Raw genomic sequence first — 71,931 nt, 5'->3', positions numbered from 1 at the left:
AACTATTGAAGATGGTGTTGTTCGTATCTGGGCTTCTATAGCGGCGATGAGAAGGATGAGTGATGTGAGATTGGCGATAGTGGTTGCGGTGGTCGACTCTTCAGCGTGTCCGCAAGTTCACCTCGATTTATTTGTTGCGGTGAAGTCGGATCTGTGGTATTGTGGGTTGGGTGGCGACAATGACAGCTACAGGTCGTATCTGCGATTATCATCTGCCGCGCCAACTTTACATAGAAATGGTGTGGGCTCGATGGTTGTTTGTGGCGAACCCGATGACGTTAGTGGCAAATTCATAGTGGTTTGCTCACGGAGAAATAATGACAATGCGTAACCCGATGTCGTTTGCCTGATCAGCATGTTGCGAGGGTTTTAGGCTTTTAGCCCGACTTTTTATATCTCTCTCTTCCTTAATTAGTGGATCAAGCCTTAAGGACTCTGGTTTGAAAAAGAAAATTGTAACATAGTGAAAGTAATCGACATCGATCGATCTGGAGCTAGCTAGGTAGGTTCGAAAGAGAGCCTAGGCGATAACGTGAAAGAGACATCATCTGAAAGCCGACTTTTATTAGCTAGTCATGCGTAGTACTAGTAATTACTGGATCGGCGCCGTCACGTCTGACTGGCTGATTTGCTCGATGATGAAGAGAACAAGGTATTGGCCGTGCAGGAGCATATGCTTACGTCCCTGGAGAAGCTAACAAGAGTCCATCCGCCAATACCCACACTATACTTGACGTGCCACCTTTCGTCAGCAATTTGTCGAACGTCTCTCGATCTCGATCGGTCTGGGCAGGTAGGTAGTACGTATATACAGCCGACCATGCTAGCTGGAGAACATAACAAGAAGGAGAATTGGCAATTTAAACGTCTCGATCGTATAGCTAGCACCCAGTTTGGACTTGGTGAGGCTGACATGTCTCGTTAGTTAACTGTCTCCCATCGATCAACCGTCACTAATCACGCACTTGTCTAGTTTCGCCCCTTAAATACCAGCTCGTCGACATGGAAAGCCGATACACTCCTGCCTACGAGCTAGCTAGTGCAGACATGTGTAGTGAGCGACCACTAAGCCAGATATGCGCCAGGGTGCATTTTGATGGCTTGGGGATGCTAGCTTGCGTCCCAGGGAGACTAGCTAGTGCTTGCATGCATTTAGTGAAGCCAGATGCACGTACCCAGGTATAGGTACGTACGATGGTGCATCTATGTCATCCACGTTTCAGCTGCGAAACTGCTTTGCTTACGATGGTTTTGCTACAACTCCTGTACGCCCAGACAGTGAATAGATGCTGCATACTATGACCCACAAACTGAGTCAATTTTACTCCTACGAGTGTAGGACAAAAGTTTGTCGTACGTGTAGCAAAACGTACCTACGCTCGTACGTGTGTAGGTCTAGGTAGACGTGTCTTAGCTGTGCATGGTTACGTACGTAGGAAAGCCCACGCGCGTCGAACTCAAACTTCCAACGTATCGTACCGATACCGTACGTGCTAGCTAGGAATGGAAGCTAGCGGCTGCCAAAGCTAAGCATTCGCGAGCACTTTGTTGGTCGCACCGTCAGAGGGAAAGCAGGCTGGGCTGCTCAAATGTGACATCGAGCGCTTCTTTGATGAGCTTTCGGTGTGGGTTAGGCATGAGGAGTAATCTGATTCGTTGTTGTAATGGTGGATTTGGGTGTGTTCTTGTTGTAAGTCACCTATGTGGAGGGGCTCTCTATCCCTGTTTTTTCTCTTTAGTATATGATGCTTACGTGTATTAAAGAAAAAGTCCTTACGTGCAGCTGCGTTATGATCTCCAGCGCAAGCATGCGTCATTAGGGCAGGCATGTACACCGTTGATCCGCGTCGTCCTCGTCGATCCGGGCGGCGGCAGCTACCTACTCCGAGCCTGCATGCGCGTGGGCTGCAGGCTGTAGCTCCAGCGAGTTCATCGGTCGACCTAGGCCGCATGCATGCAGGACGTACTATGTGTTTTCGCGGGTCCATCTAATCAATCCCATTATTTATGTTTAATTCAATGTAACCATGTAGCACATTAACTTCCAGCTGGGGTAACTAAACGTCTTAGGCGATATCATATGCCACGTGCGCCGTTAACCCTACAAGAATAAGAACATCCTGTCTTATGCTAGGTCACATCATCTCTAGCTATGCATAGGCACCTCAGCTGAGAAAATAATTAGATGGAGTACGCCAAGCTAACATCGGAGACAAAGACAAGAGGACTATGAAACTGTGGAATTGATTTCTTGGGCCGACGGGTCCATCGATCAACAAGAAAACGCCTCGCCCATCGAGGTGATAGGTAGGTTCGTAGCATCGACAAGAAAACATGACTTGTCCGTGAAAAGGAACGGGAGATGAAACCGAAGCAAATCCTCAACAGACACATCAATGATACTCATGCAAAATGTATATCATAAGTTTCAAGCATCAACTAAGATACTCATGTAAAAAGTCTTCCTATGATTCTAAGATTCTCCATGGAAAATACTATGGTTACAAAACCAAAGTATGTTTCAACATTCATGAAACTGCTTAAAAATTTAAACATGGCATGACATGAAATTGCAAATAAAGGTTTGGATTTTACCAAGGAAATGTTTGATTTTCTCACACCTTTTTTGGATAGAAGCTACTGATGTGCATAACATAAATTTAATTTTCATTTAGAGGTCTTTTAAAGGTACATGTAGTTCAAATTTCCAAAAATATCAAGTAAATGGCTTGAATTGCATTTAATGCAGAAAAATAGCAAATGGGATATCAGAAAAATGCTGAAATTTTACATGCACAATTTAATGTAATATGCTGTATGTAAAAAAATGGAGGCTTTAAGTAAATATTTTTTGGAATGTTTTACACACGTACAATAGCTTCGCATTTCAGAAAATAAAAATACAAATGACTTACTAGTGATGAGAACTACCAGATCGTCTCGCATAGGTAATATCCCCATATATATCACACAAAGCGAGGACTAGGCAAAATTTTCTTCTGAAGCTAGATCCTCACGTCCCTGCTCCCCGCATTCGCAACCCTAGCGTCGGTTGGCTGAGAAGATCACGTCTCTACAATCGCCGCCCCGCTACTAGATCCTCACGTCCATGCTCCCCCGCATTCGCAACCCTAGCATCGGTTGGCCGAGTAGATCACGTCTCTGCCATCGCCGCCCCACTGCTAGATTCCGATCCTAACACCGGTTATCGCCCGCACGTCGGAGCCTGAAGTTGGTACCGCTCCCTATCGTCATGCCTTCCGCCCGCATCGGCATATCTCCCAATGTCGGCCTCTCTTCACCTGTTTGACCCCCAAACCCGCCTCTCCCCCATGCCACTCGATCCGCTGTGAGGGCCGTGTCACCATGCCGATGACCTTCCTTCTTTGAGCCCTCTCGCACCCCTCTCATGTCGGCAACTTCCCTTCAGGATCCCTATGAGGCCAACTACCACATACCAAGCCTAATATATGTTTTTTTTCATTTCTTTTTAATAAACTAATAAAATATTTGGGATATTTTTATTAAATCTCAAATACATATTGTTTTTCTAAAGGAGGATCACCCCGGCCTCTACATCAGAATGATGCATGTAGCCATATTATTAAGCAAAAAGATCCACAAAAGTCTGCAAACAGTACAAGCTCAACCGGAGCTAAAATAGACAAATAAAGATAAAAGTTGCCACAACCGGCGAAAACATGTCAAGATGACTAAACACCTAGCCTCTTATTGGACTGCCATCCAAACCGGTAGTAGATATCCCGAGCTACCATCTCCCACCGGGTACACCCATGAACCAAATGCTCCCTGGCCTCCATAGGTTGGTGCACTAGTTTATGGCATTAACCTTAATAGTTGCACTAGGTGTCTAGGTCCATGCATGTTGGCTTTTGGCAAAGTTGCATGCCTCACTCACCCACCTCCCATGCCTTTTCATTTTATCTTAAAATTTGAATCTATTGTATCTTCTGAACCAAAAGCCCAAACTAAGTTCTGTTTGCATATTTGTGTTCGTTACAACAAGTGCTTTCAAATAGGACCACTCTGAATACATTTAGACATCTTTTAATTTTTTTTACAAAGTTTCAAATATTAAAACATGATAGCCGTAATATTAAGTTTAACCAAGTTTTTACAAACTTATCATTTGTTTCATCAAGTTTTAGTAGTTGACTTGCTTAAGTTTTTAAAACTTGTCAAAACGTCAGAGCCCCCACATGGTTTTAAGTTCTAGTTCTGAAACTTAGTGAACCTATCGTTCATTTCTATTAAGTCTCAGCAGATGAAACTTAGCACAATTTTGAAAATGTGTGAAAATGTATTCGAAATTGGTCTTATTTCATAGCCCTCGTCCCAAGGAACATGAATATGCAAACAAAATAAAAAATTAGGCTTTTGATTTAAAAGATATAATAGATTCAAATTTGCGAGTCAAAACGAAAAACGTGAGAGGTGGGGTGGGTGGGGCATGCACCCTTTGCCAAAAGTTGTACCAAAGGCTACATGCATGCAATAATTAAGGTCTATTCACAAAACAACTTTTTGAATCTTGGCGCAATCATAGGGTTGCATGCATGCGTGCCGCCGCCCATGCGTGCCACAAATTGTCTTCCATATGAGGTGAATAAACTTTGAATTTTATTTTAGTTACCCAAATGTGTCACCTTATAAATGTTCTGATCCCATTACACGTTGGTATGAATTTCAGTCTTTTAGGTATTCGAATAGATTTATTTATTTATTGCAGGGGAAAGGTTGGGCCTGAGGTGTCATCCAAAAGCTTGAGAAAGAAAATCAAACCTTGCAAAAGAAACTAAAGGGCATGTAGGGTGTAATCAGTGGCATGAAATGAGGGAGAAATCTAATGACAAAGATGTAAGAAGAGATGAATGCATAGGACTATTATAGTTGGAGTTAGACTGGTTGTCATCATGTACGATATGAGTGCGCTTATCATTAGAAGCTATGCTTGAGTTATTTATACATGATACCTCGTTAGTTGATGTCGGTGTGGGGGCTAAGGAGTTGATTTAGTTGTCATCATGTATTGTATTCGTGTGGTTTTCATGTTGAATAGATGTATAATGTGTTTTGAATTGATGTGCCATCAGCTACCTGTGTTACATCAAATTAATATAATGTGTTTTGAATTGATGTGCTATCAGGTACATACCAGTGTTTCAAGTTGGGCCGGTTACAGATTGATGTGTTTTTGGCAGAAGTGCATTTTGTGACCCAGGGCTGAACATAAAATATTAGTTAGGACAACCATCTGCTCTTACATAAAAATAAAATTACTTACTCCCTCCGATTCATATTAATTGTCACTGGTTTAGGATAACTTTATACTAATCAGGGACAATTAATATAGTATAATTTCTTTCAAGTAGTTGATTGGTCATATTCGTATGTCATGTCTGTGGTGCTTATTGATTGGTCTCATTCGTGGATATTTCAAGGCTCCGTCGTCCCGGGCGCTAGCAGCGTCGTGGAACGGGCAGGGCGCGATGTCGAGTATATATGTACCTCACGCGACATGCACCTAACACCTGATCAATTAAGTTTAGCACAACATGGACGAGGAGGATGAGCTCGCGGTAGCCCTCCTATCGTTGGCCTCCGCCGTGCTCCTCAGCACCCGAGCCGGGTCATCTCCATCGCCGGCGATGGACAGCTGCCTCGCGGCCGCCTCTTCGTCTTCTCTCATGCCCATGCTCATCACGTTCTTTGTGGCGGTCAACGCCGTGCACAGGAGGGTCGCGATGATTGGCCCGCCTCCCTTCCGTGGCGTCAACCCTCTCGAGCAGCTCGCCGTCATCGCTGTGGCCGTTGCCGCCGCCGTCTCGCTCTTGATGTAGTGATGCGGCAGCCGGCAGCTGCATAACGTACGTACGTACTACCGTGTCCACCATAGCCACTGTTTCCCGACCCAAAGGCCGACCTTGTTTAATCATTTCTAAGTCTTTAATTAGTTGCATCCATTTCTTCGACTCTGATCCTATAGTCGAGAAGCTCCAAGATCAGCTGAGGTGGTCTTGACGTAGCACCCTCGCACAAGCTGGAATCCAATGGTATGAGGACCGGCCGGGAGCCAACAATTGGAGGCGTAGTTTTCGCGTTGTGCGATTTAGCTAGGTACTCCCTCCGTTTCAAAATAGATGATTCAAATTTGTAATACTATCTAGCATACAGTCAGGTAGTACTAATAAACTGTTGCGTTGTGTTGTCTTGTCTTGTCTTGTGTTGTGTGCATGCTATTGTACAGAGGATATATAATAAACTCTCTTGTAAAATGGTCTGAAATACTCCAGAACACAACCGTTGCTGCAGATCGATCGATTGACCTAATAATTAATTATAAACTGCAAGGAAAATTAATTATAAACTGCAAGGAAGAAAAAGGGGGAAACGTTATTTTAAAAAAATCAATAAAAATACGCAGCAGTGTCATGTTGTTTCCCTAAAAAAAGAAGAGAAAACGTTATGCTACAGAGGCCATCGTGGATTCACGAGTCAAAGCTGTTCCCTCATGATTCATTAACAGTGATATATTGCAGACGGACAGAACATACTTTTCAACTGTGTATGCGGGAATGAACTGATCAGGACGCGCGCTCCATTGGTCAACTACGGGAATGAACTGATCAACATATTGCAGTTGTACTACTGTATCATGCATGCATGACGTACGGGTTTGGAGCCAAGTATATTGATCAAACAGTTACAGAGCAGACGCGATCGACGTGCGACAAATTGATATCGATCTTCACAAGAAGGTACGCGTCGGACCTCTCGATGCGCCCTGGATCGGCTCCGACGGAGTAAGCAAAGCACGCACCCGGCCCTATAGCACCCAACGCTCTGTCGTCAGCTCCTTGCTTCTTGTATGCTGCCTTGCAATTAACATTCATGCGTCGGGCTTACTCGGCAGAGCAGCGCCATTGCGGCGGCCTTCTCGCTCTTCATGTGGTGCGGCGGGCGGCGCTCTCGCCGGCGACCAACGCCGCCGTGATACCGCACACAGACCTGCCCTGCTTCTTTCATTGCGATCCAGTGTAATTTCCGAGATGTTGTGTCCATGGATCCAGTGTAATTCTACCCCTCCAGGTTCGTTCGTTTCAACTCTTTGGCCTCTGACAGTGCAGGATTAGAACAGAGAAAATCCACTGTATATAAGCTGTATAGTACTCCCTCCGTCTAAAAATACTTGTCATCAAAATGAATAAAAACGGATGTATCTAGATGTATTTTAGTTCTAGATCCATCCCTTTTTGTCCATTTTGATGACAAGTATTTCCGGACGGAAGGAGTATATAATATTCATCTTCGTTGGGCTCGTAAACTTATTCCACTGTATCTTAGTTGGAGAGAGTTCAGGATTAGAATAGGAAGAGTAACTGGACCCTGTGGATTTTTGCTATTTTTTCGATAATGGGTGGATTTAATTGACTCAAAATAAAGCATCAACTCGATACAAACACAATGCAAACACACCTAGCCCTGTAGAATTATAATGCACATAGCCAACACCAACGCACACACATGCATACAAAAAGGAAAGCCAGCAAATATCAAAGTTATGTAAGACTGGAGTTATGCCCAAGTATGGAAAAAGAAAATAACCCGAACTGGTCCAAACTGCGATCAACAAACTACAACAATGATCATAACTGCATCAACCATCTCATGACACCACAAAGACAACGAGGTTCTGCCATGCATGCCACAGTAGAATAGGTTTAAGAGCAACTCTAATCCATCCCCAATGGTTCTCTTAAAAATTGACATTTTGGGGTGTTATAGTCATCTAAGCTTTGTTGCTTTCCTTAGATTGGTCGAATTTCGCCATCATAGTTCAAAAAAATTGTGCTCCTCTCATGTCTGCGTTGAATGGTCACTTAGTATATGAGATTAGACGCTTCTTGGTGGAGTTTCGTTCTGTATAGTTGACCATGAACATAACAGGGTTGTTGATCGTCTAGCTAATCAGGTTAGGATAGGGACAAGTGCCGCTTGTTGGTTATGCCAGCTGGTTCCCCTGTTGTATTGATCGGTTAGTATTAGCTAAATATAACATTGACACTTGACGCATAAAACTCATTGTTCCATCGCAAAAAAGGAAAACATGTAATACATATATCAGAATCACGCGCACCTACATTCATCAACACAGAGGACGTCGCCTTGGCATATGGCTAGACCACTTACCCCATAAGCGACCGTGGCTGTTGTGGGCATCTAAAAAAAAAGAACCTAGACTGTTTACTTAACCGATTTAGTTGGCGATAAAACTGGTGGTGAACACGTTGCCAGCAGCTCCAGGTAGCCAAGATGGATGGTTAGTTTTTTTTATAAATTGTTGTATCATGAAAGGTTATGTTCTCTTGTTCTTGTCATCGTTGTTGTTATTGTTTCATGGATGTACGTGCACTTGGTGATGACAAAAACAATTGAAATCATGCTAGGGAGAATAGAATTAACTAGCTTAACAATGAAGATCCATGCCTTTCAAAAAATAATGAAGATTCATTTTGTCGTAGGCTGCTTCCTCGTCCTCGATTATGTCCCACAATGTCCTGAGTTCCCAAGACTTCTAATAACGCATCATAACCAAGAAGTTTGTTAATCAATTTTTTTCTTACATATATGCCCGTCCTCTATGAAATATTTTACTTTGCGTCCATCAAGCTACCATCCATTGCACTATATATGCCTCTCTACGCAACATTTTACATTGGGCCAGCCAAGCCACCATTGTACTGAACTGCACAACCAGCAACCCCCCCCCCCCCCCCCCCCCCACACACACACACAGCCCCCACCGGCACATGGCCAATGTGCGTGCTTATTTTGTGATCACTCTGGCCAACCTCGTGTTCGGCTGGTCCCTTTGGATCGAAGCTATAGTCAAGCCACTAGCCCAACAATCACCAGATGATGACATCATTGTCATCTCAGCTTCTGTGGAAGTTGTTGCATTGTTCACCATCTCCTTCTCCGTTAGCACGAACTTCATACAGATCAAAGCTGCCTTGCTCACCCAAACGGCGCGCTCTCACCCTGCTTTGGTGTGGGTGTTGGTCATTATCGGAGCAGTCGCCATTATGGTTGTGGGTTCTCTCGCCGCTCCAAGACGAGGGAGCTCACACGAAAACTACACACCTACGTAGGTAAGCTAAGATTTTTTTTTCCTTTTTGAAAATGAAGTTCTCCTGGCTTCTGGTTTTGGTAATATGAGATGCACACAATTCCTTAAATTTTACATTTTCTATGTGCACCATGTCTTGGTTATATTCAGATTATACGTGAAGGATCCATCTCGTTTTAATAATTCATTTGTGTTAGCTCGATAGATTGTTTTCTTTTCCTCTTACATAGCTTAGGTAATTTGTTCACGAGTTATCTTTTTTTTTCTTGCATGTGCTTGTGTCTTCGACTTGTGAAATTGCTATCCCATCAAAATTACCTATTGTAATCTTGCTCCAACCAACTTGTATGTTTGGGGTTATGCTGCTGATTCCATATTTACTTTTTCAAGGTCCAGGTAAATAATTTTAATTTCTATGCACTCGATTGTATATGCATCTTAGAGGGTGTTTGCCAACTATCAGTTTATTTTCTCTTAAACCATGTGGCAATATTAGCTGGAATTTGACTGGATTGGTCACTGAATTACTCGTTACTTTATTTTATTGTTGAGATGAAATTACTCGTTATTTACTCTGATGCTTACAAAGTTATTGTTTCCAGAGATGAAACTCACAAGTGCAGCTAGCACTGAACCAATTCCTCGTAGTTGGAAGGCATGATTATGCATGAAATAAACTATGTGACTAGTGCTAATAAATAAACTGTTAACATTTTGTGGTAAGAAAATACTCCCTCTGTAAACTAATATAAGAGTGTTTAGATCACTATTTTAGTATTCTAAACCCTCTTATATTAGTTTACGAAGGGAGTGTATGTTAACAATCTATTCTTCTAGATGGTTATTTTTCTAATATGGTTTAGTCTCATGACTGTACTTCATAAGTCCCTAAGTTGTGAATCAAGTACAGAAATATATGAAGTTAATCAATGCTTGCCCATCACCATTTCCTTGGTGTGAAAAGAGTGTTCTCAATGCATGAGCTCTATTCATCATTCTGAAATATTAATATTGAACAGTCGGCCCAGAACATTCTGTTTTCCCACTCCATGGAGCATCCTAAAAGACTAAATGGTGGAAAGGCTGATATAATTTTAATTTACACAACTATACTCTTCCAGTCACTTGTTGACTCCGAAGTCTGGTTTATCTTTTGTTTTGGAAGCACCTCAGGTGTGTGCAATCGTGCATTCAAGTGTTATCCACTGGACTTATGGGATCATCATTTATTAATATAGTTCCAACATGACCATGGTAAATTTGCGTTGGAGGCAACAGTGCAGGTTATAATCACATCATGAACACACATATTTCAGTATTAGTATTTCTTTGTTGAACATTTAATCATCGGAATGAGAAAGTGGGTACATTTACGTGTCTGGTTTTCTTCTTCCCATCCTTAATCAGTTATTACTCCCTCCATCCTCGAAATATTGTACTTCCAGCTTTGTTGGAGGGTCAAACTATCTCAAAATTTGACCGAATTTATGCAAAAATATTTCACTGTTTGTGAAATCAAATAGGTATATGATAAAAATATATTTTATCATGAATTTAATGCTACTAATTTGATGGCATATATGTTCATGTATTATTGTATAAATACTGTCAAACATTAAAAAAATGTTTTTTCAATAAAGTTGGAAGTACACTCTTTTAAGGACGAAGGGAGAATGTACAAGTAATCAGTCTCATCCATCTGTTTAAAGATGCCCGGAAATTTATGAACCTCTCTTTGCATTTACAGGGCCACCCCGTCATTTAAGCATGTTCGGTTTTATAACGTGCTATGCCCAGAACCAAGATGAGAATGAACCGGTTCCAGCAAGAGGTGTCAAGAGCTGCTCTCCTAAATGCCTGAAGTCGCCAGGCTACCCTAACCAACTAGTATAAAGCACTTGATCTGTGACATACAGACTAAGCTGATTCATTACTCTGTTGAAACTGCTTTTGCAACAAAAAGATAGGTCGTTTTGAATTCTTCTCTAAAAAGAGGTCAACCTATGGCCTCTATTGATGCTCACCACCCGATATATTATACTAGTAAAATAATACCTCACATTAATACCAAGCAAATCTTAAAATGGACGACCATATATATTGGACCAGCATTAATTGTGGCAACATCTCTACAATCCTACAACAAAATCTATGGCAGTGGGTCAAAATCAACCACCCGAGCGATATGTGACCTACAAAGGGTGCAAAACTCCAAGATAATGTTGTCAAAAAGAAATTGACGCTCATACAACGATGCTGCTTGATCCAAGCGCAAGCTAAATGTAGGTATATCACTCTCAAATGAAGTAGAACTTCGTGCCAACACCTTCAACAAGAAAACAACATGCAGCTGACAACATTATCTGATCTATCTAGTATTCTAAATCATGCATGGGTCTCCACCTGGAGAGTAGAAAACTTCGATGTCAACCAGTAATATTGCCATCCACCACTCTTCTAGCATGCTCACACAGAACAAAGCTAGTCGAAATATAATTTTGTTGGAAATGGAGACGCCATCTCTTCGCTTCCCGCTGCTTCCGCACTATGCTCTCTTCGAACAACAACTAGTAGCTTTGTCACTACGGATGCAACGCGGCATCCTGCGAAGGCCCGCAGAAATGATAAGCCAATTCAAATTAAACTAGTCTCACTATAATTCTTGTTTTTAATAATTTGGTTTGCTTACTACATGTCTCACTAGGTAACCCCACTACAATCCAGTTAACAAATTTCCCCTTGATGTATATGAAGTGGGGTGGATTGAGCGCCCCCGCTTTGTGTTTCTACTTGCCACCATATACACCGACCGCCCACAGGTACACACCATGACTCGCTTGGGCCCTAGAGTGGATAAGCCATCTGTGACCGAATGCAGCCCACTCCTCACAGCTTAGGCCTTGTTTGGTTCATAAGTTCTAGGACTTTTTCTAGTCTCAACTAAAAAGTCCCTAGTCCCTAAAAAGTTCCTTCTTGTTTGTTTCCAGAGACTAAAAAGTTCATAGTCCCTCCCTAGAGGTTATTAAATAACCATGTTACCCCTAGTATATAGAAAAATAACAATCAAACAACACCATGAGGTGGCGTGCCAATGAATGCATGAAGGAGCATTGTTGGAAAAGTCCCAAAAAAGACTCTCCTTGAGTCTTCTTCATTTAGTCCCAAAAAGCAATTTTTAGTCCCTAGTAGTCCCTCCTGTTTGGTTAAAAAGTCTTTAAAAGGGACTTTTTCTAGTCCCTACACCAAAAAGTCCCTGGAAACAAACACCCCCTTAGTCGACTATCGCCCCTTAAAAGCGCCACTCAGCTGTCTCCACCACGAGTAAAAGCCACCGCCCCGCGCTGAAAAAGATATATTAACACGTCGAGATTTGATTGACATACTTTGGACATCTATGTTTCATGAGCAGCACATCCGGGCTTGTGATCAAGTGATTATTTCAGGCGGCCTAACCGGTGTATGAGTAAATATATATGATTGCCTATGTATTTTCTCATTTCATGGATGTTTCGTTGGTGACAAAAATATCCCGCCTTGTACGCTTTGGAGAGACCGGACCACCTTAATAATAAAGAGATTATCCTGTTACTGTGCCATCGATGATGGCCGGAGTTTCCAAGCTTTGCTAGAACAGTAGTGAGCAGTTTGTTAATATATTTTCAACTTTCTGACAAAGAACGTAACTGCAAAAGCAAGGGCACATCCGCACCTATAAATGCACATGCCTTTGGAGCCAAAAAAATGCAATATCACAGCAGCCCTAGCCCCTAGAGTGTACTTTACCATTACAGTGGGCATCCTCGCCGTCGGTCGGTCCCTTCTGGATCGAGGCGACGAGGCCGTAGCCAAAGCCACTGGCCCAATACTCAGCGAACGGCTACATCATCGTCATCTTCCCGCCCAGAGCGTTCACCGTCTCAGCACAAACATCGTACAAATCAGAGCTGCCGTGCTAAACCAAGTGATGCGTGTTCACGTTGCTCTGGTCTGGGTTCTGGTCGTCGTCGCCGGAGCAATTGTGGCTGCCGCCATGGGGTCTCTCATGGCTGCAAGACAAGGGAACTCACGCGACAACTTAACACCGACGTAACCAATATTTTAAATGAGGGAGCTATCATAGTCTCTAGCCTCTGCATCGAGAAATACACGCTGATCTTAAAAATGTATAGTTGAAATGCGCCAGGTGGTGTTGATGTATATTGACTTATTGAGCGTGTGGAGGAGAGGAGCCATCTAATGTTAGTATGTTTTTCTATATACCTCGCTATTATTGTGCACGTATACTTCGCCATTAGAAAAGAAAGAGAATGAGCTGAATGCAGAATGCTGTGTAGGAAGAGGAATAAGAGATCTTCAATTTAGCTCCGTGACATGCTCAAAATTGACATACATGTGTGAATTGGTAAATATAAAGTTGAATAATTTGAACTGATACATGCATGTATGAAATCGTAAATATAAAGATAAATAAATTGAAAACTTGTGTAAAAAATATTATACCCGAATACTAGAGAGGTCCCGGATTAGAAAATAAAAGGTAGAAAAGACATCATTCTAATACGACACTATTTCTTCAGTTATTTCATTCATAGTCTACATTTCCCAGATCATGCTCAAGTAAAGGGAGCACATAATAGGATTTGCATGGACGTACGCACCATCAGTTTTTTTTACACTGACACCTAGATGAAGGGCTGTCACCGTTGGGGTATTTCGACAGCATTGTATAGAACATTTTTATAAAAGTAGCGTCCCCTCTTTTCACTCATTCCTTTGTCCAATCTCCCCACATAGCAGGCAATTGGCATGGTGACAAATTACAGTTGACCAATTGACAAGAAGAGTAATCTTTATGACTATGATCGTTTATGGCATGATCTCATATAGGTATTACGTCATTACGTCCGTGATAAGTAGACCGTTAAACTTACTGACGTCTACTACTAATACTCCACCTCAAGATATTAAGCTTACAAGAAACAGAGTATTGCAATAAGCAAGATGACATAATATAGACATAAAGAAATCTAGCAATAAGATTAAATCTCGTCGTTTTATCCTTAATGTCAACAATAAAATAAGTGTCTTATCCCTTATTGTCACTGGGTTAGAGCACCGCAAGATTGAACCCACAACTATGCACCACTCCTTATGAAGAACTACCCATCAATCTTGACCAGAGAAGACAAATAGATCGAAAAGCATACATAGCTATTTAATTAATTGTACAGCAAACAAACTTCAAAGATTCAACAATATTCAATGAACAATCTGGTCATAAACACAATCCGTCATGTCCCAACAAACACGCCAAATAATTACATTGAATTGACCCCAAACACACAAGGAAGAAGGGGGCCATGGTATTGAGGATCCAGAGAGAGAGAGAGAGGGAGAGAGAGAGAATCATCTAGCTACTACTATGGACCCATAGGTACCAATCTTGCTCCCAACATCCGCAGCTTTTCCTCTGGGTTTTTCCTCTGCAAAATGGACCAATCCATGATCTAGTTACAGATTAGTCTCACTAGAATCATGTGATCATGTATATTTTTCTTTCTAAATATATTATCATTCCTGCACTCCCAAATGTACCAAAACATTGCAGAAATCCCAACTAGGACCAACTGCTTGTCAGGTTTCTAGAAGGTTTTGAGCCAATTTCCAAAACAGCCTTCAAATGCAAAGGAGTGTTTTAGATCAAATGCACACTACAGCGGGCTCCAAATGAGCCTAGCAGTAGAGGACTCGAAAAAATAAATGATTAATGCTTTGATCTTGTCCAAAGAAAGCACACCCTTTTCAAAAATCCAACTCGGTGTCCGGGCTCATCTGCTCCCAAGCTACAGTAAATTAAAAAAATACTAGAAAAAATAAAAAATCTGGAATTTTTTTTGTATGGAAGATGTTCGTGTGCGTGATGTCCGTACAAAATTTCGTCCCGTTTGGACATCCGAGGAGGTCGCCCCTCCCCAGGTACATGTAGGCTATGGCCCAACATATTTTCGGTCAAAAATTCTATGTTCTAGATGGCTGGGCCTCATGTAGCACAATGGAATGTACGCATCTACTCCTAGCGAAAGGGAGCCAACGATCGATTCGTTCTTTCCTACGTGCACGTCGAAAAAAAAGGAACATGTTGATCCTTTCTTGATTCGTTTCTACTCCCTCTTTTTTTAAATATTCGTCTTTCTAGAGATTTCAACAAGTGACTACATACGGAGCAAAATGAGTGAATCTAAACTTCTAAATATGTCTATATACATCCGTATGTGATAGTCCATTTGAAATCTCTAAAAAGACAAATATTTAGAAACGAAGGGAGTATAAGTTAGTACGTGCATGTCTAAAAAAAAGAAACTGATTGATCCCTTCCTATTCCATCACGCAGCGATTCCCAATTTCTCAGCCGGCGTCGATGCTTCATCTCTTCGCGACTGCGAGTTCCGCACTCCTTTTCCATTTTCTTCTAAATCAATTTTATAGATCAACCGCGGATTTCAATTCCCTGCCTTCCTAGGGGCCGTCGGACCCTGCTTTGCTCTCCATCCGTCCATCAACGATTCGACCATCCGAGGTATATCTTCTACATATTGAGGTTCCTAGTCTCCTAGATGAATAGCTGGCACATCAGCATTGTTCAACATTTGTCAATTGATGCAAATTTTCTTTATTTTCAGCATTGCGTCTTATCCTGTCACCCGTAGGAAAGTATCAATCTGGTAGCAATGAAAGGAAAAGTAAGAAAGCTGTGGATGAATTAGTACAATCACAGTGCAAAAATATTCATATTTTTTTCTAAGAGAGTTCTTTTTTGCAAGATTTTTTCTAAGAGAGTTTGCATAGTTGCCATAGAGGAGGGGCAACAAACTAATGGCAAATCGGAATTTGATCAGCGAGAAGAAAATATCAACAACACCACCACCACCACCACCACCACCAACAACAACAACAACAACAACAACAACAACAACAACAACGTAAGTGGCTCTGAGCATGTAGGTTCATTGGATGTACATGCACAGTCAGCTAGTGATCATGAACGACCAGTTTATACTACTGATATTTATGAAGAAAAATTTGGGATCATCTTGATAAAAAACAACATACATCTTAGTTGAGAAAGTGTCTAAGAGAGAAGACAAAAAATGGCATACCATCTAGACGATGCAGAAAGACGTTTTTCATATGCTCATTATCATAGGAAATTAAGCAGTGGGGAGGAACATGATAAAAAAATGAATCATTTATTCAAAAGATGTTGACAAAGCTTTTTGCTTCTGTTGTAAGATATTCAAGTCTAGTTAGTAGGAGTTTATTCCAAAAATGTCGACAAAGTTTTTTGCTTCTACTATAAGATCTTCAATCTACCATTAGCAGGAATCAGATATCCTGAGCATATGATGGATTAGGACATTTGTAGGTAATATGTATAAATTATTCGATATATATACTAATTTTGGATGCATTTAAATGTTATTGGTAATATTTCATACGTATGCATATTAATTTTTATTGTTATGATGTCTACATTAAAGGCCCCAAGTTTTGGTCTCGCCCCAGGCCTCCAAAATCTCAGGACCGGCCCTGTTGAAGGCCTACATGATGACATTGTCCGATGACAATTTGGCTGTGTTCGGCTCTACGTTTGTCCCGCCGGTTCTCCGGCTTGGTGTGTTAGGGCATGTACAATGGTGCTATCTTAGAAGTGCCACGTAGGACAAATGATGAGGTGGAGGAGAGATAACTCATAAGAAAAGGCTTGTCTTCTCTTGAGGGCATGTACAACGGTGCTATCTTAGCACTGCCACGTAGGATAAATGATAAGGTGGAGGAGAGAGAACTCATAAGAAAAGGTTTGTCTTTTTTTATTTAAGAGAAGACAAGAGATGATCTCTTAGCACAATATGTCTCACCATATTTTTAGGAATTTACTAGTTATTGAAGATAAGGCTAAAAGATGACCCATTATAGACATTTTTCTTTATCATCTCTAAATTACATGCAAGACTTAAGATAAGACTATCTTATTAACCATTGTACATGCCCTTAAGAGAAGATAATAGATGATCTCTTAGCACAATTTGTCTCATCATATTTTAAGGAATGACAAGTTATTGAAGATAAGGCTAAGATATAACTCATTACAGACTTACTTTTTTGTCATCTCCAAATTACATGCAAGATTTAAGATAAGACCATCCTATCAACCATTGTGCATGCCCTAACTTCTCCCCTCCAACGCGCCCATAGCACCAGCACAACTCACGCGCGTTTAAGGCTCTCGCGAACCTGCCACCACAGATGCAACAGCGGAAGCAGAAAGTCAAAAGGTGCACAAAACATACAAACAACAGGTCAACAATGATCGTCCAGAGAAAGAAAAAAAAAGCAGTACAAAACAGGGACAAAAAACGCTAACACGATAAACGAGAGCAGTCTGGCTTCGGTAGCAGTTGACTTGTGAATTGCTGTGAGTAACGGTTCTATATTACTCCTGCTTGTGGATTCCAAAGCGAATTTTAAACTGTATACACGCTGGGTCGGCAAGCTCGTATTGTTGGTTGCAGGCTGGCGACCACACCGGTGGTGTACGCACAAGCGGACAGAAAGCGGAGGCAACGACGGCGGAAGTGTAGTGATCGATGCAGATGCAGGTTCGGCGGTTTGCGTTTGTTCTTTCCTGGTCCGGCGACTAACTGAGCTTTTATATATCGACCCCCATCATCTGTGCAAGCATAATTGGCCATGGACATTCACATTCGCTTCGTGATCACTGTTGCCAACCTCTTGTTCGGCCACTCCCTGTGGATCGAAGCCATTGTAAGGCCCCTGTCTGACCATTCGCCGGTCGATGACATCGTCATCGCCTTCACTGCGGTGGAGGTCGTCGCCCTGCTCACCGTCACCTTCTCTGTTGGCACGAGCATCGTGCAGATCCGAGTTGCTGTGCTTAACCGAGGGACCCGTCTCCGCACTGCTCTGGTGTGGATCGTCGTTGCCGGAGCAGCTGTCGCTGTGGTGATGGGGTGTCTCGTCGTCACAAGACAAGGGAACTCACACGATAATTACACAGGAGAGACTCCTACTTAGCCAAGATTGAAAAATTGAGTTTAAAAAAAAACGATTGACGAATTGACCTCCTGTAAAGTCCTCATGTTGTCTTTCTCATTTGAAATGTGTGGCATTCAGATTCAGTGTGTGGAGCGAGAGTGGCCATATCATGTTTTGTTTTTTCATGCCCTCCTCTTTATTTAATTAGGTACAATATAAACGATTGGGCCTTCGTAAGTAAATTTGGTCCAAAACTGATATCAATAGGTTGAACCCATGTAGATGTGCTATGTCCTGCAACCAATACATGTGACAACGTGAGCGCAATATACAAACACGCCATCTACACACCCCAAGATCCGAATCCGATTGACCGCAAGGACTAGTCGTGTTTGCGTTTGCGTTTGTGTTGCGACCTTGTGATGGAGGCTTACCTGTTGCAATCCCGGAACAACTTTTTCTTTTGTGTCTTGCTTGTGTCTTGCTAACAAGTGTGTGTTTTATTTTTAAAGTTGTTATTAGTAAATAGTTTTTCTGCTGAATCTTTCTACTACGGTTTGCATGTTTCTTGGCAGAAAACAGGAGAAGTGCATCGCTACACGCAGTCGCATCTGCACGCAGCGCATCGATGGCGCGCACTACGTCGCGATTCGTTGGAGAGCAATATGCACCGTGTTGTTGTATTCGAAGGACCGCACACTGTCGGACGAGCTGACACGCTGCTGCAAGAGCACTGTACGTGCGCAAGTGAGAGTACGGAACGTAGAGGGTGTACCACCCATGACGACGCCAAAGAGCTTGATGGAGAAAAAAAATTATAACTGAAATTATAGGTTGTGCAATTAGCAGGTCTGTGTGCACACTTGGTGCAGTAGAACTATTGTAATCGTGTTGACAACTAATCTTCAATTATCTGCTCTAATTATTCGGGCTATTATGTACTACGTGTACCACCCATCGACGATTTTTTTTTTACATTCAGGTGTGCAGAGGCATAATTGGCAATGCCCACTCGGTCAAAAAACACATACACCGCCATCGAAATAATAAACTCAATCCTCAACCACGCCCTGCCGCATCGAATTAAAACGCATTACCCACACTGCATGACAGGTCCCTTTGCGCGTCAAAATAGTATCGTAGCCGAGTCCACCAGACCGACGTGTGCATTGTATTTGCTGCTATCAAGCGATATATGTCCACTTTTCTCTTTTTGGCAAATTCTATTGCACGGATCACCTCGCGGTGCACGACCGACTAAATAACTACGATTAGCTACCGCTGCGTGCAAGGTGTTCACTCTCATGTAAATAATGACAACTCTATAGTGGTCTCTCGAAGGTTGCTGCCATTTAGGAAACCAATGATTACATCCGGGTTTTTTTTCATAAAGGAGTATTATCAGCGCGAGGATAGGAGATTGATCTGGCTCCATGCTTTTTTCTCCCTTCTCTATACGTCTAGGCAATACAACTATTTTTATGGCATAAATTAGTTAAAAACAACCGTTGTAACCTCTTTATATTAATCTTTTTATTTCCCAAAACTAACTCTTACCACTAAATGTATGTGGTCTATTTTAGATTCACCATCTGAAAAATTATCTTAAATCTTTGTTTTGTGAAATAATTAACACAACTAATAGTATAACAATAACCACACTTATGTATGTTGAGATAGAGATATGTCATACAATTCTAATATTTATTGTTACAAAAAAATTATGCTAAGTAGGAAAAATAGTTTTTGGTAAATTATTACATTTTAGTAATTCGGTTTGCATTGTTCAAATTATTTTACGATGGATTTCAATGTAATTTTAAGCGGATAAAAAGCTACCATATTGTTCTAAAAATAACTTAGGTATCTGAATGTATTATATGCATTTTATAAGTGCCCATGTTTGTACTAGTCTTAGAATATCTACAGAACTGTAGAAGGTTACCAGTGTGTATAAATCTAACAAAAAAAGATATACACTAGAAATTATATTCCATGTGTTGCTAAAGAATTGCCTGCAATTATTTCGGCCAGACTTAGTTAAATGAACATTAGTATTTTGATTAAAAATATGAGACTTTGAAACTGTAATTTATATAATTTGTTGATTTTGATTTTATTTTAGTTGTAGGATATATATAACTAAATAGTTTTTTAGGCAAATATATAACTAAATAATGAACCCCATTAATCTATTTCTCTCAATATGCATGCATGCCACCTCAACATGCAAGCATGCATGAAAAAAAACACGACGAGCATGCCAACATGCATAGTCAAAGACCCACCTCAATAATTAATTCAGCAAATCATATACTTCCTACGTTTTTATTTACTCGGCATATTAGGTTTGTCTAAAGTCAAATTTTATATACTTTTAACAAGTTTGTAGAAAAATGTATTAACATATACACCGCCAAATCAATACCATTGGATTCATCATTGCATATATTTTCACATCATATAATTTTTTTACTGTAAATGTTTATTTTGTTTTCTACAAACTTGGTCAAACTTTCTAAAATTTGACTTCATTCAAAGCTAATATGCAAAGTAAATAAAAACAGAGGGAGAATATTTTTAATTTTATTAGTCCTCATATGATTAGAATGAATATATTCTTTTAGACCCGTGTGGGGGTGAAACCACAGCTGGGCTAGAATAACAATCTGGGGGCCTGCTGACGCGCCAAATGCGTCAGGGCCTGGCCCATTTCCTAGCGCCGATCGCATCCATTCCCCGGTGCGCTCCTGTCGTCCAGGCAAAGAGTCGAGCACATGGCGCGCGCCCTCCTCCGCCACCGCGGCGCGCTCCCCTCTCTCCTCTCGCCGGCCGCCCCCACGGCGCCCAGGCTGGTCCCGTCATTCTCCTCCGCCGCCGCCTCCTCCCTCGCGTCGCTGCGCTCCCCGCTCGACGAACGCCTGCTCCGCCTCCTGAGCTCCGAGATCTCCTACGTCGCCGACCGCCGCCCTCCCCACCAGGTACCGCCCCTCTCCCCCTCACTCCTCGCCCTTTTCTACCGCACGTGATCTCCCCGTCTGATTCGCCCGCCGTCCCCTCGCAGCCGCCGACGGGCTTCAAATCCTTCGCCGTGGAGGACCGCCCGGGGGAGCAGTGGGTGCGCCTCCGCGCCGCCCGCCGAGGCGCCGGGGCCGGGGAGGAGGCCATCAAGATCGACGCCACCTTGTTCGACGGCGTCGCGGAGCTGCCCCCCGACGCGTCCCTCTTCAACCGGGTCGAGGCGCTCGAGCAAGGGCCGCGCCTCCACCTCAGCCTCATCGTCGAGGTGGCCCGCGCCGACCGCGTACTGGGATTCATCTGCTCCGCCTGGCCCGACCAACTCGCCGTCCGCCACGTGCTCACCCTCAGGGGCACCGGCGCCGCCACCGACGACCGCGGTGCCCGCGACTTCACGTACGGTCTAGTTTTGTTCAGTCCATTTTGGCTGTGTACTCTGGTTTCTGTGCTTTCTGAATTTTTTTCGCTGTCACTGATCTCGAGCCGCAGGAAGCTGGAGCCTGCGGAGAGGGAGGCGGTGAAGAAGTTCCTGCAGGAGAGGGAGGTGGATGCCGAGCTTGCGGAGTTCTTGCACGACTACGTTGCGAACAAGGAGAAGATGGAGATGCTCCAGTGGCTGAAGACAGTCGAATCGTTCGTCGAGAAGTAAGCTAAGGAGCTGCAGGCTTATTAGCAGGTCATTTTTTTCATCCTCATACATATGTTCAGAGTTATGGAGATGAATGATACGAGGAGACAATGTTGTGAGTTTGAGAACAAATTGACCTTCAGAAATGAGCCATAAACATTTGAGGAGGTAATAATAACCAACAATCCATCTTCAAGCTGGTTATATTCAAAAAACGACTTAGTCTGGTGGCTGCCTGTGATAAGGTCCGCAAATCGTCTAAATCTAGAGATCAACAATGAAGTTTGTGTTTGCTAGTCTCCACTTCCTGAAGTGTGAAAGGATTGTTCTCGGTGCACGAGTTTTGTTCATCTTTGTGAAATGTTAATATTGGGCTCCCTGAACATTTTGCCTTGCTTTCCCATTCCACGGAGGACACTAAAAGACAGTTAGATTGCGAAAGCTGATATAATTTTGAAAATACAACTACAGTTCCAGTTGGTCAGTTTCTGACACGAAATTCAGGTTCATCTTTTGTCTTAGAAGCACCTCATGTGTTTGTGTAGTTGTACATTCTAGTGTTGTCAGCTGTTTACTTATGGCTTAGGGTGTTTTGGAGGCCGAGCTCCCTTGAGTCTGAAATTCTGAAAAAAATCAAACTTATCAGTTTCTAGAAATTGAGCCAGAGAAACATCCTCATTGGTGGAGAAGGAGAACAAATATGGTATACTATCCTGCAAAATCACCCCACTATCCAAGGCATCTTTCTAGAGCAGAATGGTTTCACCAGAGCCAGGAATACATGTGGCGATCCCCCTGTAGATGTCCAGGAGAACACATTTTTCCACCAAAAGGAGTTGCAGGGATGCAATGCATGCGGGGTCTGATCATAATATTTAAACCACAACATGACCCAAGACATCAGCCTTATGTGTGAATTTATGAATAAACTTCAGAAGAAGAGCTTAATTTTGCACTTTGATGTTTTAAATCCCCAGCCCCCCTTTCTGCTTCGGTCGACATACTAGCTCCCAGGCAGCTAACGAATGCGTACAAGCTTCGCGATCCATAACCTTTCTCCATAAACAATGCCTTCTAGCACGATCAAACAACTCAATCACCTTGCTGGGAAACTTTGAGAACACACATGGCAAATGAAAGGAGAGTTAATGATCTTATTAAGCTGATGAGAGACCAATCTCACACCCGATGCTCCATTGGAAGGCATGAATTCAAATTTATCAAATCATCTGGAACAACACTTCCTAATGAACGAATGATCAAAATCACCCTTCTTAGTTTATTGCAAACAAACAATCGAGCATACCGATTCATCCAATTTGTTACGAAACACAAGTTAGTTATTCTCAGAGTTTAATCCTTTCACATTCCAACACAAAATATTCCATAAGAGTTGACTCCATGAGAAGTTCAGAATTTAAATAGAGTTCTAGTACACAGATAACACAATAATAAACTACAAGGGCACTGAAGAAGATCTTGCGTGAAGAAGAAGCACCATAACATCCACTTGGAGCCTGGAGAAGCTTTGGCGCCGAGAGCTCCTCGGGAGGAATACCACATGCAGTAGAGCCCAGCGCTGTTGAATCACTTGGATATATAAGAGTGGGGGGATCTATGAACTTGTGGCACTTGCATCTCTTAATAAAATTATTAACAGGAGTAACACAACTCACGTATTGGTTTTATTGGTGATGTCTTTGCGCATGTGCTCGGTGTTTGGCGTGCTTCAACATCAACCTGGTGAACACCGGGTGGTACACCAGGCGGTCGGGCTCCTACGTCCGCCTCCGGCTGCTGCATCCATCTGGCAGGGATCTTCCGCTTGCGCGGAGGATTGCTAAGCCCTAAACCCCCTGTCAAGCCCTCAGCAGACGGTGCGTATCTGTCGTACACCATGGCAATGCCCTATGATAAGCCAGATGGCATTCATGAACTCTGCTCCGGTGCTTAGCTTCTTGGCGTGGGACTCCTCACCGCAGTGGTGGCTCGCATAGCACAACATCTCCACCCACACGCCGGCGATCACCTCCAGCATGTCAGCAGCGGACAAGTGCCACCTGTTCCCGCGCAGCATCCCGGCGAGCCAGGATCCGTCCGCATAGACCGGCCTGTCACCAACGTCGTCAGCAGCTTCCTCGCCGATGCCGTAAATGTACTCCTGCCTCGAATCGGTCGGGAGCTGCCAGTCGGCTATCTTGTTGATGATCTCCGATCTGGACAGCTTCATGGTGCTTTCCTTGGTGGCCTTCAAATTAACCCACCACACCATATCATAGTACTTCAAGTTCTCCTTGTACCGGCCGGTGCGAACGACTCCGGGCAACAGGTAGGGATGCACCACCATGAGGAACAGCATGTGGTTGGAGAGCACCCTTATGCTGTCCCGGACCTCCTTGTCGGGGTCAGGGTCAGGGCCAGGGCACATGGAGAGGTAGAGATCGGTGGCGATGTGCCACACCATGATGCTACGGTCAAGCTCGGTGTCGTCGGCGATCCGCGTGAGATCCTCGTACATCTCTTTCTCCTTGAGGATCCACCTGCCCCGTGCATTCCTCAGATCATCTATTTTCCTCTTCCTGATCTCTCTCAGCACCAGAGTCTTGATGGCGTCGGAGACGGGGGCGGTGCTCGAGTAGTGCATCTTCTGCCACCGGTCCTTAAGTCCAATCATCTTGGCGATCTTGCCTCTCAGGTGGCCGTCCTTGTTGGCGTCGGTGCAGAGGTCCAGCAGGTTGTACTGCCCAAGCGAGTCCAGGGAGGCACTCCTCCTTGCTCCAACCTTGAGCATTCGGCGGAGGCGCATCACCATGTCGCAGAGCCAGTGCCATCCCCGGGCATGGTAGGACGCACACGCCCAGGAAGACCCTGCCGCCCTGAGAGACGACGCGAGCTCCAATGCCATGGCTCCCACGAGCAGGACGTAGGTGACGGCGATGTCAGCCCTGCTGTAGGCGTCCTTGCTACTGAGCTGAAACAGCACAAACGCGGCGACCATGGAGAGCGGCGCGACAATCCGAATGCACAAGCCATGCCAGGTGTGGAGCACCGCCGCCTTGGTGTAGAGTATGTCGTACAGGAGGGAGAGCTCCATAGCGGCCAGATGGAATACGTAGTTGCCGCCGTTGAGCTGGATGCCTTGCCGCATGACTTCGTACTCAGATTTCTGCATCACCGGGCCATCAGCCAGGAGGCCCTTGCAGAAATTGAGCATGTGGTGTGCCCCCAGCAGGACCTCCTCCGTGTCCAGCCTCTTTGCCCCCTCCCTCCCATGGTAAGGGCCACCGGTAGCCGACGACTTGCCGTCGTCATCGAGGGACTTTTTGATGCTGTCAATGCCGCCGCACTTGAGCGCCCACGTCCTCTCGCCGTACTTGAGGCAGCCGGTGACGAACATCAACGCTGCGGCGGCGAGCAACGTCCCAGCCGGGCTCCTGCCGGGCGCGACGAAGAGGTACATGACATAGATGGCGCCGAGCACCTGCCCCGCGAGCGTGAGCAGGTGGCGCAACCAGAGCTGGTTGTCCTGGTAGGCGTAGGCGGTGATGGTGTCCGGCCCGCCAAGGTGGAGCAGCAGGAAGGGAGCCCAGAATGGCACCATCCGCACCTGGTGGTCGGCTGGACCTGGAGGAGACCTGCTCCTGCTCATGGTGATGGACATGTGGCCAAGGGCGTAGATTGCGGTGTAGTCGGCCATCAGGTAGGCCAGCCAGAGGAGGATTCTGAGCACACCCGAGGCTTCTCGACTACGCCGGATCCCTGCGCAGCAGAGGAGGATGGCTTGAAGGGCGAAGCTGAGGATCACCAGAGTGTCTGGATGTTCCGTTCTTCCCAAAACGATGCTAGCCCTCCGCCCATTGCTCCGCTCCCACTGAAACTGTTGGAGACACATGTAAATCAAATGCAAGTTAAATTGGCCACTGTATATATATCTCTGATGAGAGCAAACTAATGAAATGAGTTACGTCCATTGAGATTTTTTTTATTTCATATTTTTTTACTGTATATATGTGTAATCTCAGAATTTTTCCTTTGTTACCGTACATACTGAGTGTGGACTGAACCTGGCTACACTGCTTCTTTACAAACTGTCGGCCACTGGAAATGTGGTCAGCCTGTGAATAATGCAAATGCATGCCATACAGAGAAAAGAACCCCGTGGTTTAAAAAGTCGCAGCAAATGTCCAGAAACCAACATGAATGTGACAAAATGATTTGTGCTTTTGTTCAAGAAATCAAAACTTTCTGTGATAATGAGGATTGTTATTTGTCTTCAAGCATCGGGATATGCTGCTTTTCTTTCTAGGTAAGATTCAACTTTGTAAATCTACTAGAGACAGACAGGTTAACAAAAGAAGAATCACAGAACCTCGGAACTCCTTAGGAGAAGTAGAAATTTACAGCGACAGTGAGCTACTCCCTCTGTTCCAAATTACTCGTCGCAGAAATGGATGTATCTAGAACTAAAATACATCTAGATACATCCATATCTGCGACAGGATAAACTCGTACATTAGGAGATGAGCTTCGTAGATAAACTCGTAGTAGTAGTAGTACGTAGTAAGCTAGTAGCAGAAGATAGATCTCGGGTGGGTGGGTCATTGGGCCACAACCACAACGGAAGAGAGCTAGTAGTAGTAGCGTAGGAAGAGAAGAATGGAGGGGCGCTGATAAGTTGAGGAGACGCTGGTTGGGCCCTCACCTCGAGGTCGGGGCAGCGGCCGGCGGCTGGATTGGCGGCGGCGAGGTGCGGATCCGGCAGGTCCTTCCTCAAGGCAGCGAGCAGCAGTGGCCAGCCGGGGTGGGTGGGGTGGAAGACCAGGACTTGGTTTTTCTTGAAAGAAAGACCAAGACTTGTTGCTGGTCACGGCAGCAGCAGACAGTGTGTCGGGGCGAGCAGGTATACAGCTTTCTTTTCTTTTCTTTTTTTGAGGCAAGAGCATGTATACAGCTGGCTTCTCCTATTTGGCGCGCGCGCTAGCGACCTTTTTTTTAGATAGCGCGTTAGCGACCTAGGCCGTACCCACTCGAGCGCCCGATACTCTGTTTGGCCGGCCCATTTTGGGTTTCTTCCCCATTCGACATGTGCCCGAACCGTATTTTATTTTTTTTCTTATTATGATTTTTATTTTTAAATTTTATTACTTTTTCATCCTTTTTCTTTTCTTTTTTCCTTTCTTTTAGAGTTATTTATTTTATTTTTTTCTTTCCAATTTTTTCGAACATCTTTCAGAAAAATTGGACATTTTTTCAAAATTATGAAAATTCATGAACATTTTTTTTATAAATTCGTGAACATTCCTTAAATTTATGAAATTTTTAGAAAATTGCAAACTTTGTTTTGAAACTCGTGATCATTTCTTAAATCTGTGAATATTTTTTTACAAATTCATGAACATTCCTTAAATTTATAAAAAAAATTGAAACCCGTGAACATTTTTAAAATATGTAAATAATTTTTAAAATTCACAAACTTTTTTATGAAATGCATGATCATTTTTTCAATCTGCCAACATTTCTGGAACTGATGGAGTTTTTTGAATTTGGTTACAGTTTTTGAAATTCATGAACATTTTTTGATTTTCTGTGAATATTTTTCTAATTCACGAAATTTTTTTCAAATTCATAAAAAATATGCATTTTTTTCAAAATCATGAACATTTTTTAATATTTTGTGAACATTTTTTAATTTGCGAAATTTCTTCAAATTCATGAACAGCTTTAATACGCAAAATTTTTCAAAATCATGAACATTTTTTTTATTTTCAGAACATTTTTTTTCAAAATCAAAGAACTGTTCGCGCACGCTTGGACACCCGATTGTTGCTCCCACTCGCAGCCTCGCCGTCGTCGTCGAAGCACGACCCACTGCCCATTTGCAGCTTCTCGCCGTCGCTGGTTGCAACATGTCGGCTGGTCGCCGGAGAACCTCCTGGCTCACCCGCCTTGGAACACCAACGCTATAGTCGAGTGGTCGCACAAGAATGCCTCACCAGTCCCAGCAAAATGCCTCGATAGTCACAGGAGAATGCATCATTGGTCACATTAATTTCCCTCGCCATCAGTCTAGCAACCCCGAGCACTGCCGACTTGGATGCGGCTTTTATGCAGCCTAGTTCCAGCACTGTCAACTGCGAGTTCCGGCTTCTCGCACGACCGGTCATAGCACCGTTGCAACATCCCAACGTGATGGTTCCAGCTTTGTCGTCCTCTTGTTCCAGCTTTGTCGTCGGCCGATTCCAACAATTTTTCACTGCAGTTGTAGCAAAGATGTTGGCCGGTTCCAGGACGGGGTCACCGCGTCTTCAACACCGGGGTCATTCGTCTCCAGCCGCGCCGATTGCCGATTGTACCATGATGCCTTGTCGGTTCCAGCATGGTGCCTGTTCGGCCAGGAGCTTGGTCATAGGGCATCCCCTTTAGCCACACCATGGGCGTTAATGGGACCCCGTCCTAGCCCTGTGGGGTCGCCGCAGCAGAACCAGATGCGGTAACAACAAAATGGTGTTGGGAAGAATCGCTCGCGCCTGAGTGGACAAGGTTCAACATTGTTGGTAGGCGGGGCCTGCATAGGGGTGGGGGGGGGGGCATGGCTCTCACACGCAAGGGCGCACATGGTGCAACAAGGAGCAACGGATCAATGTGGATTGCATGACGCGCGCGCTACTTGCGAATGTTGAGGTCGATCGACCGAACATGGTTGCTTTCTATAATAATAACAGTAACAAATTTCAACTTGGTAAACAAACATCAATGGAACCTTAGTGAATTGTACCATTTTTATACTTAATTAAGAATTCACATGCATCCCACATCAAATAGATAATAGTAATAGACATATCAATTCATATGGATCTCTAACACTTAAATTACATTTAACTGAATTCTAGATGAAAGGCTGATTGGAATCGCCAGGAGATAATATATATGATTATCTTATCTACACTCATCATATATATGATTATCTTATCTACAATCATATACCCCTAAAAAAATCTACAATCATACAAGCAGGGTGTAAGGAAATATACTACGTTTGATACTCTAATAATAATCCTATAACCAGAAGCACCACGAGAAGAAGAATGCAAGAGTTCATGCTATTGCACATATATAAGCACCTCATCCGAGACAAGTGTTGTTCATAACTAGAAACAGTCACCGAATATAGATAAACTAGTAAAAAAAAAAGAGTATGCACGTGTGACCTGTTCATACCTTATAATGGATGGACTGAGAACAACTATACATCGAAAGATTTGTCTATCTTATTACTGAGGCATACCTTATCAATACATAATTGAGCTCTAATATATAGAGATTGGTAGACCATCCAGGTCTCTTGCTCTCGCTCTCCTTATTCCTTTCTTGTAGTACAACGCTAAAGTAGCAGAAGAATAAAGAAGCATTGAATTTGGAGGATGCGTTTCTTGCAATCAGAGTAAAGAGTATAAACTAAAGATGGATATGCTTTTCTCAATTCATTGCTTTAGTTTTGAGCGATCTTAGTTGAATGAAGTTGAATGTCCTGGACTATCCAACTGTTCAATTGTTGCCACGTACAATTGCGGACCTAGCCGCCGCCACCTCCTCCTCCACAAAAAGTTAGGGTTTCCGTCTCCCGCCGGCACCACCGTAGGTCCGCCTCCTCTCCGGTGGTCCTAGGGCCATGGGGGCGCGGTGGATCTCGGCAAGGGCCGGCGGGAGGGCTCCGTTTTTAGTCGTTTCGTTTAGTTTTGCTAAGGTTTGTGTCCTACTTAGGAAGACGAGCCGGCGGCGGCTCCCTGAAGATGAAATAAAGGTCTCCCCGCCTAGCCCCCGTTCCGGCGGTGCAGATAGCACCGTTGGTGGGCGTGTGGAGGTGTGTCTCTGGCGGATCAATCTTTGGTGGATTTGCTCGGATCTCATCATTGTTCGTCTACGTTCATGTGTCTTCGGATTGGATCTTTCCGATCTACGGTATTCTTCATCTGCGGCGGTTGCTGTTTTGGTGCGCTGGTCCTACGGGGCCTTAGCACGACGACTTCCCGACTGTCTACTACAACAAGTTGTGCCCGACTCCGGTGATGGAGGAGCGATGACGGCGGCGTGCCTTCGGCTCGCTTCAGTGCTTGTAGTCGTCGCTAGGTGGTCTACGGATCTGGTTGTAATTTCTATTATTTTTTATATTCGTTGTACTGCCATGTTTGAAAATGAATAGATCAGAAATTTTCTAGAAAAAAAAGCTGTTCAATTGTTCATCATTGCCATATTTTTTTTTTACTCTTTTTATCCTGTAACTACACTAAGCCACAACATTTTTAAGATAAAATAGCCAAGTAACACATGTACCACAGATCATTGACAAGGTTGACGTTAGACAGAAGCCAGCTAATTGCTAAAGTTAAAGAGCATCTGGACACCATAATCTATAGTTGATGGTCAGTTACAAGTCCTAGGTAAGGACATGCTTAGTGGTTGTTTGGATGACGGGAATTAGACGAGATGTTTTGGAAAACGAGTTTTTAGAGGATCTTTTTTAAGAAAACACAATTTTACTTCTTTATTAGGAAGACGAGGTAGTGGTTGCTCCCGAAAGATGGTATAGGGCCTGGAGAGCATGTGGACGTGTGTCTCCGACGGATCTCATGGAATTCGGTCGTTGTTGGTCTTCAATGGATCTTCATACATCTAGTCTTCCATTCGTGTGTCTACATCTTGGATTCTTACGATGTATTCTTCTCTTTATCGATGGCGGTCCTTGTTCGAGTGTACTTGTCCTGTGGGGCATTAGCACGACGACTTCCCGACTATCTACTGAAATAAGTTTTGTCCGACTCCGGTGAGGAAGGGGCGATGACGGTGGACCTGAATGTATTTTTTGGTTATTTTCTAGTGTTTCTTGTACTACTATGACATTTGATGAATACAGCTGATGTTTTTATCGCAAAAAGAGGACATTATTTGGAAATGATATAATCAACTAAATCATGAAGGTTTGCCCCACCACTAATTAAAACCAGAACCCAATTACCGCTTTTATCAAAAAACACTAAAAATGTAGATATCTCACAAAATCGATATCTCCACACGGATATTATACCCCGCAAGGCTTCTGCCTTCATCCAAATATATATGACCTAATGATTTTTGAGGTTGCCTTTTGAGCATGGATTAGAGCAATATATTACAAAAAAGTATGGCGCCAAATTAATATGGGAACGCAAAAAAAATGATACAACCCTTACACCATGATAGCATAAATTATTAATGATAGCAATGGTCAAAGACATTCTAAACAAAACATACTTGCCATATTTTTTTTTAAATGAGGGGATTGTCCACTTTTTTTTAGAAATGGGGATTGTCCACATTTTAAGTTTTTTTTTTGAGCGGTATCCACATTTTAAGTGGAGGGAGTACCCAACCCTCGAAATCGCAGGACCGGGCCGGGCTGACACCACCATCGGGCCGAGAGAGCAGGCTGGAAACACCAGCCCACCAAGAGACAGAGCAACGGCACGATACCGAGCAGCGGGACCAACGGGGCCACCGGGCCTACTAGGCAGCCACGGAACGCCACCGCTCGAGGCACAGCAATGCCGAGCGGTGTTCAAAAAAAAAAAAAAAAAGCAATGCCGAGCGTGGGGAGGCGGCTGCCGCCGTGGACGTCGCCGAGGGGCGCGGCGGAGAGGTGGAGCCCCGGCACCCCCGCCGGCTTCGCGGGCTCCGGGAGCCACTTCACCCCGCCCCTGAGCGCCGGCTTCTGCTCCTACCGCGTCACCCCGCCGGCGAGCGGCGGCGGGTGCTCCCGGCCGCCGAGGGCGCCGCCGGCGCTGGATTCCCCGTACGTGAGGGCGAAGCAGGCGCAGGTAACACGATCGACCACCACCGCCACCATCAGGCGCGATCCCTTCCTGTTCAGGGTAGCGCCGTGCTATCTCGTGGTTCGGACCATTCTCCGTCGGGGAGGGATTCGGGGTGGCTAATTATATGGTAGATCAACTTGATGTGCTATGCTTCGTGTTCCTGATCGTTCGTAGAAACTCGTGGGCTACACTTCTTCTCGGGATGATTGTGGAGCTGAAATTTAGGAGATATTCGATTTTGTCTGAGGGAACTTGATTTGCTCCTAACGTGTTCCGTCAGGGTGGTGTGCCACGGCTGAAAATTAGTGCCAGCTTCCTTGACTTGCGCAGTTGCATGTAGAGCTCAAATGCCACTAGGCTGCCTCAATTGTTAGGACTACAACGTTTCTCTTGTGAAAATCCATTGGCGTCCATTTTCCCGGGGGCATATCAATACTTCATTAAATATGCATCGTGGAACTGATCTCTGTGAGTCGGTGCATTAAATTTTATCTTCAGTGAACATAGAATTGTTCTATTAGTTGCATTGTAATGGTATTCTGCAATGACTGTCTCTTGCTGAATCTCAGAACATGCTTGCTAAATTGGCCTGATCCAAGAGTAGTATACGGGGGAGAACGATGTAGTGGCCTTGAAGCGTTGCATTTTTTCAGTGAAGAATCATTATATGCTTGTTTTGGAGCATCTTCCATTGTATCAGGATATTTGTTAACAGTTAACTGCACAAGAATAGAGAAGGATGAATGTACACACTCACTGGCATAACTAATAATTTTGGTAAAGATGACATTAGCTTAAAGTGACACGGAAGTGGTGCCCTCCTACCTTTTTAAGCCGATTTTAAGTTTTTTTAGCGGATATGAGTAGGTCACTAGGTGTCCTATTATCAGAATTATGTTCTATCAAAAGCTTATATCAAAACAGTTTTGGCAAGATCCGATGGTGTACAGCGTCCGTATGTTTGTCTCCACATATGCTCATTCTCCCTGAAGTTTTGTTTTTCTAAATATGCTGACATACCCCCTCGGTTCCAAAATAAGTGTCGTGGTTTTAGTTCAAACTTCTGTACATTACCTGTGCTTCCACAGTGTTAGTTTTTCTGTAGCACCTGCAGGCTTTTGAATCAAGATGCATTTACAATCTTGACAATAGAAGCTTTCGTAAGAGAAGCTTGTGTTTCTTTTTGTTTCCTCACCTTGCTTCTATTATCCATTTATTACAGTTAGTTGAAAAAGATCCAAACAAGGCAGTTTCATTGTTCTGGGCAGCTATTAATAGTGGTGAACGAACTGAGAGTGCACTGAAGGATATGGCTACTGTACTGAAACAAGCAAATAGGACTGAAGAAGCCATTGAAGCGATAAGATCCTTCCGCGACCGTTGTCCCAATGAAGCCCAGGAGTCTCTTGACAATATTCTTCTTGACTTGTACAAGGTACCTCAGTCCTGTAAATTTACGTATGTAAGCTAAAATTTTCTTCGAAGCCCATTTTTGAGGTTTGATTATACTAGTAAATCCTGAACACGTTCAATACTTCATCCGTCCGGAATTACTTGACGCTCAAACGGATGTATCTAGATGTATTTTAGTGCTAGATACATCAGTTTGAGCGTCAAGTAATTCTGGACGGAGGGAATATATTGCAAGAAGCCATGCAAAAAAGTCATCAGCTAATAATATACCTACACCGCATTGTAGATAAATATCTAGCCAAGTATTGATACAAATCATTTTTTATGTTCAACCAGAAATGCGGTAGGACAAAAGAGCAGATTGAAATGCTGACAGTGAAGCTGAGAATGATTGATGAGGATCTAGCTTCTGGCCGGTGGAAAACTAAGCTTTCTAAATCTCATGGAAGAGTATTCTATCTCTCTCTCAGGGATGAAAAGGCAAGGTATTGAAAATCATTCATACATCTTCATTTGTCCTTTGAACGCCATTCTAAGGCTCTGCTTTGTCATGAAGGTTGCTGGGTAACCTCGCCTGGGCCTATATGCAATCTGAAAACTATGAGGAAGCTGAAATGCTCTACAGGTATATCTATGTTGGGGATGCACTTATTAATCTGATATGGATTTCGTTAGACATGATATGTATTCTGTTGAACTTCTCAATCCTTTTTTGGTGTTATTTGTAAAAACGAGTAAATATTATGGCACCATTGTACTCCTTCCATCCAAATATATAAGCCCCCTTCGAATTTTGAGCCTAACTTGACCATGAATTTGACTAACAAAATATGAGTTGTATGCCATAGGAAGTATACCACTGTGGATCCATATCCGAAAGAGCTTTCCATCGGTATAACTTTTACGGCATATAACTCATATTTTGTTAGTCAAATTTATTATCAAGGTTAGGCTCAAAATTTTAGTGGGCCTTGCGTATTTGGACGGAGGGAGTATTTTCTCACTCCACACCAAGGATGCAGAAATGACTGTTCTCAGCACTGTTAATGCTTGATGCTAGTAGAAGGGGACTCTGTTTTCCTGTAATAACCCCATGCATCATTTCCAGTAAAGCTCATTCAACTATATCCAGCTGCTACTGACTATGTGTTTTTCACTTGACCCAGGCAAGCTCTTGCTATAGAAACTGATTATAACAAAGAGTGCAATCTAGCCATCTGCCTGATGAAGTTGGGAAAGGTAGCTGAAGCTAAATACCTTCTCCAAGCTATACCTTACAACTGCAATGATGAAAACCATGTGAGATCTTTTGCCCGGGCTACTGAAGTGCTTAGGGAACTCGAGTCACAGGCACTCCCTTCTCCCATAACTCAGATGAAGTCTAAAGATTCACGGATTTTGCTTGCTACTGATGTGGGCAACCTTGAATATCTACATCCACAAATATTCTCTGCTTCAACTCAATTGACTTATGAAGAAACCCAGGCTTCAGTTTCAGCGGATACAGAGAAGCATGAAGATTGCAACTCACACGCGCTTCCATCTCCGATAACTCAGATGAAGCGTAAAGAGCCACAGCTTATGGTTGCTACTGACGGAGAGAAGACTGGACAAAGTCTGGAGGAGTACCATCATCTTTCTAGACTGTTCAATGATGCTGCCACGCCACAGTCTCTACTTGAGAAACTACGAAAGCGGCTGGTCAAAAAGGACAGACCCAGTATCAGCGCACAGAATCAAGGTCAGATTCCTAGCCCAGCTGAATGCTTGCCAAACTCTGATGGCGACGTAGGTGCTAGTGAGAATCCTATGCAGAAGGGGAAGGGTTTGGTTGGTGGCGGTAGAAAAACTTGGGCCGACATGGTGGAGGAGGATGAACAGAAGCAGCTGGCCGATGGCAAGAACACCACCGCCCCGCAAAGTGAAAGCAGCAAGCATGTGAGTGAGCAGAGGGACAAAACACCATCCTCATCATCTCAAGGAAGCAGCAGCCTCAGAACCCCGGCCGCAGGTGTTCGGCCACAGAGCTCATCAGCGGGTTCATGGAGACGCAATGACTCGGCCAGAACCTCGACAGACGAGAACGTGAACCGGAGTTTCGTCAGGACAGCTCCAGCATGGAAGCAGCGGAAGGTTCAAGATCGCGGCGACCGAGTCTGCCAAAGGCTTAACACGACCCATCTCAGTGAGAAAGCTCGAGGCGAGCAAACACCAAGCTCAGTGAGAAGCAGTGCAGCTCAGCGTTCGCTCTTCCACGGCCCTGTACCATTAGGTGTTGGCGGGCGCTCTCAGGGTGCCAGTCACAGCCGTTGGCCTGAGAACCCGGCGAGCACAGGACGGTGGAGGACACCGGACCGCCGGCGGGCCTTCCAGGAAATCACAAACGAGATGAACCAGAAGGCTGCATAGCTATAGATCCTTATTCTTCGCTCACTGTTGATGGAAGCTCTTGCTACCGGTAACTATTAGTTGGTGTTTTCCACAGGAGACGAGAAGAGGCAGTAATTAGCATTGGAGTGTCAACGGCGCTCAAAGAGAATTTAACTAGAAGAGTCATGCAGAGCCAAGGAACTCGCTGAAAAACTGTCGATGACAGTCGGTCCATATTCCTAGCAAGTCCATGAATAAACTCTATTGAGATCCAAGTAGATATCTTTTTAGCTGTATACTTTTTCGAGTGCATGGTTCATTTGCTGCACATGTGGTTTCTTTCTGCTGCATGGCGTGCAATGCATGGTGGGCCTTTTGCAAGATCTGAGCTGTTTGCAATGGTGGCAAATGAATGCAGTTCACCGACTGGGCTACCATGCATCTGCGTCGATCTGCATGGTGCTCGCCCTCAACGGCATTTCTACCCTGTCTCTCTACACACTGGAGGCAGGTGGATTCCTCCCATTGCATCCATCGAGGGTGCTAGCTAGCATAGTTGTGGTGTACCTCTCAGCAGGCAGCAGAGCAGCAATGGCAGCCTTGAGCTTCACCGCGCCCTGACGGCCTGACCTGCAGGCCGAGACGATCGATGCCGTACCCGTATGCCTCGATCAGGGACGCATGCACCAACCAATTCATTCAAAATAAGTAAATAAACAAACTGACCTGTCTCAACCAATTCATTCAAAATAAGTAAATAAACAACCTGGGCTGACTTTTTTTTTCCGAGAAAACTTTTGATCTATTCATCTTCTGATGACAACACAAAGAACACCACAAATAAAAGTTAAAAAAAAACACCGCAAATAACAAAAATTACATTCATATCCATATACCACCTGGCGACGACTACAAATACTAAAGTGAGAGCCAAAGGTGCGCCAGCGTCATCACTCTTCCTCACCAGAGTCAGGCCAAATTTGTTGTAGTAGACAATCGTGAAGCCGTCGTGTTAAGGACCCACATAACAAACGCACTAGAACAGCAACCGTCGTCGACGAAGAAAAGTATAGATCGAAAGGATTCCAATCTATAGACACATGGACAAAAATAAATAAGGACCGGATCCCAGCAAATCGACCGAATACCAGCACCGATCGACTCCCGTGAGATCCGTCGGAGACGCAACTCCACACGCCCACCGATGACGCTAAACGCTAGACACATCGCTAGAACAGGGGCTAAGCGGGGAGAATATTATTCCATCTTCAGGGAGTTATCACCATCTCATCTTCCCGACAAGAACAAGAACAAAAACTCTAAACACAATCACAAAAAAAACCTAAAAATGAAGCATGATCCCTCTTGTCGCAAGGGCCGGGGTCCACCTGGCCTCCATGATCCTAGGACCACAGAAGACGAGGCGGAGGTAGAATAACCGCAAGTTTTTTTCTTGAAGAAAAAGGTGACGACTGCGTCTGGAGTTGACTACTGGGTAATATTTGTTTTTATTGGTAATGTTATTGGCTGAGATTGTCGATGTCGAGCCTGGTCGGACTATTGTGCTAATCCACCAACATGTTCACCCACTTTCAAATTTAAACTTGCCGGCAGAGTTGGTCGATGCCGCGAGCTAAGCGGATGATGGGAGGGGGAGTATCGAAAGCTATGGGAGAAACAAAATTTGACATTATGCATGCCAGTTTTTTATTTATTTCTTTTTTCCTTTGTGTATTTCAAATTGAAATTTGAATTTTTCAGGGGATGTAGAGAAGTTCCTTCTAAATAATTCAAAAGATCAAACTTTATCAAAACACCAATTTTTAAGTTTTTTTTTCCAAAATGGGAGCATGGCATCATGTGAGTGGTGATATACTAGGGTTTTTTTTTGCGTGAGAAACTTCCAATCTATTTTGGTGATATACTAGTTGTTGGGGAACGTAGTAATTTCAAAAAAAAATTCTACGCACACACAAGATCATGGTGATGCATAGCAACGAGAGGGGAGAGTGTTGTCCACGTACCCTCGTAGACCGAAAGCGGAAGCGTTATAACAACGCGGTTGATGTAGTCGTACGTCTTCACGGCCCGACCGATCAAGCACCGAAACTACGGCACCTCCGAGTTCTAGCACACGTTCAGCTCGATGATGATCCCCGGACTCCGATCCAGCAAAGTATCGGGGAAGAGTTCTGTCAGCACGACGGCGTGGTGATGATCTTGATGTTCTACTGTCGCAGGGCGTCGCCTAAGCACCGCTACAATATTATCGAGGATTATGGTGAAGGGGGGCACCGCACACGGCTAAGAGAACGATCATGAAGATCAACTTGTTGTGTCTAGAGGTGCCCCCTGCCCCCGTATATAAAGGAGCAAGGGAGAGGGGCGGCCGGCCATGATGAGGCGCGCCAGGGAGGAGTCCTACTCCTACCGGGAGTAGGACTCCCTCCTTTTTCCTTGTCCAAGTAGGAGAGGGGGAAGGAAGGGAGAGAAGAGAGGAAGGAAAGGGGGGGCGCCGCCCCTCCCTCCTTGTCCAATTCGGACTAGGGGGGGAGGGGGCGCGCGGCCTGCCCTGGGGGGTTCCGGTAACCCCCCGGTACTCCGGTTTTATTCGAAACTACTCCGGAACACTTCCGGTGTCCGAATATAGTCGTCCAATATATCAATCTTTATGTCTTGACCATTTCGAGACTCCTCCTTATGTCCGTGATCATATCCGGGACTCCGAACTAACTTCGGTACATCAAAACTAATAAACTCATAATATAACTGTCATCGAAACCTTAAGCGTGCGGACCCTACGGGTTCAAGAACAATGTAGACATGACCAAGACACGTCTCCGGTCAATAACCAATAGCGGAACTTGGATGCTCATATTGGCTCCCACATATTCTACGAAGATCTTTTATCGGTCAGACCGCATAACAACATACGTTGTTCCCTTTGTCATCGGTATGTTACTTGCCCGAGATTCGATCGTCGGTATCTCAATACCTAGTTCAATCTCGTTGCCGACAAGTCTCTTTACTCGTTCCGTAATACATCATCTCGCAACTAACTCATTAGTTGCATTGCTTGCAAGGCTTAGGTGATGTGCATTACCGAGAGGGCCCAGAGATACCTCTCCGACAATCGGAGTGACAAATACTAATCTCGAAATACGCCAACCCAACATATACCTTTGGAGACACCTGTAGAGCACCTTTATAATCACCCAGTTACGTTGTGACGTTTGGTAGCACACAAAGTGTTCCTCCGATAAATGGGAGTTGCATAATCTCATAGTCATAGGAACATGTATAAGTCATGAAGAAAGCAATAGCAACATACTAAACGATCGAGTGCTAAGCTAATGGAATGGGTCATGTCAATCACATCATTCTTCTAATGATGTGATCCCGTTAATCAAATAACAACTCTTTTGTTTATGGTTAGGAAACATAACCATCTTTGATTAACGAGCTAGTCAAGTAGAGGCATACTAGTGACACTCTGTTTGTCTATGTATTCACACATGTATTATGTTTCCGGTTAATATAATTCTAGCATGAAAAATAAACATTTATCATGATATAAGGAAATAAATAATAACTTTATTATTGCCTCTAGGGCATATTTCCTTCAGTCTCCCACTTGCACTAGAGTCAATAATCTAGTTCACATCGCCATGTGATTCAACACTAATAGTTCACATCACCATGTGATTAACACCCATAGTTCACATCGTCATGTGACCTATACCCAAAGGGTTTACTAGAGTCAGTAATCTAGTTCACATCGTTTATGTGATTAACACCCAAAGAGTACTAAGGTGTGATCATGTTTTGCTTGTGAGATAATTTTAGTCAACGGGTCTGTCACATACAGATCCGTAAGTATTTTGCGAATTCTATGTCTACAATGCTCTGCACGGAGCTACTCTAACTAATTGCTCCCACTTTGAATATGCATCTAGATCGAGACTTAGAGTCATCCAGATCTGTGTCAAAACTTGCATCGACGTAACTTTTTACGAAGAACCTTTTGTCACCTCCATAATTGAGAAATATTTCCTTATTCCACTAAGGATAATTTTGACCGCTGTCCAGTGATCTACTCTTAGATTACTATTGTACTCCCTTGCTTAACACAGTATAGGGTATACAATAGATCTGGTACACAGCATGGCATACTTTATAGAACCTATGGCTGAGGCATAGGGAATGACTTTCATTCTCTTTCTATCTTCTGCCGTGGTCGGGCTTTGAGTCTTACTCAATTTCACACCTTGTAACACAGCCAAGAACTCTTTCTTTGACTGTTCCATTTTTGAACTACTTCAAAATATTGTCAAGGTATGTACTCATTGAAAAAACTTATCAAGCGTCTTGATCTATCTCTATAGATCTTGATGCTTAATGTGTAAGCAGCTTCACCGGGGTCTTTCTTTGAAAAACTTCTTTCAAAACACTCCTTTATGCTTTGCAGAATAATTCTACATTATTTCCGATCAACAATATGTCATTCACATATACTTATCAGAAATGTTGTAGTGCTCCCACTCACTTTCTTGTAAACACAGGCTTCACCGCAAGTCTGTATAAAACTATATGCTTTGATCATCTCATCAAAGCGCATATTCCAACTCCGAGATGCTTGCACCAGTCCATAGATGGATCGCTGGAGCTTGCACATTTTGTTAGCACCTTTAGGATTGACAAAACCTTTTGGTTGTATCATATACAACTCTTCTTTAATAAATCCATTAAGGAATGCAGTTTTGTTTATCCATTTGCCGGATTTCATAAAATGCGGCACTTGCTAACATGATTCGGACAGATTTAAGCATCGATACGAGTGAGAAACTCTCATCGTAGTCAACACCTTGAACTTGTCAAAAACCTTTTTGCGACAATTCTAGCTTTGTAGATAGTAACACTACTATCAGCGTCCGTCTTCCTCTTGAAGATCCATTTAATCTCAATGGCTTGCCGATCATTGGGCAAGTTAATCAAAGTCCATACTTTGTTCTCATACATGGATCTCATCTCAGATTTCATGGCCTCAAGCCATTTTGCGGAATCTGGGCTCATCATAGCTTCCTCATAGTTCGTAGGCTTGTCATGGTCAAGTAACATGACCTCCAAAACTGGATTACTGTACCACTCTGGTGCGGATCTCACTCTGTTTTACCTACGAGGTTCGGTAGTAACTTGATCTGAAGTTACATGATCATCATCATTAGCTTCCTCACTAATCGGTCTAGTAGTCACAGGAACAGATTTCTGTGATGAACTACTTTCCAATAAGGGAGCAGGTACAGTTGCCTCATCAAGTTCTACTTTCCTCCCACTCACTTCTTTCGAGAGAAACTCCTTCTCTACAAAGGATCCATTCTCAGCAATGAATAACTTGCCTTCGGATCTGTGATAGAAGGTGTACCCAACAGTCTCCTTTGGGTATCCTATGAAGACATATTTCTCCGATTTGGGTTTGAGCTTATCAGGATGAAACTTTTTCATATAAGCATCACAATCCCAAACTTTAAGAAACGACAACTTCGGTTTCTTGCCAAACCATAGTTCAGATTGTGTCGTCTCAATGGACTTAGATGGTGCCCCTTTTTAACGTGAATGCAGCTGTCTCTAATGCATGATCCCAAAACGATATTGGTAAATCGGTAAGAAACATCATAGATTGTACTATATCTAATAAAGTACGGTTATGATGTTCGGACACACCATTATGTTGTGGTGTTCCAGGTGGCATGAGTTTGTGAAACTATTCCACATTGTTTTAATTGAAGACCAAACTCGTAACTCAAATATTTGTCTCTGCGATCAGATCTTAGAAACTTTATTTTCTTGTCAAGATGATTTTCCACTTCACTCTGAAATACTTTGAACTTTTCAGACTTATGTTTCATCAAGTAGATATACTCATATCTGCTTAAATCATCTGTGAAGGTAAGAAAATAATGATACTTGTCACGAGCTTTAATATTCACCGGACCACATACATCAGTATGTATGATTTCCAACAAATCTGTTGCTCGCTCCATTGTTCCGGAGAACGGAGTCTTTAGTCATCTTGCCCATAAGGCATGGTTCGCAAGCACCAAGTGATTCATAATCAAGTGATTCCAAAATCCCATCAGCATGGAGTTTCTTCATGCGCTTTACACCAATATGACCTAAAAGGCAGTGCCACAAATAAGTTGCATTATCATTATTAACTTTGCATCTTTTGGCTTCAATATTATGAATATGTGTATCACTACGATCGAGATCCAATGAACCATTTTCATTGGGTGTGTAACCATATAAGGTTTTATTCATAAGAACAAAAATTTATTCTCTTACTTAAATGAAAAACTGTATTACAATAAACATGATCAAATCATATTCATGCTCAACGCAAACACCAAATAACACTTATTTAGGTTCAACACTAATCCCGAAAGTATAGGGAGTGTGCGATGATGATCATATCAATCTTGGAACCACTTCCAACACACATCGTCACTTCACCCTTAACTAGTCTCTGTTTATTCTGCAACTCCCGTTTCGAGTTACTAGTCTTAACAACTGAACCAGTATCAAATACTGAGGGGTTGCTATAAACACTAGTAAAGTACACATCAATCACATGTATATCAAATATACCTATGTCCACTTTGCCATCCTTCTTATCCGCCAATCACTTGGGGTAGTTCTGCTTCCAGTGACCAGTCCCTTTGCAGTAGAAGCACTTAGTCTCAGGCTTAGGACCAGACTTGGGCTTCTTCACTTGAGCAGCAACTTGCTTGCTGTTTTTCTTGAAGTTCCCCTTTTTCCCTTTGCTCTTTTCTTGAAACTACTGATCTTGTCAACCATCAACACTTGATGTTTTTCTTGATTTCTACCTTCGTTGATTTCAGCATCACGAAGAGCTTGGAATTGTTTCAGTTATCCCTTGCATACTATAGTTCATCACGAAGTTTTACTAACTTGGTGATGGTGACTAGAGAATTCTGTCAATCACTATCTTATCTGGAAGATTAACTCCCACTTGATTCAAGCGATTGTAGTACCCAGACAATCTGAGCACATGCTCACTAGTTGAGCGATTCTCCTCCATCTTTTAGCTACAGAACTTGTTGGAGACTTTATATCTCTCAACTCGGGTATTTGCTTGAAATATTAACTTCAACTCCTGGAACATCTCATATGGTCCATGACATTCAAAACGTCTTTGAAGTCCCGATTCTAAGCCCTTAAGCAAGGTGCACTAAACTATCGAGTAGTCATCATATTGAGCTAGCCAAACGTTTATAATGTATGTATCTGCTCCTGCAATAGGTCTGTCACCTAGCGGTGCATCAAGGACATAATTCTTTTGTGCAGCAATGAGGATTAACCTCAGATCACGGATCCAATCCGCATCATTGCTACTAACATCTTTCAACTTAGTTTTCTCTAGGAACATATCAAAAATAAAACAGGGGAGCTAAACACGAGCTATTGATCTACAACATAGATATGCTAATACTACCAGGACTAAGTTCATGATAAATTTAAGTTCAATTAATCATATTACTTAAGAACTCCCACTTAGATAGACATCCCTCTAATCCTCTAAGTGATCACGTGATCCAAATCAACTAAACCGTAACCGATCATCACGTGAAATGGAGTAGTTTTCAATGGTGAACATTGCTATGTTGATCATATCTACTATATGATTCACGCTCGACCTTTCGGTCTCAGTGTTCCGAGGCCATATCTGCATATGCTAGGCTCGTCAAGTTTAACCTAAGTATTCTGCGTGTGCAAAAACTGGCTTGCACCCGTTGTAGATGGACGTAGAGTTTATCACACCCGATCATCACGTGGTGTCTGAGCACGACGAATTTTGGCAACGGTGCATACTCAGGGAGAACACTTTTTATCTTGAAATTTAGTGAGAAATCATCTTATAATGCTACTGTCAATCAAAGCAAGATAAGATGCATAAAAGATAAACATCACATGCAATCAATATAAGTGATATGATATGGCCATCATCATCTTGTACTTGTGATCTCCATCTCCGAAGTACCGTCATGATCACCATCGTCACCGGCGCGACACCTTGATCTCCATCGTTGCATCGTTGTCATCTCGCCAACCTTATGCTTCCACGACTATCGCTACCGCTTAGTGATAAAGTAGAGCATTACAACACGATTGCATTGCATACAATAAAACGACAACCATATGGCTCCTGCCAGTTGCCGATAACTCGGTTACAAAACATGATCATCTCATACAATAAAATTTAGCATCATGTCTTGACCATATCACATCACAACATGCCCTGCAAAAACAAGTTAGACGTCCTCTACTTTGTTAGTTGCAAGTTTTACGTGGCTGCTACGGGCTTAAGCAAGAACCAATCTTACCTACGCATCAAAACCACAACGATAGTTTGTCAAGTTGGTGTTGTTTTAACCTTCGCAAGGACCGGGCGTAGCCACACTTGGTTCAACTAAAGTTGGAGAAACTGACACCCGCCAGCCACCTGTGTGCAAAGCACGTCGGTAGAACCAGTCTCGCGTAAGCGTACGCGTAATGTCGGACCGGACCGCTTCATCCAACAATACCGCCGAACCAAAGTATGACATGCTGGTAAGCAATATGACTTATATCGCCCACAACTCACTTGTGTTCTACTCGTGCATATAACATCAACACATAAAACCTAGGCTCGGATGCCACTGTTGGGGAACATAGTAATTTCAAAAAATTTCCTACGCACACACAAGATCATGGTGATGCATAGCAACGAGAGGGGAGAGTGTTGTCCACGTACCCTCGTAGACCGAAAGCGGAAGCGTTATAACAACGCGGTTGATGTAGTCGTACGTCTTCACGGCCCGACCGATCAAACACCGAAACTACGGCACCTCCAAGTTCTAGCACACGTTCAGCTCGATGACGATCCCCGGACTCCGATCCAGCAAAGTATCGGGGAAGAGTTCTATCAGCACGACGGCGTAGTGATGATCTTGATGTTCTACTGTCGCAGGGCTTCGCCTAAGCACCGCTACAATATTATCGAGGATTATGGTGAAGGGGGGCACCGCACACGGCTAAGAGAACGATCATGAAGATCAACTTGTTGTGTCTAGAGGTGCCCCTGCCCCCGTATATAAAGGAGCAAGGGAGAGGGGCGGCCGGCCATGATGAGGCGCGCCAGGGAGGAGTCCTACTCCTAACGGGAGTAGGACTCCCTCCTTTTTCCTTGTCCAAGTAGGAGAGGGGGAAGGAAGGGAGAGAAGAGAGGAAGGAAAGGGGGGCGCCGCCCCTCCCTCCTTGTCTAATTCGGACTAGGGGGAGAGGGGGCGCGCGGCCTGCCCTGGCTGCCCCTCCTCTTCTCCACTTTAGGCCCATGAAGCCCATTAACCCCCCGGGGGGGTTCCGGTAACCCCCCGGTACTCCGGTTTTATCCGAAACTACTCCAGAACACTTCCGTTGTCCGAATATAGTCGTCCAATATATCAATCTTTATGTCTCGACCATTTCGAGACTCCTCGTTATGTCCGTGATCATATCCGGGACTCCGAACTAACTGCAGTACATCAAAACTAATAAACTCATAATATAACTGTCATCGAAACCTTAAGCGTGCGGACCCTACGGGTTCGAGAACAATGTAGACATGACCGAGACACGTCTCCGGTCAATAACTAATAGCGGAACCTGGATGCTCATATTGGCTCCCACATATTCTATGAAGATCTTTTATCGGTCAGACCGCATAACAACATACGTTGTTCCCTTTGTCATCGGTATGTTACTTGCCCGAGATTCGATCGTCAGTATCTCAATACCTAGTTCAATCTCGTTGCCAGCAAGTCTCTTTACTCGTTTCGTAATACATCATCTCGCAATTAACTCATTAGTTGCATTGCTTGCAAGGCTTAGGTGATGTGCATTACCGAGAGGGCCCAGAGATACCTCTCCGACAATCGGAGTGAAAAATCCTAATCTCGAAATACGCCAACCCAACATATGAAGGAAATATGCCCTAGAGGCAATAATAAAGTTATTATTTATTTCCTTATTTCATGATAAATGTTTATTATTCATGCTATAATTGTATTAACCAGAAACATAATACATGTGTGAATACATAGACAAACAGAGTGTCACTAGTATGCCTCTACTTGACTAGCTCGTTAATCAAAGATGGTTATGTTTCCTAACCATAGACAAAGAGTTGTTATTTGATTAACGGGATCACATCATTAGGTGAATGATCTAATTGACATGACCCATTCCATTAGCTTAGCACCCGATCGTTTAGTATGTTGCTATTGCTTTCTTTATGACTTATACATGTTCCTATGACTATGAGATTATGCAACTCCCGTTTGCCGGAGGAACACTTTGTGTGCTACCAAACGTCACAACGTAAATGGGTGATTATAAAGGAGTTCTATAGGTGTCTCCAAAGGTAAATGTTGGGTTGGCGTATTTCGAGATTAGGATTTGTCACTCCGATTGTCGGAGAGGTATCCCTGGGCCCTCTCGGTAATGCACATCACTTAAGCCTTGCAAGCATTGCAACTAATGAGTTAGTTGCGAGATGATGTATTACGGAACGAGTAAAGAGACTTGCCGGTAACGAGATTGAACTAGGTATTGGATACCGACGATCAAATCCCGGGCAAGTAACATACCGATGACAAAGGGAACAACGTATGTTGTTATGCGGTCTGACCAATAAAGATCTTCGTAGAATATGTAGGAGCCAATATGGGCATCCAGGTCCCGCTATTGGTTATTGACCGGAGACGTGTCTCGGTCATGTCTACATTGTTCTCGAACCCGTAGGGTCCGCACGCTTAAGGTTTCGATGACAGTTATATTATGAGTTTATGAGTTTTGATGTACCGAAGGAGTTCGGAGTCCCGGATGAGATCGGGGACATGACGAGGAGTCTCGAAATGGTCGAGACGTAAAGATCGATATATTGGACGACTATATTCGGACATCGGAAAGATTCCGAGTGATTCGGGTATTTTTCGGAGTACCGGGTAGTTACGGGAGAAGCAATGGGCCTTGATGGGCTTTAGTGGGAAGAGGAGAAAGGGCCAAGGGGCTGCTGCACCCCCCCTCCCCTCTGGTCCGAATTGGACTAGGGAAAGGGGGGCCGGCCACCTTTCCTTCTCCTCCACTTCCTTCTCCCTTCCTCCCCTCTTGGTGGACTCCTACTAGGACTTGGAGTCCTAGTAGGACTCCACATCCTGGCCGCACCAAGCCTTGGCCGGCCTCCTCCTCCTCCATCCTTTATATACTGAGGCAAGGGGCACCCCATAGACACACAAGTTGATCCACGTGATCTTATTCTTAGCCGTGTGCGGTGCCCCCTTCCACCATAATCCTCGATAATATTGTAGCGGTGCTTAGGCGAAGTCCTGCAACGGTAGAACATCAAGATCATCACCACGCCATTGTGCTGACGGAACTCTTCCCCGACACTTTGCTGGATCGGAGTCCGGGGATCGTCATCGAGCTGAACGTGTGCTAAAACTCGGAGGTGTAGTAGTTTCGGTGCTTGATCGGTCGGGCCGTGAAGACGTACGACTACATCAACCGCGTTGTGCTAACGCTTCCGCTGTCGGTCTACAAGGGTACGTAGATCACACTCTCCCCTCTCGTTGCTATGCATCACCATGATCTTGCGTGTGCGTAGGAATTTTTTTGAAATTACTATGTTCCCCCAACAGTGGCATCCGAGCCTAGGTTTTATGTGTTGATGTTATATGCACGAGTAGAACACAAGTGAGTTGTGGGCGATATAAGTCATACTGCTTACCAGCATGTCATACTTTGGTTCGGCGGTATTGTTAGATGAAGCGGCCCGGACTGACATTACGCGTACGCTTACGCGAGACCGGTTCTCCCGACGTGCTTTGCACAAAGGTGGCTAGTGGGTGACAGTTTCTCCAACTTTAGTTGAACCGAGTGTGGCTACGCCCGGTCCTTGCGAAGGTTAAAACATCACCAACTTGACAAACTATCGTTGTGGTTTTTTTTATGCGTGGGTAAGAACTGTTCTTGCTCTGCCCGTAGCAGCCACGTAAAACTTGCAACAACAAAGTAGAGGACGTCTAACTTGTTTTTGCAGGGCATGTTGTGATGTGATATGGTCAAGACATGATGAGATATAAGTTGTTGTATAAGATGATCATGTTTTGTTGAAGTTATCGTCAACTGGCAGAAGCCTTATGGTTGTCTCTTTATTGCATAAGATGCAAGCGCCAAATAATTTCTTTACTTTATTGCTATGCGATAGCAATAGTTGCAAGAGCAGTAGTTGGCGAGACGACCATGTGACGACACATTGATATAGATCAAGATGATGGAGATCATGGTGTCATGCCAGTGACGATGGAAATCATGACGATACTTTGGAGTTAGAGATCAAAGGCACAAGATGATGATGGCCATATCATGTCACATATTTTGATTGCATGTGATGTTTATCTTTTATGCATCTTATCTTGCTTTGATTGACGGTAGCATTTTAAGATGATCTCTCGCTAATTATCAAGAAGTGTTCTCCCTGAGTATGCACCGTTGCGAAAGTTCTTCGTGCTGAGACACCACGTGATGATCGGGTGTGATAGGCTCTACATTCAAATACAACGGGTGCAAAACAGTTGCACACGTGGAATACTCAGGTTATACTTGACGAGCCAAGCATATACAGATATGGCTTCGGAACACGGAGACTGAAAGGTCGAGCGTGAATCATATAGTAGATATGATCAACATAGTGATGTTCACCAATGAAACTATTCCATCTCACGTGATGATCGGACATGGTTTAGTTGATTTGGATCACGTAATCACTTACAGGATTAGAGGGATGTCTATCTAAGTGGGAGTTCTTAAGTAATATGATTAATTGAACTTAAATTTATCATGAACTTAGTCCTGGTAGTATTTTGCAAATTATGTTATAGATCAATAGCTCACGTTGTCGTTTCCCTGTGTTTATTTTGATATGTTCCTAGAGAAAATTGTGTTGAAAGATGTTAGTAGCAATGATGCGGATTGGATCCGTAATCTGAGGTTTATCCTCATTGCTGCACAGAAGAATTATGTCCTTGATGCACCGCTAGGTGACGGACCTATTGCAGGAGCAGATGCAGACGTTATGAACGTTTGGCTAGCTCAATATGATGACTACTTGATAGTTTAGTGCATCATGCTTAATGGCTTAGAATCGGGACTTCAAAGATGTTTTGAATGTCATGGAGCATATGAGATGTTCCAGGAGTTGAAGTTAATATTTCAAGCAAATACCCGAGTTGGGAGATATGAAGTCTCCAACAAGTTCTATAGCTAAAAGATGGAGGAGAATCGCTCAACTAGTGAGCATATGCTCAGATTGTCTGAGTACTACAATCGCTTGAATCAAGTGGGAGTTAATCTTCCAGATAAGATAGTGATTGACAGAATTCTCTAGTCACCATCACCAAGTTAGTAGAACTTCGTGATGAACTATGATATGCAAGGGATAACGGAAACGATTCCCAAGCTCTTCGTAATGCGGAAATTGACGAAGGTAGAAATCGAGAAAAAACATCAAGTGTTGATGGTAGACAAGACCACTAGTTTCAAGAAAAGGGCAAAGGGAAGAAGGGGAACTTCAAAAAGAACAGCAAGCAAGTTGCTGCTCAAGTGAAGAAGCCCAAGTCTGGTCCTAAGCCTGAGACTAAGTGTTTCTACTGCAAAGGGACTGGTCACTAGAAGCGGAACTACCCCAAGTGATTGGCGGATAAGAAGGATGGCAAAGTGAACATAAGTATATTTGATATGCATGTGATTGATGTGTACTTTACTAGTGTTTATAGCAACCCCTCAGTATTTGATACTGGTTCAGCTGTTAAGACTAGTAACTCGAAACGGGAGTTGCAGAATAAACAGAGACTAGTTAAGGGTGAAGTGACGATGTGTGTTGGAAGTGGTTCCAAGATTGATATGATCATCATCGCACACTCTCTATAATTTCGGGATTAGTGTTGAACCTAAATAAGTGTTATTTGGTGTTTGCGTTCAGCATGAATATGATTTGATCATGTTTATTGTAATACGGTTATTCATTTAAGTAAGAGAATAAATTGTTGTTCTGTTTACATGAATAAAACCTTATATGGTTACGCACCCAATGAAAATAGTTCATTGGATCTCGATCGTAGTGATACACATAATCATAATATTGAAACCAAAAGATGCAAAGTTAATAATGATAGTGCAACTTATTTGTGGCACTGCCGTTTAGGTCATATTGGTGTAAAGCGCATGAAGAAACTCCATGCTGATGGGCTTTTGGAATCACTTGATTATGAATCAGTTGATGCTTGCGAACCATGCCTCATGGGCAAGATGACTAAGACTCCGTTCTTCGGAACAATGGAGCGAGCAACAGATTTGTTGGAAATCATACATACTGATGTATGTGGTCTGATGAATATTGAGGCTCACGACAGGTATCATTATTTTCTGATCTTCACAGATGATTTGAGAAGATATGAGTATATCTACTTGATGAAACATAAGTTTGAAACATTTGAAAAGTTCAAAGAATTTCAGAGTGAAGTGAAAAATCATCGTAACAAGAAAATAAAGTTTCTACGATCTGATCGTAGAGAAGAGTATTTGAGTTACGAGTTTGGCTTTCAGTTAAAAACAATGTGAAATAGTTTCACTACTCACGCCACCTGGAACACCACAATGTAATGGTGTGCCCGAACGTCATAACCGTACTTTATTAGATATGGTGCGATCTATGATGTCTCTTACCGATCTACCACTATCGTTTTGGGGTTATGCATTAGAGACAGCTGCATTCACGTTAAATAGGGCACCATCTAAATCTGTTGAGACGACACCGTATGAACTATGGTTTGGCAAGAAACCTAAGCTGTTGTTTCTTAAAGTTTGAGGTTGCAATGCTTATGTGAAAAAGTTTCAACCTGATAAGCTCAAACTCAAATCGGAGAAATGTGTCTTCATAGGATATCCAAAGGAAACTATTGGATACACCTTCTATCACAGATCCGAAGGCAAGACTTTTGTTGCTAAATTCGGAAACTTTCTAGAGAAGGAGTTTCTCTCGAAAGAAGTGAGTGGGAGGAAAGTAGAAAACTTGATAAGGTAATTGTACCTTCTCCCTTATTGGAAAGTAGTTCATCACAGAAATCTGTTCTTGTGACTACTACACCAATTAGTGAGGAAGATAATGATGATGATCATGTAACTTCAGATCAAGTTACTACCGAATCTCGTAGGTAAACCAGAGTAAGATCCGCACCAGAGTGGTACGATAATCCTGTTCTAGAAGTCATGTTACTAGACCATGATGAACTTGCGAACTATGAGGAAGCGATGATGAGCCCAGATTCCGCGAAATGGTTTGAGGCCATGAAATCTGAGAAATGATCCATGTATGAGAACAAAGTATGGACTTTGATGGATTTGCCCGATGATCGGCAAGCCATAAAAATAAATGGATCTTCAAGAGGAAGACGGACGCTGATAGTAGTGTTATTATCTACAAAGCTAGAATTGTCGCAAAAGGTTTTCGACAAGTTCAAGGTGTTGACTACGATGAGAGATTCTCACTCGTATCTATGCTTAAGTCTGTCCGAATCATGTTAGCAATTGCCGCATTTTATGAAATCTGGCAAATGGATAAAAAAACTGAATTCCTTAATGGATTTATTGAAGAAGAGTTGTATACGATGCAACTAGAAGGTTTTCTCAATCCGAAAGGTACTAACAAAATGTGCAAGCTCCAGCGATCCATCTGTGAACTGGTGCAAGCATCTTGGAGTTGGAATATGCGCTTTGATGAGTTGATCAAAGCATATAGTTTTATACAGACTTGCGGTGAAGCCTGTATTTGCAAGAAAGTGAGTGGGAGCACTGCGGCATTTCTGATAAGTATATGTGAATGACATATTGTTGATCGGAAATAATGTAGAATTATTCTGTAAAGCATAAAGGAGTGTTTGAAAGGAGTTTTTCAAAGAAAGACTTCGGTGAAGCTGCTTACATATTGAGCTTGATAAGTCTTTCCAATGAGTACATACCTTGACAAGATTTTGAAGTAATTCAAAATGGAGCAGTCAAAGAAAGAGTTCTTTCCTGTATTACAAGGTGTGAAGTTGAGTAAGACTCAAAGCCCAACCACGGCAGAAGATAGAAAGAGAATGAAAGTCATTCCCTATGCCTTGGCCATAGGTTCTATAAAGTATGTCATGCTGTGTACCAGATCTATTGTATACCCTGCACTGATTTGGCAAGGGAGTACAAAAGTGATCTAGGAGTAGATCACTAGACAACGGTCAGAATTATCCTTAGTGAAATAAGGATATATTTCTCGATTATGGACGTGACAAAAAGGGTTCGTCGTAAAGGGTTACGTCGATGCAAGTTTTTGACACTGATCTAGAAGACTCTAAGTCTCGGTCTAGATACATATTTAAAGTGGGAGCAATTAGGTAGAGTAGCTCCAAGCAGAGCATTGTTGACATAGAAATTTGCAAAATACATGCGGATCTGAATGTGGTAGACCCGTTGACTAAGATTCTCTCACAAGCAAAACATGATCACACCTTAGTACTCTTTGGGTGTTAATCACATAGCAATGTGAACTAGATTACTGAATCTAGTAAACCCTTTGGGTATTGGTCACATGGCGATGTGAACTATGGGTGTTAATCACATGATGATGTGAACTATCGAAGTTAATCACATGGTGATGTGATCTAGATTATTGACTCTAGTGCAAGTGGGAGACTGAAGGAAATATGCCCTAGAGGCAATAATAAAGTTATTATTTATTTCCTTATTTCATGATAAATGTTTATTATTCATGCTATAATTGTATTAACCGAAAACATAATACATGTGTGAATACATAGACAAACAGAGTGTCACTAGTATGCCTCTACTTGACTAGCTCGTTAATCAAAGATGGTTATGTTTCCTAACCATAGACAAAGAGTTGTTATTTGATTAACGGGATCACATCATTAGGTGAATGATCTGATTGACATGACCCATTCCATTATCTTAGCACCCGATCGTTTAGTATGTTGCTATTGCTTTCTTCATGACTTATACATGTTCCTATGACTATGAGATTATGCAACTCCCGTTTGCCGGAGGAACACTTTGTGTGCTATCAAACGTCACAACGTAAATGGGTGATTATAAAGGAGTTCTACAGGTGTCTCCAAAGGTAAATGTTGGGTTGGCGTATTTTGAGATTAGGATTTGTCACTCCGATTGTCGGAGAGGTATCTCTGGGCCCTCTCGGTAATGCACATCACTTAAGCCTTGCAAGCATTACAACTAATGAGTTAGTTGCGAGATGATGTATTACGGAACGAGTAAAGAGACTTGCCGGTAACGAGATTGAACTAGGTATTGGATACCGACGATCAAATCCCGGGCAAGTAACATACCGATGACAAAGGGAACAACGTATGTTGTTATGCGGTCTGACCAATAAAGATCTTCGTAGAATATGTAGGAGCCAATATGGGCATCCAGGTCCCGCTATTGGTTATTGACTGGAGACATGTCTCGGTCATGTCTACATTGTTCTCGAACCCATAGGGTCCGCACGCTTAAGGTTTCAATGACAGTTATATTATGAGTTTATGAGTTTTGATGTACCGAAGGAGTTCGGAGTCCCGGATGAGATCGGGGACATGACGAGGAGTCTCGAAATGGTCAAGACGTAAAGATCGATATATTGGACGACTATATTTGGACATCGGAAAGGTTCCGAGTGATTCGGGTATTTTTCGGAGTACCGGGTAGTTACGGGAGAAGCAATGGGCCTTGATGGGCTTTAGTGGGAAGAGGAGAAAGGGCCAAGGGGCTGCTGCGCCCCCCCTCCCCTCTGGTCCGAATTGGACTAGGGAAAGGGGGGCCGGCCACCTTTCCTTCTCCTCCACTTCCTTCTCCCTTCCTCCCCTCTTGGTGGACTCCTACTAGGACTTGGAGTCCTAGTAGGACTCCACATCCTGGCCGCACCAAGCCTTGGCCGGCCTCCTCCTCCTCCATCCTTTATATATTGAGGCAAGGGGCACCCCATAGACACACAAGTTGATCCACGTGATCTTATTCTTAGCCGTGTGCGGTGCCCCCTTCCACCATAATCCTCGATAATATTGTAGCGGTGCTTAGGCGAAGCCCTGCAACGGTAGAACATCAAGATCGTCACCACGCCGTCGTACTGACGGAACTCTTCCCCGACACTTTGCTGGATCGGAGTCCGGGGATCGTCATCGAGCTGAACGTGTGCTAAAACTCGGAGGTGCAGTAGTTTCGGTGCTTGATCGGTCGGGCCGTGAAGACGTACGACTACATCAACCGCGTTGTGCTAACGCTTCCGCTGTCGGTCTACAAGGGTACGTAGATCACACTCTCCCCTCTCGTTGCTATGCATCACCATGATCTTGCGTGTGCGTAGGAAATTTTTTGAAATTACTACGTTCCCCAACAACATATACCTTTGGAGACACCTGTAGAGCACCTTTATAATCACGCAGTTACGTTGTGACGTTTGGTAGCACACAAAGTGTTCCTCCGGTAAACGGGAGTTGCATAATCTCATAGTCATAGGAACATGTATAAGTCATGAAGAAAGCAATAGCAACATACTAAACGATCGAGTGCTAAGCTAACGGAATGGGTCATGTCAATCACATCATTCTTTTAATGATGTGATCCCGTTAATCAAATAACAACTCTTTTGTTCATGGTTAGGAAACATAACCATCTTCGATTAACGAGCTAGTCAAGTAGAGGCATACTAGTGACACTCTGTTTGTCTATGTATTCATACATATATTATGTTTCCGGTTAATACAATTCTAGCATGAATAATAAACATTTATCATGATATAAGAAAATAAATAATAACTTTATTATTGCCTTTAGGGCATATTTCCTTCACTAGTTATCCTCACGTACATGTGTATGGTGAATTGAGCATAGTTCAGATGGTTGGATTTCTTGTGGTGGAACCAGCTCACCAGAGGTTAAGTCATACACTTTGCACTAGTGTTTGCATTTTTCTGGATTAATTTTAGGCTTTTCTGCAATGCTTGTTTAATGGGAGGAGATATTCTCATAGTCAATCTTAACATGTTCTGCCGGTATTCAAAAGAATGAGTGTATGTGCGTGTATGTAAGCATCTTTGTATGTACTGTGTTAAAAACATACTATGTGTATGACCGAGTGTATGTGTTTGCACATAGATGTTACAGTATTAAGTAAGACTCAAGTAGAACCTTTTTTATGGCAATTTATATTTAGTTGGTAAGCATGACAAATCTGTTTCAGTTTTTTTTCTCAAAAATTTACAGTGTTTGTAAATTAAATTGGTCATCCCCACACAACCATAAATTGCTATAAAAGACTGGATTTGTCATGTTTAAAATCCGACATCATAACAACCAGACGACTCTATGTCTCCTTCCTCCTCCCGTCGGTGTCGCCGCCGGTCCGCCTCGCCTCCGATGGGCTTTGGGCCATCGAGGTGTGGAGGATCTCGGGCCACCGCCGACGGGAGGGACCCGATCTCGTTTTTGTTAAGTTCAACGTTTTCGTTGGGGCTGTGTGGCTGTGGTGATGTCCCTCAGTAGGAATAATGTCTTTCACGTTCGATTTTCCGTCCCTATGATGCGCATAACATTATCTTTTTTTGAACACAGTACAGACGCAAGCGCTCATATAAACACGCATACACTCACCCGTATGAACGCACACACGCACACCCTATCCTTATGAGCACCTCCGAGAGACTGAGCCGGCATATCATCTTGAGATTTTACGAAGTCACCGTAGGCGCCTCGTAGTCGACGGGAACGTCTCCTCCCACTGAAAGCGTATCACCGAAATTCCTGAAATAAATCCAGAAAAAATGCGAGCACCAGGATTTGAACCCTGGTGGGTTGGGGATACCAGTGTCCACCTAACCATCTCAACCAGAGGTTGGTTCGCGATGCGCATAACATTATCGGATGGCGTGTGAATATATCTGGCCATGGGCCGGGCCGGGCTTGGGCCGGGCCTAAAAAAGCCCATGGCAGAAAACTGAGGCCCAGGCCCTCCCAGGCCCTACCATCGGGCCTACTTTTCAAGCCCAAGCCCGACCCATTTGGTAAAAAGCCCTTAGGGCTTAGGGTCGTGGGCTGGGCCTCTTTCTTAAAATGTCAATATGCTAAGCCCAAGCCCGCCCAGGCCCTGCTGGTGGGCTCAAAACTCAGACCCAAGCCGGGCCCACGGTCAAGCCCATCGGGCCTAGGCCCTGGATTTTAGGGCCGGGCCTGGGTGGGCCAACAGGGCCGGGTCTGAGATGGCCAAGACTACGTGTGAAGGTGTGTATTTGTCGAATCTCGCGAGATTCGGTAGGTGCTGGTCTTTGATGGATCTATTTGGATTCAGTTTTCGTTCGTCTTCATCGGCGATGCTTGCTGCTCTGGTGCGCTGGTTTTTTTGGGGGCCTTAGCACGATGATTTTTTAACTGTCTACGGCAATAAGGTTTGTCTGGTTTCGATGAGGGAGAGGCGGCGATGATGACGACACGCCTTCAACTCACTCCCATACTTATGGTTATCGTTAATCTGACCTCAGTTAAAAAAACTTAGTAAACACGTGACAGTCGGTAAAATATGTGATTCCGGTAGTGTTCGCGTGGCCAATCGCGCAACCGCCAGATTGGTTCCGACGTGAAGAAGAGACCAGGGATCCATGGAGGCAGCTGCCGCAGCCCGCGAGGTCCCGCGCCTGCCGGAGGAGCTCCTCGCGACGATCATCTCCCTCACGTCGCCGCAGGACGCCTGCCGCGCGGCCGCCGTCTCCCGGGCCTTCCTCGCCGCCGCGGACTCCGACACCGTCTGGTCCGGCTTCCTGTCCCGCGACCTCCCGCAGCTCGTCGCCGAGGGCGAGCTCCCCCGCGCGCCGCCGTCCAGGAAGGCCCTGTTCCGGCGCCTCTCTGTCACCCCGGCCCTCCTGCCATGCAAGCTCGTTGTACGCATCGATAACAGACTCCCCGTGCCCTCTTGATTTCTCTCCTCGTTTCCGCTTGATCGGAATCGGCTGACGATGAACTAATCCCCCGTACCGTTCGTTCGTTCGTTTCTTTGGCGCGGAGCATGCGGCTGGAGGTGAAGCAATTCTAACCAGATCATGTGCTGAATGAGGCATATATACCCTCAATCGGCATGCCTGCTCTTGCGCTTCTCTATGCTGGCCTTGATTGTGTGGTTGTCTGCCGGAATGATTGTTCCAGAAATTTGTTGTTTGGACTAACCTTGTTGTCTGGATTGATCCAGAACTTTGCACAGCAATTTGTAACTCAACTTTCGTTGTTAACCAAATGTAAGTGCATCGATCTGTATAATCTACTTGGTGTGGATGTACATGCCAAAACTCAAAAGCACATGTATCTATCTAAAGATTGTTCATAATTTATTTTTCAGGTATCTGTTATCATTTCGAAATGAATGCATGGGGTACGGGCAGGCTGGCTACTGCAGCTGTACAGGCATTGCAACAGTAAGAAAAGCCCTTTCTTGTACTCCCTCCGTTCCGAATTACTTGTTATCTAAATGTATTTTAGTTCTAGATACATCCATTACTGCGATGAGTAATTTGGAACGGAGGGAGTACAAATCAAGTAATCAATGCTACTGTATGGATGAGGTCAATGACGGAGATTTCATTTAGCTCACCTAATAGCAATGTTAGAGTTCCCTGCCAAGTCTATTGTGCGTTCTCATAGTACAGAGGATGAGTTTTTTTTTTTCAACTGAAGAGGATGAGTTTTTGTAAACGCATTTTTTTCCTACTAAATTCGACGAAAAATTGGCAGCATGGCAGTGCTAACAGTAGTAGTTTCTCCGAGGGAGATCAGTTTCTTACTTTCGTTAAATGATAATATTCATCCTGAAGATCATTGGCCCTCTCAAATTATTTTTCCATTTATATTGTTTCTACATCTATTGAAAGGTGAGTTAACAGGAACGATAGATAGATGATTTGCCGTACACTACCCCTAGGGCTTTATCTTCCATAGACACTAGTACATGGCTAAAACTTGTGTGTGAAGCTATGATCACACGAGATCAATTTAACAGATTTTAGAATTTCTAATATCACGGGCGCCAAGTGCTTCCTGCTCTCGGCGAGGGCGCTGCATATCTCGCGGGGCGAGACGCCCTCCTCCTGGCAATGGATCCACCTCCGCGGCGACGAGATCCAAGGAAACGAGAGGTTCGATCGAGTCGAGCCTCCTTTTCGATTGTGGTGTTTTGGGGGCCAATTAGTTTTCCATTGGATTTTTCTTTTCACGGTAAGTTTGATATACTACTAGTATAACACATTGCTATGAGATGACATGAATATATTAATCATTACCGGTGAATATCCAATTAGGCTTTCGAGCTCATCTACACCCTCTAGACAGTAAATTTAAAAAGATACAGAAAAATTCTAAAAAAAATCAGGTGAAAGATAGTTGAGTATGTGTTGTGCCAAGTTTCGGCTCATTTTGACAATATGAGTAGCTCTCACCAAAAAAAAATCAGATCTGAGGAGCGCAAAACAGTTAACTTTTTCACAAATCCCAAATTTGTCTTTTTGCTGAGAACTTGTCAGATGTTCAAATGCACTAAACTTTTGCACGGACATAACAAACTCAAGCATCTTTCATCACAAAAAATAGATTTTTAAAATTTTGTTTACTATTTTTGGTGGGTTCGCTGTTCACTTCCGGGCTCATCTGAGCCCGGGAGCCAAAATGCCCGGTCCTCATTACCACAAACTTCTTTGGCAGGTTCTTGGAAGCAGCCAGGCTCCGCAAGGTTTCGCGGTTGGAAATCCGTGGGAAGATGCGCGCAATGTAGGATGCTCTCGCAGAACTCGGCGTACGCCGCTTACATGGTGTTCAAGTTGGCAGATAGTGGGTTCAACAAGCTGGATTTTCCGTTTCAGGTGGCATCAGTCAGCATTGGATGGATCCATTCAACACGGCAAGTTTGCCTTCAAGGCTACATGGAAGTTGGGGATGACGGAGTGACTCACAAAAATATTTGGAGGTCTAGCCGGGAGGAAAAATGGGGACCTTGCAAGCGCAGTCGCGTTACTGGAGCAATTCATCTCACAGACAACATTGTGCTCCCTCGGAGAAGGGCTAACGGCTGGATGGAGGTCGAGTTGGGTGAGTTCTACAACGAGGAAGACGACGATGAGGTGTCTGTCAGCCTGATGCAGACAACAGGAGGAGTACAAGAGTGGTCTTGTTGTGTTGGGTGTCGAGGTTAGATCTAAGCAATGATGTGGACGAGCTTGTAAGATCGACCAAATGAGGGTCGTCGCACTTTTTCCTACATAGAAAACATTAGTTACTTACTATGCATCTACTGTATTGAAAATAAGGTTATGAAAAGATACGCCAGTTTGAATTGTTGCAAGCAAGACCTTCATTAACAAAAACCTATGTTGTTGAAAAGTGCATGTCTGCAGGATAGTTGCAGTTTTGCTATTTATCAGGTACCTGGAAATTGTTTCAGCCGTCAATCGCCTCTTCCTTCCTTCCTTCCTTCCAACCTCACCAGAGTAGAAAAAACCTCGTCGGAGAAGCCATTGCCCCACCATCTATCTTAGGGTGGTGGAGGTCGGTGGTTAGGGCAGGGCAGGTCAGGCGCATCGCAAGGAGGACGAAGGGCGTTGCGAGGATGAAGAAGATAAATAGTGCCTTTATTTGTTTACAACAGTTGGTTGGGAATCGGATGGTGCATAAAGAAAGTGACTGGCACTAGATCTTTTTTCAGGTGCCTTAGTCTGTCCCGATAGTTGCTATTTGTAACCTTGTTTTCTTTATCTATTTTCCTCTCGACCTCTGCATTGACTCATGCATGAAAACAGTTTGTTACTCTATGTTCTTTAGATGATGATGGAGGGTTTTATTATTCTTTTTTTTTGAAACTATCACCGGGGGGAAGACTCCCCACCTGAATATATTTCGAAAAAAATAGTTCAGACAAGACGAGAGGTGAAAAAATCCCGCCACAATCCGGCGTGGATTTTTTTATCCGCCTTTTAAGGCGGTGGGACCAAAGAGTGAGATCAGAGATAATAGCCCTAATTACACTATACGGAGAAGGGGACAAGTCCCTAAAGGTTTTGTCGTTGCGAGCGTCCCAATTTTCCATAATATGAGTAGCAAAATTAAAGGCCAGATTGACTGAGGTAGGCCATCCTGAACCGGCGCATTCCACAAGTCAGGAAGGGGAGAGTGACGGGGAAGCAGCCCTATGCATGGCACCCCAAATGGAGGCAGCCGTTGGGCATGTGAAGAAGAGATGAGCACGGTCTTCTGGCGCGGCATTACAACATGGGCACGATGGAGAGTCGATGATGGTCTTGCGATGGAGATTTGCCTGCATGTTTAACCTGTCCAGATAGAAAAGCTAGCCAAGCACTCAAACCCTACTAGGAACACGAGAGTCACAGATGTGGGTAAGAGATGGATCCGATAGTTGGGGAGCAAGAGCAACATAAGCGCCCTTAGTGGAAAAAGCGGCGCCGTTAAGCAAGGACCTATCGTCGGGTACTCCTGTAAGGCACACTCCCTGCAACAAAGATCTCAAGGAAACAAGTTCATTGGTAGTGGTTACGGTTAGCCGGCTACGCAAGCCGAGTTCAATCCCATCCATCATAATTTTATCAACAAGAGTGTTAGGCTTAGTATGTTGTGTAAACAAGGCAGGGAAGGCAATGGAGAGTGGTTCTAGCAGGAGCCAACGATCAAGCCAGAAAAAGGTTGAGGAACCATTGTCAATAGTAACCTGGGGAATGATAACCCACAAGTATAGGGGATCGCAATAGTTTTTGATAAGTAAGAGTGTCGAACCCAACGAGGAGCTAAAGGCAGAACAAATAACCCCTCAAGTTCTATCGACCACCGATACAACTCTGCGCACGCTTGACGTTCGCTTTACCTAGAACAAGTATGAAACTATAAGTACTTTGTAGGTGTTGTTGGATAGGTATGCAAGATAATAAAGATTACGTAAATAAAAAGTAGGGGCTGTTTAGATAAAGACACAACTAAGTTAGGTTTAGTAGAGAGTTTGTTGTTACGAGAAAGTTATTTGTTCCTAGGCAATCAACAACTAGACCGGTAATCATTATTACAATTTTATTTGAGAGAGAGGCATAAGCTAACATACTTTCTCTAGTTGGATCATATGCACTTATGATTGGAACTCTAGCAAGCATCCGCAACTACGAAAGATTCATTAAGGTAAAACCCAACCATAGCATTAAAGCATCAAGTCCTCTTTATCCCATACGCAAACAACCTACTTACTCGGGTCTGTGCTTCTGTTCACTCACGCCACCCACCATAAGCAAATCATAAGCATATTGCAACACCCTACAGCGGGAATCCCTCATGCTTGCGTGACACGGAGAGCACCATAGGACAGCACCAATAATAAAACATGCAACTCAAACCAATCTTGATCATCAAATAGCCATTAGGACAAAACGGATCTACTCAAACATCATAGGATAGCCATACATCATATGGAAATAATATATAGCGTTGAGCACCATGTTTAAGTAGAGATTACAGCGGGTAAGAGAGAGGTTACACCGCTGCATAGAGGGGGGAAGAGTTGGTGGTGAAGGCGGTGAAGTTGTTGGTGAAGATGACGGTGATGATGATGGCCCCCGGTGGCACTCCGGTGCCACCGGAAGCAAGGGGGAGAGGGGCCCCCTTCTTCTTCTTCTTCTTCTTCCTTGACCTCCTCCCTAGATGGGAGAAGGCTTTCCCCTCTGGTCCTTAGCCTCCATGGCGTGGGAGGGGCGAGAGCCCCTCCGAGATTGGATTTGTCTCTCTGTTTCTGCGTTCTCTCCTGGCTCTGTTTCACCGTTTCATGTATATATGGAGATCCATAACTCCGATTGGCCTGAAACCTTCGCCGTGATTTTTTCCGAAAATTAGCTTTCTTGCGGCAAAAGAAGAGCGTCAACCGCCTTACGGGTGGCTCATGAGGGTAGGGGCGCGCCCAGGAGGGGAGGCGCGCCCCTGCCTCCTGACCACCTCGTGCACCGTCTCGCGTGGATTTTTCTTCCAGAATTTTCCAAACATTCCAAAAAGTATCTTCGTCCGTTTTTATCCCGTTTGGACTCCGTTTGATATGGATATTCTGCGAAACCAAAAACATGCAACAGACAGGAACTGATACTGGGCACTGGATCAATATGTTAGTCCCAAAAATAGTATAAAAAGTTGCCAAAAGTATATGAAAGTTGTAGAATATTGGCATGGAACAATCAAAAATTATAGATACGACGGAGACATATCAGGGAATCTCTCTGAGCGTGTGTAAGTGTTTAAAAATAGCTTTGCCAAGGAAGGAGGCATTTCTACCTAGACCTATGTGGAGGGGGGAATGGTTTAACATCCAATCCTTCCAAGGCAGAAGTGGGGAGTGGAGGAATTTGAAAGCAAATTTCAAAATAAGGCAAAAAAACTGTGCTTGTAAGTTTTTAACACCTAGACCGCCTGCCAACTTGGGCATGCACACCCGCCCACGCTACCAGACACTTAGCCCCAGAGAAGGAGTCATCATTTGACCAGAAGAAAATCCGTCTATGTTTGTCAATATCCTCGAGAACGCTTTTTGGTAGTGAGAAGCACATCATGAAATAGGTGGGAAGACTATCTATGACCGCAGATAGCAGAATGAGGCGACCGCCACGAGAGAGTAGGAGCGCACGCCAACCAGAAAGGTAAACATCACAACAATTGATTACTGGTTGGAAAGCCGACGGTGGTAATTTGTGCGGGGAGAGTGGTAGTCCCAGGTATTTCTGTGGGAAAGAGGAGACCGAGATCCCAAGAGTCGAGGCCATTTGTGTTGCCAGTTCTGGTTCAATATTGAGCGGGACAAAAGTTTTTTTGGAGATGTTAATAGAGAGGCCAGTAGCAGCCGAGAAGTCTTCTAGGATTTTTTTTGAGGTTATGGGCGGCTGAGGCATCGATTTTATTATTCTTGATGTTGGATTAAGATGGTACCAACATTTTCTCCCTTACATCTGCTGGATACAACCCAAAAAAGCAAAGTAAAGATTAAAGTCCACCACCTACAAGACATCATTCATCAATCCAAATATATTCAAGAACATTCATTTGTTTGGACAAGTCGGAGAAAAAATGATGTTGAATCTTTGACAAGACATCACTATCGTAGAAAATTGAGGATTCTCCATAGGAAGCAGGAAAAATATCTATAATACATGGAGAGCACGCAGAGTGAAGATCGTCAAGACTCGAGAAATTTGACTGGCGACCACAATGATAACTTTTGTGACTACAACTCAAGGGGTTTCCTGTTTTAATATCAACTAGTCCTACCTAGTAGGTCCCACCTAGTTCTACATGGCAATTTTTCAAAGTCAATTAACGAAATTCAAAGAAACAAGTCATGGTCAAAAAGTAAAAAAAAATAGGAAACTAAAAGGAGAAGGAAAATTATAAAGGCCCAAGACAAAGAAGCTCATTAGGAGGGATACATGGCCTACTCCACCATGGACCATGCACCACCCTCTTCTTCCCTACTCCAGCATGGACTATTGGATCAAGATAACCTCAACCACCCTTTCCACCTACCACCTTGAGGGTGCCCTTAAGAATTACTCTCATTCAGCCTCACTTAAATCAAAGCAAGGAGGCGACCCTAGTGAAGGAAATATGCCCTAGAGGCAATAATAAAGTTATTATTTATTTCCTCATATCATGATAAATGTTTATTATTCATGCTAGAATTGTATTAACCGGAAACATGATACATGTGTGAATACATAGATAAACAGAGTGTCACTAGTATGCCTCTACTAGACTAGCTCGTTGATCAAAGATGGTTATGTTTCCTAGCATATATAGACATGAGTTGTCATTTGATCAACGGGATCACATCATTAGGAGAATGATGTGATTGACTTGACCCATTCCGTTAGCTTAGCACTTGATCATTTAGTATGTTGCTATTGCTTTCTTCATGACTTATACATGTTCCTATGACTATGAGATTATGCAACTCCCGTTATCGGAGGAACACTTTGTGTGTTACCAAACGTCACAACGTAACTGGATGATTATAAAGGTGCACTACAGGTGTCTCCAAAGGTACTTGTTGGGTTGGCGTATTTCAAGATTAGGATTTGTCACTCCGATTGTCGGAGAGGTATCTCTGGGCCCACTCGGTAATGCACATCACTATAAGCCTTGCAAGCATTGTAACTAATGAGTTAGTTGCAGAATGATGTATTATGGAACGAGTAAATAGACTTGCCGGTAACGAGATTGAACTAGGTATTGAGATACCGACGGTCGAATCTCGGGTAAGTAACATACCGATTACAAAGCGAACAATGTATGTTGTTACGCGGTTTGACCGATAAAGATCTTCATAGAATATGTGGGAGCCAATATGAGCATCCGGGTTCCGCTATTGGTTATTGACCAGAGACGCGTCTCGGTCATGTCTACATAGTTCTCGAACCCGTAGGGTCCACACGCTTAAAGTTCGGTGACGATCGTGATGTACCGAAGGTAGTTCGGAGTCTTGGATATGATCACGGACATGACTAGGAGTCTCGAAATGGTCGAGACATAAAGATCGATATATTGGACGACTATATTTGGATATCAGAATGGTTCCGGGTGAGATCGGGAATATACCGGAGCACCGGGAGGTTATCGGAACCCCTCGGGAGGTATATGGGCCTTATTGGGCTTTAGTGGAAAGGAGGGGAAAGGAGCAAGGGAGGTGGCACCCCCCAAGCCCAATCCGAATTGGGAAGAGGGCCGGCCCCCCTTTCCTTCCTCCCTCCTTCCTCTTCCTTCCCTCTCCTACTCCAAGTTGGAAAGGGGGGAATCCTACTGCCAGTGGGAGTAGGACTCCCCATGGCGCGCCCTAGAGAGGGCCGGCTCTCCCCTCCTCCACTCCTTTATATACAGGGGCAGGGGGGCACCTCTAGACACAGAAGTTGATCTGTTGATTTGTTGGGGAACGTAGCAGAATTTTAAAATTTTATACGCATCACCAAGATCAATCTATGGATTCATCTAGCAACGAGTGAGAGGGGAGTGCATCTACATACCCTTGTAGATCGCGAACGGAAGCGTTCAAGAGAACGGGGATGATGGAGTCGTACTCGTCGTGATCCAAATCACCGATGACCTATCGCCGAACGGACGGCACCTCCGCGTTCAACACACGTACGGTTGGGAAGACGTCTCCTCCTTCTTGATCCAGCAAGGGGAAGGAGAGGTTGATGGAGATCCAGCAGCACGACGGCGTGGTGGTGAAAGCAGCGGTGATCTCGGCAGGGCTTCGCCAAGCACCAACGAGAGGGAGAGGTGTCACGGGGGGAGAGGGAGGCGCCAGGGACTTGGGTGCGGCTGCCCTCCCTCCCCTCCACTATATATAGGGCCCCTAGGGGGGCGCCAGCCCTAGGAGATCCCATCTCCAAGGGGGGGCGGCGGCCAAGGGGGAACTTGCCCCCCAAGTCAGGTGGGGCGCCCCCACCCCTAGGGTTTCCAACCCTAGGCGCAGGCGGAGGCCCATGGGGGGCGCACCAGCCCACCAGGGGCTGGTTCCCCTCCCAATTCAGCCCATGGGGCCCTCCGGGATAGGTGGCCCCACCCGGTGGACCCCCGGGACCCTTCCGGTGGTCCCGGTACAATACCGATTACCCCCGAAACTTTCCCGATGGCCGAAACTGGACTTCCTATATATAAATCTTCACCTCCGAACCATTCCGGAACTCCTCGTGACGTCCGAGATCTCATCCGGGACTCCGAATAACTTTCGGGTTACCGCATACTAATATCTCTACAACCCTAGCGTCACCGAACCTTAAGTGTGTAGACCCTACGGGTTCGGGAGACACGCAAACATGACCGAGACGACTCTCTGGTCAATAACCAACAGCAGGATCTGGATACCCATGTTGGCTCGCACATGTTCCACGATGATCTCATTGGATGAACCACGATGTCGAGGATTCAATCAATCTCGTATTCAATTCCCTTTGTCAATCAGTACGTTATTTGCCCGAGATTCGATCGTCGGTATCCCAATACCTCGTTCAATCTCGTTACCGGCAAGTCACTTTACTCATATCGTAATGCATGATCCCGTGACCAAACACTTCGTCACATTGAGCTCATTATGATGATGCATTATCGAGTGGGCCCAGAGATACCTCTCCGTCATACGGAGTGACAAATCCCAGTCTCGATCCGTGTCAACCCAACAGATACTTTCGGGGATACCTGTAGTATACCTTTATAGTCACCCAGTTACGTTGTGACGTTTGGTACACCCAAAGCACTCCTACGGCATCCGGGGGTTACACGATCTCATGGTCTAAGGAAATTATACTTGACATTAGAAAAGCTCTAGCAGACGAACTACACGATCTTGTGCTATGCTTAAGATTGGGTCTTATCCATCACATCATTCTTCTAATGATGTGATCCCGTTATCAATGACATCTAATGTCCATAGTCAAGAAACCATGACTATGTGTTGATCAACGAGCTAGTCGACTAGAGGCTCACTAGGGACATGTTGTGATCTATATATTCACACATGTATTACGATTTCCGGATAACACAATTATAGTATGAACAATAGACAATTATCATGAACAAGGAAATATAATAATAACCATTTTATTATTGCCTCTAGGGCATATTTCCAACAGTCTCCCACTTGCACTAGAGTTAATAATCTAGTTACATTATGGTGAATCAAACACCCATAGAGTTCTGGTGTTGATCATGTTTTGCTCGAGGAAGAGGTTTAGTCAACGGATCTGCGACATTCAGGTCCGTATGCACTTTGCAAATATCTATGTCTCCATTTTGAACATTTTCACGAATGGAGTTGAAGCGACGCTTGATATGCCTGGTCTTCCTGTGAAACCTGGGCTCCTTGGCAAGGGCAATAGCTCCAGTGTTGTCACAGAAGAGAGTCATCGGGCCCGACGCATTGGGAATAACTCCTAGGTCGGTAATGAACTCCTTCACCCAGATTGCTTCTTGTGCTGCCTTCGAGGCTGCCATGTACTCCGCTTCACATGTAGATCCTGCCACGACGCTTTGCTTGCAACTGCACCAGCTGACTGGCCCACCATTCAAAATATACACATATCCGGTTTGTGACTTAGAGTCATACAGATCTGTGTCGAAGCTAGCATCGATGTAACCCTTTACGATGAGCTCTTCGTCACCTCCATAGATGAGAAACATATTCTTAGTCCTTTTCAAGTACTTCATGATATTATTGACCGTTGTCCAGTGTTCCATGCCGGGATTACTTTGGTACCTTCCTACCAAACTTACGGCAAGGTTTACATTAGGTCTGGTACACAGCATGACATACATGATAGACCCTATGGCCGAGGCATAGGGGACGACACTCATCTTTTCTCTATCTTCTGTCGTGGTTGGGCATTGAGCTGTGCTCAATCTCACACCTTGCAATACAGGCAAGAACCCCTTCTTGGACTGATCCATATTGAACTTCTTCAATATCTTGTCAAGGTATGTACTTTGTGAAAGACCAATGAGGCGTCTCGATCTATCTCTATAGATCTTGATGCCTAATATATAAGCAGCTTCTCCAAGGTCCTTCATTGAAAAACACTTGTTCAAGTAGGCCTTTATGCTTTCCAAGAATTCTATATCATTTCCCATCAATAGTATGTCATCCACATACAATATGTGAAATGCTACGGAGCTCCCACTCACTTTCTTGTAAACGCAGGCTTCTCCATAAGTCTGCGTAAGCCCAAACGCTTTGATCATCTCATCAAAACGAATGTTCCAACTCCGAGATGCTTGCACCAGCCCATAGATTGAGCGTTGGAGCTTGCACACCTTGTCAGCATTCTTAGGATCGACAAAACCTTCTGGTTGCATCATATACAATTCTTCCTTAAGGAAACCATTAAGGAATGACATTTTGACGTCCATTTGCCATATCTCATAATCATAGAATGTGGCAATTTCTAACATGATTCGGACGGACTTCAGCTTCGCTACGGGTGAGAAAGTCTCATCGTAGTCAACCCCTTGAACTTGTCGATAACCCTTAGCGACAAGCCGAGCTTTATAGATGGTCACATTACCATCCGCGTCTGTCTTCTTCTTAAAGATCCATTTATTTTCTATGGCTTGCCGATCAATGGGCAAGTCAGACAAGGTCCATACTTCATTTTCATACATGGATCCTATCTCGAATTTCATGGCTTCTAGCCATTTGTCAGAATCTGGGCCCGCCATCGCTTCTTCATAGTTCGAAGGTTCACCATTGTCCAACAACATGATTTCCAGGACAGGGTTGCCATACCACTCTGGTGCGGAACGCGTCCTTGTGGACCTTCGAAGTTCAGTAGCAACCTGATCTAAAGTTTCATGATCATCATCATTGTCTTCCTCCCTAGTCGATGCAGACACCTCAGGAACAATTTCTTGAGTTGCGCCACTCTCCGGTTCAAGAGGCAATACTTCATCAAGTTCTACTTTCCTCCCACTTACTTCTTTCGAGAGAAACTCTTTCTCTAGAAAGGATCCATTCTTGGCAACAAAGGTCTTGCCTTCGGATCTAAGATAGAAGGTATACCCAATAGTTTCTTTAGGGTATCCTACGAAGGCGCATTTTTCTGATTTGGGTTCGAGCTTTTCAGGTTAAAGTTTCTTGACATAAGCATCGCATCCCCAAACTTTCAGAAACGATAGCTTAGATTTCTTGACATAAGCATCACATTGAGCTCATTATGATGATGCATTACCGAGTGGGCCCAGAGATACCTCTCCGTCATACGGAGTGACAAATCCCAGTCTCGATCCGTGTCAACCCAACAGATACTTTCGGGGATACCTGTAGTATACCTTTATAGTCACCCAGTTACGTTATGATGTTTGGTACACCCAAAGCACTCCTACGGCATCCGGGGGTTACGCGATCTCATGGTCTAAGGAAATGATACTTGACATTAGAAAAGCTCTAGCAGACGAACTACACGATCTTGTGCTATGCTTAAGATTGGGTCTTGTCCATCACATCATTCTTCTAATGATGTGATCCCGTTATCAATGACATCTAATGTCCATAGTCAAGAAACCATGACTATCTGTTGATCAACGAGCTAGTCAACTAGAGGCTCACTAGGGAAATGTTGTGGTCTATATATTCACACATGTATTACGATTTCCGGATAACACAATTATAGTATGAACAATAGACAATTATCATGAACAAGGAAATATAATAATAACCATTTTATTATTACCTCTAGGGCATATTTCCAACATGATCTCTCCCAGGCGTGTGCGGTGCCCCCCTCCACCATAGTCCACCTCGGTCATATCGTAGCGGTGCTTAGGCGAAGCCCTGCGTCGGTAGCAACATCATCACCGTCATCACGCCGTCGTGCTAACGAAACTCTCCTGTGAAGCTTTGCTGGATCGGAGCTCGCGGGACGTCATCGAGTTGAATGTGTGCAGAACTCGGAGGTGCCGTGCGTTCAGTACTTGGATTGGTCGGATCGTGAAGACGTACGACTACATCAACCGCGTTGTGCTAACGCTTCCACATTCGGTCTACGAGGGTACGTGGACACACTCTCCCCTCTCCTTGCTATGCATCGCCATGATCCTGTGTGTGCGTAGGAATTTTTTTGAAATTACTACGTTCCCCAACAGTGGTATCAGAACCAGGTTTTATGCGTAGATGTTATATGCACAAGTAGAACACAAGTGAGTTGTGGGTGATACAAGTCATACTACTTACCAACATGTCATACTTTGGTTCGGCAGTATTGTTGGATGAAGCGGCCCGGACCGACATTACGCGTACGCTTACGCGAGACTGGTTCTACCGATGTGCTTTGCACATAGGTGGCTGGTGGGTGTCAGTTTCTCCAACTTTAGTTGAACCGAGTGTGGCTACGCCCGGTCCTTGAGAAGGTTAAAACAACACTAACTTGACGAACTATCGTTGTGGTTTTGATGCGTAGGTAAGAACGGTTCTTGCTCAGCCCGTAGCAGCCACGTAAAAGTTGCAACAAAAAAGTAGAGGATGTCTAACTTGTTTTTGCAGGGCATGTTGTGATGTGATATGGTCAAGACATGATGTTATATTTTGTTGTATGAGATGATCATGTTTTGTAACGGAGTTATCGGGAACTGGCAGGAGCCATATGGCTGTCGCTTTATTGTATGCAATGCAATCGCCCTGTAATTGCTTTACTTTATCACTAAGCGGTAGCGATAGTCGCAGAAGCAATAGTTGGCGAGACGACAACGATGCTACGATGGAGATCAAGGTGTCGCACCGGTGACGATGGTGATCATGACGGTGCTTCGGAGATGGAGATCACAAGCACAAGATGACGGCCATATCATATCACTTATATTGATTGCATGTGATGTTTATGTTTTATGCATCTTATTTTGCTTAAATCGACGGTAGCATTATAAGATGATCTCTCACTAAATTTCAAGGTATAAGTGTTCTCCCTGAGTATGCACCGTTACGAAAGTTCTTCGTGCGGAGACACCACGTGATGATCGGGTGTGATAAGCTCTACGTTCAAATACATCGGGTGCAAGACAGTTTTGCACACGCGGAATACTCAGGTTAAACTTGACGAGCCTAGTATATGCAGATATGGCCTCGGAACACTGGGACCAAAAGGTCGAGCGTGAATCATATAGTAGATATGATAAACATAGTGATGTTCACCATTGAAAACTACTCCATCTCACGTGATGATCGGACATGGTTTAGTTGATTTGGATCACGTGATCACTTAGATGATTAGAGGGATGTCTATCTAAGTGGGAGTTCTTAAGTAATATGATTAATTGAACTTTAATTTATCATGAACTTAGTCCTGGTAGTATTAGCATATCTATGTTGTAGATCAATAGCTTAGCTCCCCTGTTTTATTTTTGATATGTTCCTAGAGAAAAATAAGTTGAAAGATGTTAGTAGCAAAGATGCGGACTAGCTCCGTGATCTGAGGATTATCCTCATTGTTGCACAGAAGAATTATGTCCTTGATGCACCGCCAGGTGACAGACCTATTGCAGGAGCAGATGCAGACGTTATGAATGTTTGGCTAGCTCAATATGATGACTACTTGATAGTTTAGTGCACCATGCTTAACAGCTTAGAATCGGGACTTCAAAGACGTTTTGAACGTCATGGACCATATGAGATGTTTCAGGAGTTGAAGTTAATATTTCAAGAAAATACCCAAGTTGAGAGATATGAAGTCTCCAACAAGTTCTATAGCTAAAAGATAGAGGAGAATAGCTCAAGCAGTGAGCATGTGCTCAGATTGTCTGGGTACTACAATTGCTTGAATCACTAATCTTCCAGATAAGATAGTGATTGACAGAATTCTCTAGTCACCATCACTAAGGTAGTAGAACTTCGTGATGAACTATAGTATGCAAGGGATGACGAAAACGATTCCCGAGCTTTTCATGATGATGAAATCGATGAAGGTAGAAATCAAGAAAGAGCATCAAGTGTTGATGATTAAAAGACCACTAGTTTCAAGAAAAGGGCAAAGGGAAAGAAAGGGAACTTCATGTAGAATGGCAAGCAAGTTGTCACTTCCGTGAAGAAGCCCAAAGCTAGACTAAAGCCTGAAACTGGGTGCTTCTACTGCAAAGGAAATGGTCACTGGAAGCGGAAATGCCCTGAATATTTGATGGATAAGAAGGATGGCAATGTGAACAAGGGTATATTTGATATACAGGTTATTGATGTGTACCTTACTAGTATTTATAGTAGCCCCTGGGTACTTGATACTTGTTCAGTTGCTAAAAATTAGTAACTCGAAACAGGAGTTACAGAATAAACAGAGACTAGTTGAGGGTGAAGTGACGATGTGTGTTGGAAGTGGTTCCAAGATTGATATGATCGTCATCGCACACTCCCTATACTTTCGGGATTAGTGTTAAGGGTGAAGCAAGGGAGGTGACATGCCCCCCAAGCCCAATCCGAATTGGGAAGGGGGCCAGCCCCCCTTTCCTTCCTCCCTCCTTCCTCTTCCTTCCCTCTCCTACTCCAAGTTGGAAAGGGGGGAATCCTACTCCCAGTGGGAGTAGGACTCCCCATAGCGCGCCCTAGAGAGGGCCGGCCCTCCCCTCCTCCACTCCTTTATATACGGGGGCAGGGGGACCTCTAGACACACAAGTTGATCTGTTGATCTCTCCCAGCTGTGTGCGGTGCCCCCCTCCACCATAATCCACCTCGGTCATATCGTAGCGGTGCTTAGGAGAAGCCCTGCATCGATAGC

General features: G+C 44.0%; 4 protein-coding genes across 5 annotated transcripts; 3 read left to right on the top strand and 1 right to left on the bottom strand.

Annotated features, from left to right (window-relative positions):
* Positions 1 to 20,888: 20,888 nt before the first annotated feature.
* LOC123104787 (uncharacterized protein At2g39795, mitochondrial) lies at positions 20,889 to 22,234 on the top strand. The gene is made up of 3 exons (XM_044526680.1): positions 20,889 to 21,186; positions 21,270 to 21,619; positions 21,713 to 22,234. Exons 1-3 carry the CDS (start codon positions 20,983 to 20,985, stop codon positions 21,870 to 21,872), a joined length of 714 nt encoding a protein of 237 aa, XP_044382615.1. The 5' UTR covers positions 20,889 to 20,982; the 3' UTR covers positions 21,873 to 22,234.
* Positions 22,235 to 23,173: 939 nt separating this feature from the next.
* LOC123104786 (uncharacterized) lies at positions 23,174 to 26,920 on the bottom strand. 2 transcript variants are annotated; one of them, XR_006450512.1, is made up of 3 exons: positions 26,554 to 26,919; positions 23,528 to 25,728; positions 23,174 to 23,430 (listed from the first exon to the last, which is right to left on the bottom strand). XR_006450512.1 is itself a non-coding variant. In XM_044526678.1 (2 exons), exon 2 carries the CDS (start codon positions 25,546 to 25,548, stop codon positions 23,719 to 23,721), a length of 1,830 nt encoding a protein of 609 aa, XP_044382613.1. In that variant the 5' UTR covers positions 25,549 to 25,728; positions 26,554 to 26,920; the 3' UTR covers positions 23,174 to 23,718. The 2 variants fall into 2 exon arrangements, 1 of the variants encoding a protein (XP_044382613.1); XM_044526678.1 differs by having other exon boundaries at positions 23,174 to 25,728; positions 26,554 to 26,920.
* A 4,501-nt stretch (positions 26,921 to 31,421) lies between these two features.
* LOC123104785 (uncharacterized) lies at positions 31,422 to 35,778 on the top strand. The gene is made up of 5 exons (XM_044526677.1): positions 31,422 to 31,702; positions 32,922 to 33,134; positions 33,449 to 33,597; positions 33,669 to 33,737; positions 34,279 to 35,778. Exons 1-5 carry the CDS (start codon positions 31,430 to 31,432, stop codon positions 35,519 to 35,521), a joined length of 1,947 nt encoding a protein of 648 aa, XP_044382612.1. The 5' UTR covers positions 31,422 to 31,429; the 3' UTR covers positions 35,522 to 35,778.
* Positions 35,779 to 56,652: 20,874 nt separating this feature from the next.
* On the top strand, positions 56,653 to 58,891 carry LOC123107691 (uncharacterized). The gene is made up of 4 exons (XM_044529640.1): positions 56,653 to 56,907; positions 57,009 to 57,084; positions 58,364 to 58,429; positions 58,522 to 58,891. The coding sequence occupies exons 1-4, from the start codon at positions 56,751 to 56,753 to the stop codon at positions 58,604 to 58,606; spliced, it is 384 nt and encodes a 127-aa protein (XP_044385575.1). The 5' UTR covers positions 56,653 to 56,750; the 3' UTR covers positions 58,607 to 58,891.
* Positions 58,892 to 71,931: the final 13,040 nt, after the last annotated feature.

This window comes from Triticum aestivum, chromosome 5A, assembly GCF_018294505.1.
Source record: "Triticum aestivum cultivar Chinese Spring chromosome 5A, IWGSC CS RefSeq v2.1, whole genome shotgun sequence".
Taxonomy (NCBI): domain Eukaryota; kingdom Viridiplantae; phylum Streptophyta; class Magnoliopsida; order Poales; family Poaceae; genus Triticum; species Triticum aestivum.
Note: the sequence above shows the minus strand (reverse complement) of the source record. Positions and strands in the feature narration are given on the sequence as shown.

What these genes read in the sequence shown, in the direction of transcription:
- LOC123104785 (XM_044526677.1), top strand. Translation starts at nt 31,430, where the DNA reads ATGCCGAGCGGTGTTCAAAAAAAAAAAAAAAAAGCAATGCCGAGCGTG. An exon ending in TGAGGGCGAAGCAGGCGCAG is followed by an intron (nt 31,703 to 32,921) that starts GTAACACGATCG and finishes CATTTATTACAG; the next exon opens with TTAGTTGAAAAAGATCCAAA. An exon ending in GAAGCTGAAATGCTCTACAG is followed by an intron (nt 33,738 to 34,278) that starts GTATATCTATGT and finishes CACTTGACCCAG; the next exon opens with GCAAGCTCTTGCTATAGAAA.
- LOC123107691 (XM_044529640.1), top strand. Translation starts at nt 56,751, where the DNA reads ATGCCTGCTCTTGCGCTTCTCTATGCTGGCCTTGATTGTGTGGTTGTC. An exon ending in ACTTTCGTTGTTAACCAAAT is followed by an intron (nt 56,908 to 57,008) that starts GTAAGTGCATCG and finishes TTTATTTTTCAG; the next exon opens with GTATCTGTTATCATTTCGAA. An exon ending in GCTGTACAGGCATTGCAACA is followed by an intron (nt 57,085 to 58,363) that starts GTAAGAAAAGCC and finishes CTTCTTTGGCAG; the next exon opens with GTTCTTGGAAGCAGCCAGGC.
- LOC123104786 (XM_044526678.1), bottom strand. Translation starts at nt 25,548, where the DNA reads ATGGCCGACTACACCGCAATCTACGCCCTTGGCCACATGTCCATCACC.
- LOC123104787 (XM_044526680.1), top strand. Translation starts at nt 20,983, where the DNA reads ATGGCGCGCGCCCTCCTCCGCCACCGCGGCGCGCTCCCCTCTCTCCTC. An exon ending in ACCGCCGCCCTCCCCACCAG is followed by an intron (nt 21,187 to 21,269) that starts GTACCGCCCCTC and finishes GTCCCCTCGCAG; the next exon opens with CCGCCGACGGGCTTCAAATC. An exon ending in CGCGGTGCCCGCGACTTCAC is followed by an intron (nt 21,620 to 21,712) that starts GTACGGTCTAGT and finishes CTCGAGCCGCAG; the next exon opens with GAAGCTGGAGCCTGCGGAGA.